At 40.9% G+C, this 71,758-nt stretch overlaps 2 protein-coding genes and 1 long non-coding RNA gene across 4 annotated transcripts; 1 reads left to right on the forward strand and 2 right to left on the reverse strand.

Moving 5' to 3' along the window:
• The first annotated feature begins 13,759 nt into the window (after positions 1-13,759).
• COPB2 (COPI coat complex subunit beta 2) lies at positions 13,760-41,176 on the forward strand. The gene is made up of 22 exons (XM_010952283.3): positions 13,760-13,913; positions 18,158-18,295; positions 21,520-21,606; positions 21,810-21,936; positions 22,785-22,933; positions 24,668-24,814; positions 25,658-25,757; positions 26,370-26,512; positions 26,687-26,886; positions 28,534-28,644; positions 30,430-30,518; positions 30,609-30,715; positions 31,784-31,927; positions 32,596-32,726; positions 33,001-33,208; positions 37,022-37,132; positions 38,132-38,346; positions 39,712-39,804; positions 39,894-40,074; positions 40,256-40,324; positions 40,492-40,563; positions 40,806-41,176. The coding sequence occupies exons 1-22, from the start codon at positions 13,911-13,913 to the stop codon at positions 40,899-40,901; spliced, it is 2,721 nt and encodes a 906-aa protein (XP_010950585.1). The 5' UTR covers positions 13,760-13,910; the 3' UTR covers positions 40,902-41,176.
• LOC141578669 (uncharacterized) lies at positions 33,280-39,995 on the reverse strand. Its single transcript, XR_012509264.1, has 2 exons — positions 39,859-39,995; positions 33,280-33,525 (listed from the first exon to the last, which is right to left on the reverse strand). It is a non-coding gene; the product is annotated as an uncharacterized LOC141578669 (long non-coding RNA).
• Positions 41,177-41,788: 612 nt separating the features above from the next.
• MRPS22 (mitochondrial ribosomal protein S22) lies at positions 41,789-57,224 on the reverse strand. Of its 2 annotated transcripts, XM_010952284.3 has the most exons (9): positions 57,020-57,224; positions 50,998-51,161; positions 49,738-49,902; positions 47,689-47,832; positions 47,310-47,393; positions 45,674-45,819; positions 42,899-43,007; positions 42,452-42,589; positions 41,789-41,919 (listed from the first exon to the last, which is right to left on the reverse strand). In XM_010952284.3, the coding sequence occupies exons 1-8, from the start codon at positions 57,189-57,191 to the stop codon at positions 42,503-42,505; spliced, it is 1,071 nt and encodes a 356-aa protein (XP_010950586.2). In that variant the 5' UTR covers positions 57,192-57,224; the 3' UTR covers positions 41,789-41,919; positions 42,452-42,502. The 2 variants fall into 2 exon arrangements, with proteins under 2 accessions (XP_010950586.2, XP_074226691.1); XM_074370590.1 differs by lacking the exon at positions 42,452-42,589 and having other exon boundaries at positions 57,020-57,223.
• Positions 57,225-71,758: the final 14,534 nt, after the last annotated feature.

Genomic DNA, 71,758 nt, shown 5'->3' on the forward strand with positions numbered 1-71,758 from the left:
CAGTACAAAAAGAGAACCCAGAGAATACACCATTGTGTTGTTCTTTGGGTCTTGAGGTCACTAGCTGGTCTGTTCTACTTAGGGAGAAGAATGGGGAAAAGTGTATCCCATTTTCCCGGAAGGAGAAGTCAAGTGCTGATATTTACAAATGTAAAAACATTTGAATTGTTGAATTCTCTAGTCTATATTCCGTGTCTTTTCTTTCCTCACCTCCACCTGCTTGGTGACTAGAAGGGCCTTTTTGTATACCTGTTTTTATACAGTATGTATCATCCCTGGGGTAGTAATCATAGAATAGTTGACCATGAGTAAGGGGCAAACGTCCCCAAGTTCAGAAGCTGTGAAGAGACTGAGTCAGCTATGTCTGTCCCCTGTATTAGGAAAGCAAATGTTTTCCCAGAACCCTCATCAGCAGACTCTACCCACATACCACTGATACAGTAACTATGTAACATGACCGTTCCTCACTGCAAGGAAATCTGGAAAAGCTAGTTGGTGTTTCGGATGGATAGCTGTAAGGAGACAGTTAAGAATGGCTGTTGGGTGTACCATCTTCCAGGTTTGCCATAATCCATAACTGTTAACCAGAGGCTTTTGCCCTATGCTAGCTGACCCAAATCTCCTGGGAATCAAATTCATTTTTAAAAGACATTTTCAATATACTCCCATATATGGAAATTTTTAAAGTAAATAATACATTCAAAGAAAATTAAACTTAACATCTTCCTGACACCTGGGAATCTGGGAAAGATGTAATGATCAATATATGGTATGGGAGAATTTTTATATTTAACCAAAGATGGTAGGAATTTAAGCAAGTCAAAAAGCATGATATCAGGAAGTGAGCACCACAGGCACTCTGAAGAGACACTACCTGTATTAGTCAGGGTTCTTCTCGAAACAGAACCAATAACTGCATATATTATGAAATTTATTATGAGGAATACAATTAGAGAGGCTTAGAAGTCCCATGATCTGCTGTCTGCAAGCTGGAGACCCAGGTAAGTCAGTGGCAAAATTGAATCTGAGTCCAAAGGCCTGAGAACCAGGGGAGCCAGTGGTCTAAGTCTCAGTCCAAGAGCAGGGGAAGATTGATGTCTCAGCTCAGTCAGGCAGAGGGCAAATTCTCCTTTCTTCCACTTTTTTGTTCTATTCAGGCCCCCAGTGGATTGGGTGATGCTTACTTACCTTGGGGAGAGCCATCTGCTTTACTAAGTCCAATTCAAGTGCTAATCTCATCTGGAAACACCCTCACAGACACCCCCCAACCCAGAGAAAATGTTTAGTCAAATTACTGGTCACTTGTGCCTCTGTCAAGCTGACACGTAAAATTAACCATCGCATTACCCAATACCCTGAAAGTTGCATGCATGCTAATGGCTGCATACAAAGATGAACTGACTGACTGCCCTCTTTGTCAGCTTCATCCTTTGAAAGGGGCTTGTGTGTTCTCTGGGCCTGTCTAGAGTCAAGCTGTAAGTTGTCAGAAATAGTTTGGTGACAGTATCATCTGTTCCTAAAGTGCAAGGATGATTTACAGGGACAATGAGAAAGGGAGGCCTGCTGTAAACCCTGGCCAGGGCTCAGTGCCTTGTTTGGCTATGTTTTCCTTCAGGGCACTTGGCACAGAGAGGAGTCAAGCTCCTGTGATTTGAGGAAAAGATCTTCCACTCCACATGACTGCTAATTGCCCAAGGAGCAAAGCGCAGTAGAAACAGCAGGCAGATATCAAAGTCCAAATGTTGGTGATAACTGTATTTAACCTTTCCTAAAGGAACATTACAGAGGCTTTAATACTTTGGTGAGGGGAACCCCAACGTGTGAAAAAAGAAACAGCAAGTGCTGACGGAGTCACTTTCTACCTGAAGGAACCATGCCAGAATCAATTTCTAATAGGAGGGCAGGGGAATGAGAGTGCATTGTGGATTACAGCCACATTCTGCATCACAGTCTACATCTCTAAAAGCTTCTCTGGACAGACTATAAATTACCCTGACCTTAAAGAAAATGTTCACACTCTCAGGCTTTGGTTTTTTATGAACATTCCACCTGGACAGTCTGACCTGGCTTCAGATAAAATAAGAAATGAGCCAAGAAACCAGCTGAATCACACGGGGCCGAGGGTCAGGACTGGTTTGGTGATTGATTCAGACTTTTTTCTTGCCACCCATATATCTAAGAGAGAAAAGAGTATTATTTCCATAAATGATAACCAAACCCAGGGCCAGTTTGGTTTTTTATTTTTTATTTTGGGTTTTTGCTGTTGTTTATGGGGGAGTGTGATTTGGTTTATTTATTTATTTTGATGGAGGTACTGGGGATTGAACCTTGTGCATACTAAACACACACTCTACCACTAGGATATACCCTCCCCTCCACCAGGGCCAATTTGGAATGGCTACTTGCTACCCCAAAACTTGCTATGATTAAAATCAATGTGACAATCAGGGCTTTCTTTCAGGTTTTAAAACTACAGTTGAGAGCATGACACCATCTTTTGTTTGCGGGCAGTTTACTGGACATCGTACTAGGCAGGGCTCTTGACTGAAATCAATAGACATGAACTCTAGGTGTGTATCCAACGCAAATTGGCTGGAGAACAAGCCCTACCCGTGATTCCACCGCAGGGTCTGTGGGCACAGCACAGCACGTGGGCACTGCCTGTGTCATGGGCATTACAGCCCTGCATCCTGTCCATTGGTGCTGCTGCACCTCACTGCCCTGGGCACACCCTCCATGCTGCTGGACTCCACCGTGAATTGTCACCGGCTGACCAGTCTCTCAAGATTCAGCTCAGACAGGAGCACCTTACAGTTTGTACTGAGGCCACATGGCCATGTGTAAGCTCAAGCTGCCCCCAAGTAGGAAAGGCATACTGTACAGCCAAAACAACAGTGCCCACTGTAGATGAGTTAGAAAAAAAATAAAAACAGCTGCTCTCACGTGATGTCCAAATATATATATATATAATAATATATAATATATGTATCTAATATAGCATATATATGTATCTATATTAGATACATACAATATGTTAGTGTATATGATTTTTTTAATGGAAATCAATCAACAGATATTTATAGGTAGTAGGTTTGGGCATCCTTGTGAAGATTTTATTTTCAAGTCCTTAGCCATAGAACCAGCTAGAAACTTTTGCATGGGATTTGCACTGGGTCCTCTTCTGGACTGCCAGGCCCCAGTGATTTGTACCAGTTTCCTACCCTATACAGCTCAGCCCCATCCTCCAGCCCACTTCTTCTGGATCCTTTTATTAAATATTTACTTTTTTTTAAATGTAGGTAATGGGAATTGAACTCAGGACCTCGCATATGCTAAGCACATGCTCTACCACTGAGCTATACCCACCCCCTAAATATTTACTTCTGAGCTAGGTGCTATAGAGAGACATGGCATAAAAAGATGGGAAGGGAACTAACATCTACTGAGTGCTCACTTATTGTTGAGTGTTCTGGGACCTGGTTAACATTATCCTTCTAACAAGTAGAGCCGTTACCTTACAATACCCATCTGGGTTTGAGACCCAGCTCTTTCACATATTGTGACCTTGAGCAAGTTATTTAAAGTTTGTAACCACTAGATTTCTCATCAGTAAAAACAGAGCTACTTTAGGATTGCTGAATGAAGCACCAGACTCTGTGACGCACAGCCAACTGTAGTTACTGTCCATGAGCTGAAATCTGGCCCATTTTTAGGTGTCTCCTCCTCCAAGAAGCCTTCCTCAATGTTCCAAGGCAGATGATAGCCCACCGTCCTTCTTTTGTCTTTGGTTTTCATCTTCTTCGTGGCGCTCAACACAGCCAATAAAGGCTATTGGATGCAGGAATCCTCCCTGTATCCCCAGAAGTACCCAGCAATGCCTTGCACACAGTAGGTCTTCTATGAAAAGCCACTGAGTTGAAATAGTGAAACTAAATTCTTCATGGCAAACTATCCATTTAGCAACCAAAATTTGCTGGTTAGTTGTCTAAATTGCTCTTTCTCAACAACAACAAAAAAGAGAGATTTTGTAATTAGAGTCACATAAGCAAGGTTTGGACTCCACACTTAGCATATTATGTAAAATCATGACAAAATAACCCTTAAAAACATCCTTAGGAAGGAGCTGTGCTGGAGACTGGCATGCTGCCTTACCATAAATCCAACACAGCCATTTCCCACTTTGATTACTGATTCTTGAGTTAAGTACTAGAGGACACAGATGGATTGCATGTCAGTACAAGTGATAGGAAAATCACCTGTTTTTAAACCTCAGCATCTCATTCAAGGAGGGAACAGTTTCTTGTTATGGGAGGTACCAAGGAACAGAGGTGTTTTGAAGCAACAGCCGATTCACTTCTATTTTGTGTTCATTCTGTGAGATGGCGAGAGGTACTGCTAATATTATTTAAACTGTTTCTTTACTTCTGAGCTCAAATAGCTGGATTTGTATAAATTTCAATGTCTGATAAAATTTCACTCTGTAGTCACAGGCTAAGGAACTCATCCCATCTTAACTCACTGACAAATCCTACTCAGGGTTTTGTTGTACACATTAGCCTTTTAGCAAATTGCAAACGAGAGTGGTAGGGGATAAGACTGGGGGAACATATTTGATCTGAAAATGTTCTAAAGCTGGATTAAGAGCCCTCTTCACTCTAATCTTGCCCGTTGGAAGATGTGGCTATGTTTCTGATCTTTCTGCCTTCTCCCCTAATACTAAACGCAAGATTGATGTTCCTCTTTTTCCAGGGCTCTTAGGGGCTGTGTATAGCTTGCATTTCTCACTGGTGTCCTATGGATGCCCTCTTACCACTGCCGTTGGTCCCACCTCCCTATGGGAACCTGGCCGTCCATGTCCAGGGTACAGGCTGACACCTGCAGGGTGGCCACTGCACTGTGTCCTTCATTCTTTATTTGTTTGGCCATGTAGCTACAAGCCGCTAAAATCTATAGCTAGCGCCCTGCTCTTTTTGCTATAATTGGAATTTACAGTGCACCTAGTCTTCCTGGGCTGGGTTTTTGTTTTTTTTTTTTAAGCAGGCAAAATAATTGAATAAAGTCCCTTCAAAAAGTAATAACCCCGGATATGTTTGTGATGACAATTTTTTTTATTATATCACAATCGGCTCAAGCACCATTAGGCTAGGGATGGTGTCTTTTTCATCTAGCTCTAGAACTCTATGTGATTCCTAGTATATAATAGGTCATCAGGAAATGTTTGTTGGATTTGATTGCATTGTCTGCATCATAGACTCGGTGCCTGGATTTTTTGTATGGGTTCCATGAAGTCTTGAAATTTTATGAAAAAAGTATATGTGTATATACTTTTTCCCTCCTTCGGAGAGGATTCTGCTCTAATCTGGGAATGCTAGTGACTGCCATGAACCTTTCTGTCGTATTCTGATCCAAGTGAGAGAGAGGCAGCAGTGGTGGAGGGAATGGAAGGAGAACTTGAGACAGATGATTGAACAGAGGCTGTTGCAAAGTCAAGGCTGAGAGATTCTGGGAGAAAATAAGCATATGAAGAAATGGGGGGAAAATTCTTGCCATATATGTCAAAATGTGATCCCGCCACATCACCCACAGATGGGGTCAGTTTTCAGGGACACTGGGATGGGCTCTGTCTCACCTCCTTTAAAAATGTAGTGTTGGTGTGTGCTGCTAGTCTGTTACGTGGCTCCTTGCCAGTTCATTCTAGATCTCTTTCTTCCACCCTAAATCAGAATAACTCATCATCATTATTGTTTTTCATGCTCAAAATGCCTTCATTAAGACCCAATTATAAACTCCCTAGAGGGTTCTGGTTTCTGGTAATAGCAGGCTAGGTTATTCAGATCAACACGCTTTCTGAAAACAACAACAGAAAATACTGCTAAAATAGATTTAAATAAACACCACTACCTTAAAAGAATCAAAGATTTGAAAACACAGTTCAAAACTTCTAGGTCAGTATCTGGATGGAAGCCTGCTATTGAAATGGTGAGAAGACTATTGGATGAGCAAAACCCCTGAGATTGTGTCAATCCTGCTGTGGCCACTAGAAGCTAGATGGGCACAAACCAAGACCGGAGACCCACAGACACTGAAGAGTCCTACAGGACACTTTCCCCAGGTTAATACACACACAGATTGAGGATAAACCAGATCTGAATCTGCCCTCTCTACCTCTCAACCTCAGGGGACTGCAGGAAAGCCTGCCACAGCAATAAGCAAGGCAAAAGAATTAAAAAGACACAGAAGTCTTTAAGAAGTTGTGAATCTATACTGCAGATGCACTTAGCGCGGGCGGGCTGGAGGTATCTAAGCCATGAATTTAGTGTGAAGCGATCTCAATTGTTATTGTCACCAGGTACCCGGCAAAACCAAAATAAAGCCTCTCTGGAGGGGGGCACATCCAACCTAAGCTTCAGTGTACCCCTGTAAATAATTTAAAGACACTGACCAGGTATCCAATCAAAGATAATAAAGCATCAAGGGGACAAGAACCATCAAAACAACAGAGAGAAGAAATAGACCCACAGAGACTTGACCTATAGAGCCAGGTTTAAAAACCCAGGTTTCCATGTTTATGGAAATAAATGACATCCTTGAAAATAACTATAAGGAGACTGTGAACAGTTACGTACCATGTCTGAACAAAGAACCAAACTAAAAATAAAGATAGTAATTGGAATTAAAACCTCAATGATCACACTTGCAAAATATGAACACTCTAAGGGAGAAATAATGAACTGAAAGGTGGGCCTTGCATAGAATGAAGGACTGAGAGAAGGAAGTAGAAAAGATACACAAAAGGATGTAGGAGATGTGGAGAATGTGGTACTAAGTTCTAACACTGCCATGCCAGGAAGAGACGAAAGATGAAATTTCATAATGAAATTGCAGAAAAACAAGATATAGAGAAAAATCTTAAAGCAACCAGAGAAAAAAGATTATCTTCAAAGGAGGAACTAACAGTGGACATTTAACAGCGAATCAGAAAATGGTAGACTGATAAACAGCTCTAATATTCTCAAAGAAAATTAGTACTAAGCTAGAATCTATACACAACCACAGAAAATACCATTCAAAGATGAATTTGGTCCCTTTTCCTAGAGTGTGGCCCCATATAAAATTCTGGGCACTCTGAGGGACACTTGAAAAACCCATTTGGTTGCACTATAAAGTGATGAGCTAGGTGATGAGTTTATCAGACCAATGTTTGAGAAAGTCATAGAACAAGGCCCCGTAATGGTACACAGAGTTGATGGGAAAGGGTAGAGGGGGTACCTGAGAGGTTGAAGGTGACTTCCAAAGGCCAGCCAGGCTTACCTTATAATTTGCCCTATAAAACACCTGCTTTCTCCTTTCATTGACTCCTCATCTATAGATGCATCAAGGACCTGTTCGTTATCCTTACCTTACAGGCAGGGTTGATACTTAAAATATTTAAAAGTACTAAGGCACCAGCACTCATCAATCAGAAAAGATTCCTGATACCAGACGAGATGCTGGCTGTTGCTTATGATCAGGGTCCTGGGGGCCCCCTGTATTACAAGTTTTTATCATTTTAGTGGCGAGAATATGGAGAAACCCAAGGGAGGGACCTGATCAGCTAGGACAGTGGAGACATCCGAGGTGGCAGCTTTCTAACACCTGGTATTTTAATACATGTGCTGGTGTACTCAGACACACCAGCTAAACACGAGCCCTTACGGCCCTTCCACCAGGCTCCTTGGCAGGTCTCGTCCCTCCTCTGCTCCCTGATCACTGCCTCACCTTTCCCCCTTGCAGCTTTTAATAGAGTTGCTTCCATGTCTAGTTCTACCAAGAATATACCTTAACAAAAAATCCATAGGACAATACCTGGTTCTTAGTTCCCCTGGAGCCCTCAGACAGGCATAGCATATTCTACTTTGGCAAACTGTTCATTCCTGGATATGACTATATCGTTTTGTTGCACCTCAACTAGGCTTTATAAAATGGAACTCCAGAATTATGCAGAAAATAAGAGGTATTTCTCTGCTTTATAGTCAGATTCAAACTAAGCTTCCTTCAAACGACAAGCTCCTTTGCTACATTTCATATTTGCATAAAACCATTTATTTTCTTTATTATACAGTGTATGTTTATAGTAGAAAAGTTAGAAAATATAAATAACCAAAAGCACTTGTAATCTCCTTTTGCCTACCTCAGATATTGACTTTACCTATACATGTATGTACGTATGGATATATATATATAATCCAATTAACCAACATTCACTTTATATATAAATCTTTTCAGAATAAAGTTATATCTGTATTCATTGTCAATGTCAGATGCACCAAGGTATGGCCATATTTAGCAAAAATAACACTTTCTTCTTCCAATATTTGAATTTTAGTGACTGGATCAAGCACTATCAGTGTGAAGTTGCCTTGACATCAAATGAAAAGTCCTGCAGCAGTGCAACTCAATATGATTTGGATTATCATCTTCAGGTACAAAAGCATATCATGAGTTCAGAGCCCAAGGACTTCATTTCTAAACCTTGGGGCTTAAACTACATTTGAATTCAAATTCAGTAATGCCCTTAGATCAGCTTGAGCTGACAAATTCTTTAAAAGAAAGTGGAATAAGGCAATTTGATGGAAATTATACTGTGCAGCACCTTGCCACTCTAGATATTTCACTTTTACATTAAATTTTTTTCAATTAATTTGAAGGTAACTGCTCTATGCCAGATATCCAGGCTATTTGTCATTATTATTCATTTATTTATATGTAGCACTATCATTTACAGGGACATAATTCTTAAGGAAATGTAATTGCTCTAAACCTATCAACTTGCATATATAAAACTTTGTAAAATCTTTTCTCTGGAAAGAAAGTTAAGCATTGGTGGTCAGAGAATGTTCCCCCAAGATTTCTGCATACCATGCACACTTGGGCCTCTGCTACTGGTCCTCTCACACCACCAGGCTCCTCACCCTGAGCCCTGGGACCCACAAGTTTATACAATATTGTTGCAAGCAGAATAAAGCTTCAACAGAAATTTGCTGATTTAAGGTAGCTTCCAGAGAAAAAGAGCAATGCATGCTGTGAAATATAGGAAGAACTACTTCATTGGCACACCAGTGAAGTAGAAACAAATGTCTATGAATATATCCAGCAGCCACTCCTCTCGCCCACTTCAGTTGATGAGAATATAGAATCACAGACTCAGAATTAAGAAGCTTGGAGCAGAAAGGGACTTCTGAGTCCATTTTTCAACATTATTTTGCAGGTAATAAAATTGAGACCCAGAGAGTTCATGCCACAAGACAACCCTGTGTCAAATTTCCAGAACCTGCTGGTCATGACTTACCACGGATGGTCTTAGCACCCCACACATGAAGAGCTGGACATAGAATGTCTGGCATGTGGACCACTACAGAGGTCACTATAGGACACAACCCCAAAACTCCACTGCCATTTTTACATCTTGCAATTTCCATTGATGAAATCACCTCCTTCATTAATTCAAAGCTTACTTTAAACTCTGCCTCCTCTATAAATATGTTTAATAAAGACATGATTGCAATTTTTAAAAAGGTAGAACTATACTTGTGTCAAAAACATGACTAATAATCTGGATCATTACACTTTCAGGTAAACAAATGTGAACACTCCCTCTATCCCAAATCTCATATCAAACTCACACAGAGTAAATTTAACAAATGTAAAATTCGTAGAAGGTAATCATACGAAGTGCATAGCACACTGTGGTCAAGCAGTGCTTTTGCAATCAGTCAAAGCTTTTCCTCTAAGTGTCAGGCAACCATAAGCTTCTTTCTTCTTGGAACACAACTCAGTGGTACACCAACTCAGTTTAGTCTCTTGATGATTGCTATGTGATTATGTGGTCAAAACTCGCATTTTCATTCACTTCATGCAGAAATCCAGCTGAGAACTTTAACATTTCCTTTAATAGGGAAAGTAACTGACAGGCAACGAGGAATCAGTAATAGAGCATGAAGATTACCCCACTTAACATTCCTCAATGGTTCCCTAGAGCCTTCAGGATAAAATCCAGACTCCTTAACCTGGCAATCATGGGCTTTCAGGATCTGAGTTTCATCTATCTCTCTAGTCCCATATCTCAATCCTCCCCCTGCTTATTCTCTGGCCCAAGTATGCTAACCTATTTTTCGTTCTCTGGAAAAATCAAACTCTCTGCTCCCTTCACTTAAAAAGTCCTGCATATCCCCTCTTGACATTTTTCTGGCTAGTTCCTAGTTGCACCATAAAGATCCACTTAGTTGCATATATCCATTTGGAGTGTTATGAAGTAATTAATGTCAAATACACACCAAATATGGGAACAATCAATCCACTTTTAGTGAGACATCACTAAACTTTCAGTAAAATAGTCTATACTCACCGCTTCCACTTCTTTATCATCCAATTATTTCTTAATCCCTTGCTAACCTGCTTCCCCTAGCAATACTCAACTGAAAAAAAAATTTTTTTAAGGCTACTAGTGTCCTCATAATCATTTAATTCATCAGCAATAGTTTTTTCCCCAAAATATCAAGCTTCCTTAAGTTCTCTAAAGCCATCCAGATTGCTCATCACCCTACTACATTCTCCCTCCCTTTCCTTCTGTGACACACAGTTTTCCTAGCTGTCTTATTCTAATTGTTCCTTTTCTGTGTCATTTATTGGCTCCATTTCTTCCTCTAATTAAAGATATTCCTCTGGGTTCATTAGATTCAAAACATTAGCATTAGGATGTCTCCCAATCCTTTAACTCACAAAACAAACTCAAATTGTTTGTATCCTGTTGGTTTGAGCTTCTTAGTGAAATAGAAAGAAATCACAGTCCAGGAAAAAGAATATTTGTTTTGGAGATAAACTTGGGTTCAGATCTTAAGTCTGTTGTTCATTCTTGAGTAGTGTGGCATGGAGCATATTGCTTGACCCATTTGGGCTCAGTTTCCCATCTATACGTTGAAGAAAATAATGACTATCTTTTACTATTACTATGTGAATTGCAGCATGCAAAGTGCATATTTCAGTGCTGGGTACAAAGTGGGCACGCAATGGAATCTACTCATTATTACTATTGTTATCCAAACTTGTATAGTTTCTCACTGTTCCAATCCATTTCTTCATACACATCAACAAAAGGTAAATCTTATACAGTGCATAAACGAACACACTTTTTTTGGCTTAATTGTTCCCAATTGTTTGCTGAATCAAAGCCCAATTCCTCCCTATTTAGGTACATTTTCAGATTTTAGCCCCATCTTTCCTTTCCAGTCTTCTCCTTCACTGCCCTTCTAAATGAATACCATTATTCCAAGCACACTAGACTTTTTTGTGGTCAACTCAAGGCCCAGCTCAAATTCTGCTTCCTTTATGAAACTTGTTACCTCCCCAGCTGGACTTTTTATCCTCAGAGTATTTTATTGGTACCTCTTATAGATTGTAATCTCTTTGAAGGGAGAAACTGGTTCTTATTCATTCTACTCACTCACCACTTTGCTAAGTGATGAGGCATATATATTTTTAAAAATACCAACTAAACTTTTCCTCAAGGAATTATTTTCACTTCCTCAACTTTTGAAGCGGTGGGGAAGAATGGAAAGGGAAGAGTGTTTATACAGTACTGATAGAGGCACTGATGGCTGAACTCCCACTTGGAATTCTCCCAGCAGCAGCAAAACAGGCAGGGTTGAAAGAGTCATCCTAGAAACTGACCAGATAAGACTCTTAAGATCTGTTGATCAATTGCAATCAACCTCTTGGGAAATCCTGTACCAATATGCTAAGCTTGTCCATATTTCTTTTCTTCCCCAGAGCTGTTTTTCCAACTTCTAGTCTCCTCTAAACCAAAGAGTAAACAAAAGATTTTATTTTAAACTCAGAGTTGAACACACTGGAATACACATATATATTTAATGTTATTTTATGTATTAGTTCATATTTGAGAATCTTACTTCTTTAAAATGAAATTTCTTTCAACCCAGATCCAAGACTAAATTTTTATAGGTATAATCTTCAGGCAGAAGCTAGTGTAGTCTTTGGATACAGTACAAATTCAGTATGTAATGGCTGAAAGAAGAATGAATTTATGGTGCATAACTGCAGAACTTAATGTTGGTTAACTGCTGTGGAAACAATGAGAAAATATACAGTCAAAGTGAGTGTGACATTTGAGGGCTCAGGCCCTCATCAATACCAACTAGGTAAATCCTTGGGTGCCTGATGGTGTGCACAGATTTAAGTATCCCCAGTTGAATTCTTTGAGAGCAAGAGGTATCATTTTACTTTGTATTACTCGGTACTGCGTCAAGTCTGAAGACACTCTCTCAAATGCAAAGGTATTCAGAAATCAGAAATACTGGAAGCTACACTATTCAAGCAAATTAGGTATAGTTCATATTTGTGGAACTTTCAACTAATTCTTGTGTTCCTCAATCATTCCATCGAGTAAGTGAAGTATTCGATTATTAATCTCAATTTATGTATCATCAGATCACACTGCTGGCACTAAAATCCAGTTCCAGACTCACTCTTCTTTCTATTGTTGAATATCACGAAAACAGAATAGTAGAAATGGAAGGATCTTTAAAAATTATCCAATCTAGTTTTTTTTCTTTTTTTTTAAGATGAGGAAAACTGTCCTACAAAGAGGTTACACTGGTAACAAATTTCCTGCTAAAAGCCAAATTACCTGATGCAGAGTCCATATGTCTCCCTCTATCACTTTCTACACACACACACACACACACACACATACACCCTTTTAGATAATCTAGAGGTCTAAAAAACCCCCCAGGGCTACTCTCAGGCCTAACGTACACATTTATACGTTTATATGTAGCAAGAGGGCACGTGTTATTTGGCCCATGGTGTTTAAAAACTTTTCAAAAATAACTTTAAAAAGCGGGAATGTAGGAGGGTGGTGGTAGGCAAATGCTCTAGCGCTTTATTTTGCAACTACTGTGGCACAGATCCTTATTCTACAGTGTATCTTAATAAACTCTTGTGTGGTAGAAAAGAAAACAGGACTTTGAGGACGTATCTGTCTGATATCAAATCCTGACTCTACCACAAACTGCAGCTTTGGCCGGGACGCTTAGCTTCCTTGAGCCTTAGTTCCCTCAACAGTAAAATGGAGATAATTCCGATTTGATGTGAAGGTTTGAGAGGAAAGTGTCTGGCACACAGCCAAAGATCGATAACCAGTTACAAATGAATGAACAACGCAGTCGATGCTCAAAGGTGATCATGCACGGTTGATACTCCCATCTTCTGGAGAGCTCCAGAGCTGAAGGCTCTTCGCTGCCTTCCGACGTCAAAGGCCTAAAGTCAGCCCGGAATCCGGCCCACATCTTCCCAGCTCAATCAGTGCCCCGTGCAGGGCCTGCAGGGAACTCTCTGGGCCTAGCTCCCAGGTAGTACACTGGGCTTTGAGCCTCGCTCGGCCTTCCTTCCTCTCTCCCTCCCCGTCCTCCGAGCCTGAGTAAGAGGAGGCGGGACAGCGCTTCTCGACCCCTGCGACACAATTCCACCATGGGGTAAGCTTCCCCAGCCGTTATTACTCGGATGAAGCATCTTCCTTTTTCTCATCCTTTTTATCTCCTGCTTTTCTGATTCTCGTCCCCGTTCAGCAGCCCCAAGACACAGCGCTGAGCAGCGAAGGCCACACCCCGCCACGCCAGGTCGGATCAGGGCAGTTTGGAGGCCACGTTGCCTAGGAAATTGGGGCGGGGCTTGGGAAACGTCAGCCCTGAGCCGGGTTTGCGCAGGCGCTCCACTGGCTCCTGCGCTCCACTATCGCGAGAACTCCTCCCGGAAGTTCCACGTCAGTCGGTTGGCCGGTCAGCGGGTCGGAGGGTTGCTCCGGGACTGGTTCGCCGTTAGCAAGTGAGGGCGCCCGGGCTCGGACCGACGGAGCCATGGTATGTGCAAACCCTGCAGGTGGGAGCGGGGCCCCTGCGGCCAAAGCCAGTTCGTGGGGCTCCTGGCCTGGGGACCGCAGTAAGCGGCGGCCTGGGCTCCCGCTGCGGCCGCCGCCTCAGGCCTTGCGGGGTCCTGGTCAGTTTGAATTCTGGGAGAGAGGAAGCAGTGGTTTGGGGAGGCAGTGCCTGAAAATGAGGGGTCCCTGACTCCTCCGGTGCTTACGGCGTTTGCCAGACCTCCAGCGGTCTGCAGCGGAGTCCGCGGTGTGGGGAAACACAGGACACGGAAAACGTTGAATTCCGTAGATGGCTTTGACAAAACTACCTCATTTTGCGCTTAAAACGGTGACAGCTGATTTTGCGCTCATGTTGAGCTTGTTCTGGTATAGTATGTGCTGACCACAGACTACCAACTTAAGCAGAAGAGCACCCCCCCCCAAAGTAAAAAGTGTATGAAGTTAAAAGTGGAATTTCAAATGCTTTAGGATTTCAGCTTAAGTTTCTAGGGAGAAAAGAGTTCGGGAGTTTATAAAACGTTTTGGCTTGCTTTTCTACATTTGCAAATATAGTGGCTGGTAAGAATGATAGTCGTGACAGCATTTTTTTAAAGTCACTCCCAAATATGCTTTAAAATATTTTTGCACAGAAGTGTTACAATAAGAAGAAAAAGGATACGATAGTGTGAGAATTCCTTTCCAAAAACATGCAAGAAAGTGTTTTATATTTAAACATTTTCCTGCTTGTGTTTTTCACTTGTTATGAAGTACAGGTTCAAAGATTTTGAGCTTGAAGACCTTAGGGATTAAGAAGTTCAATCTCCTCACCTGTGATTAAAGAGAAAAAAAACTTTGTTCATTTAAGGTTAATTGTTGCAGAGTTTTAACTACAACAAAGATCGATTGCCTGGGGAAAATGTTGAATGTTATGGATACTTCCAGAAAAATGCATAAAGAAACATGCAGTGTTGCATACAATTTTGGTGGATTCATTTACAGACACCCCCTCTTCTCCCAGTCCTCATCCATGAGCTTTCTTGGGTCCCCAGGTTAAGAGTCCCTGAACAATACTCAAGTCTCTTAATTATACCCCATGATATTTACGACGACCTGCTCTGGGGTCTGCTTTCAGCAATGGACATTTTTGGAAATGGTCCTTGAATCTGCCTAATACAGTTTTCTTTTGCAGTCTTTACTTTTAAGAGTGTATTTTTATAATGGAGTATTTTCTTCATTCTTTAACACATTTAAAATGTCCTGTAGAAGATATAAAATGTGAATTTATTATTCACTCATTTACTCTAGAGTGTTTACCATGTGCTATGAACTTTGCTGAATATTTGCCTCTGAATTCTCCCAACAGCATGGAGAGTGAGTTGTAAATGTTTATGAAGTAGTGAGGTTACAGTAGGCCAGGCACTGTACTAACCGCTTACCACTGAATTTAATTCTCATTACAGTAAGCGGTAGATAAAACAGTGTTATCCCTCTTTTACATACATCAAACCTGAGAGAAGTAAACCTACCCACTATTGTGCATTTGAAATGAGTGGTGGAACTGAAGTTTGAATCCAGCATGATTCTTTAGACCTGGGTTATACTGTCTGTCCTTAAACCCCCATAGCCAAATATATAAGATGCTGTGGAGATAAACACGTGAATAAGCAGTGACCCTCCCCTTGAGAGGTATCTACTTTAGAAAGCCAAAAGAGACATGTACACAAAGGTTACAGGTTAAAATTAAAGGTTAAAATTAAATCCTGGAGGATCCCATAGGAAAGGATACTTCTTGTAGGGTAATCCAAAAGATTGTATTGCTGGCAGTGGCATTTAAAAAGCTGAGTCGTAACTGCATCCAGCTTTTGGGAGATAGAAGGAGACATTTAGAGTTAAGGGTACAGTATGAGTATCTTGCTCATCTTGGCATTCCATAGTGCCTAGTAGAATATCTCACTCAAAGTAGTCCCTTAAATCTTGGGAGAAATGACCTCTTGGCTGTGCTTTTTAAACTGAGATTGTGCATTGGGGGTGTATAGAGTTATATTGGGGTTTGCTCAGTCCCTTGGGCCACCTTCCTGAAGCATCACTTTTACCCAGTAATAAGTGATTTAAAACATATTTAATAGTAAAATAAACACAGTTTATAAGTGTCCGGTTTCTTCATTTACTAGAGGAAAAGTGTGAGGTGTGTTAGCTTATGTTAAAGCCCCCATCGTGGTTCCTGGCATATAATATACATGCCATGTTTGTTGACTCTGAAGAGACCAGAAAATAAAAAAGAAAGTTAACATTTGTGATGACAATTAATGGAGCAAAATTCAGAAATGGATGAAGTAAATATTCTGCTTCAGCAAGGAATGTGAAGATGATGGGTTGAAAGTAGAAAGTTTGAGTTGGAGAGGAAGATACGTGGTGATTATAGAGAAAAGCCAGAGAACTCTGGGCTTTTACAGGAAAGCAAGAGGTGTAGGTTGTTGCCAGAAGTGAGGGAGGCACTTACAGAAGTAAGAATGAGATTCCAAGTAGTCAGTGACCCAAATTTGATAGAGATCCAAAATGGTGAATAAAAGCTTTGTGAGGTGTTTGCTTTGTCTCAGGAAATTATCTCTGCTGAAGTTACCTAGCAGTCTTCATTTGTGTTGAAAAGTAGCATTAAATTTCTGTCCCATTCATGATCATCGTGGAAGACTGCAAGAATAAAAATTTGACCATAACTCAACTTGCCAAATAAACTTTTAGGTTGTGTTTAAAACCTGCTGAAGGGGAAACATTTTAAATCAAGTCTTGCTCAGATCAGCTTCCAAGAGAAAATTAAGATGCCCTAAGCCATCATCGTATATAATGAATTAATTTTTCTCCTAGAAAGGTATCCTTGGGAGAATTGAGAAAATAATTGTTCAGATCATTTTGTTTTGTGGTTTAGAATCCAGGTTGAAAAAGGCTGTCTTAAACTATTAGTATTTTCTAACTTAAGATGAGTATTTTAGCTTTGGTTTAAAATTGTTTTAATTTCCATTTGGTTCCTGTATCTTAAATCCATTAAGATATTGTAAATATTCCCATTTGACTCCAGAGCCCTTCATGGACAGGGGTATGCCCATATTGATCTCATATTAACGTTACCTAGCATTTACTAATATTATTGCCAGAATAAATCTACTTCTCTTTGAAGAACTCAATTTTTTCCATAATTGAGATATAATTGACTATGACATATTAGTTCAAGGTGTGCAGTTCGATATTTGTATACATTGTGAAACTATCACCTCAGTAAGTCTAGTTAACATCTGTCACCTTATATAGTAACAAAAATGTCTTTTTTCTTGTAATGAGAACTTTTAAGATCTGTTCTTTTAACAGCTTTCAGATATGCAACACTGTATTACTAACTGCAGTCACTGTGCTGTACATGACATCCCCATGACTTGTTTATTTTATAACTGGAAGTTTGTACCTTTTGACCTCCTTCACCCATTTTGCCCCCTTCCACATTCCGCCTCTGGCAACCACCAATCTTCTCCGTATCTTTGAGCCAGGTGTTTTTTTTTTCATGTACATCAATCAAAACAGTACATCACAACATATTGAAGGCTGAAACAGATATGAGAAACCAAATGTTTCCTACTAAGTCAGAATTTAAAGAATTTTACAAAAATGTGAAACATTGCCACTGTTCTCATTAAATTTCTTTTGAAAATATAGTTTTCATAAAAATATCTTATTTAAGTTAACTAATAGGTTTGTTTATTTGAAAATGAATTGAGACATGAATTTTTTAAGTTGTCTCAGTTTTAACTTTTAACATGGTAAATGTTAATAGATGTAACCTACATAAACAGAATCCTCAAAATTTTTAAGGCTGTAAAGGTGTCCTAAGACCAAAAAGTTTGACAATTGCTGCTATAAATTTAAAAATTTTAAATACTTGTATTTTTTGTATATATGAGTAAGTAGGTACTTCAGACTTTATACTGCATCTACAATTTAGCAAAATAAAAACTGAATTGTTTTATAATCATGCTTTTAAAAAAATATTTTACATATATTATCTCATTGAATCACACTTTCTGGTTAAAAGGCCTTTCATTACCCGTATCTACTCTCCTGCCCCAGTTCCCTGTTAAGTACATTCTTTTTTTTTTTCTATTTTGTAATCATGTTAATGCACTGTTTTTAGTTAAGATCTCAATCAGGTTTTATTTAGCATAGCAATTTATTTATTTATTTTTTTTGAATGTTTGTCCTTAGCCTCTGCGACTCGATATCAAGAGAAAGCTAACTGCTCGATCTGATCGAGTAAAGAGTGTGGATTTGCATCCTACAGAGCCATGGATGTTGGCAAGTCTTTACAATGGCAGTGTGTGCGTTTGGAATCATGAAACACAGGTAGGAATTTTTAAGGACTTTACTAGATGTACTGTGTTAGACTATAATGAAAGAGAAGGAATATCATAACAGAATCCAGTAAGTATATGCAGGCTGCTTTCTCAAATAAATTGGTACAAAGTGTTTGTAATAAACTAATATTTATGAGGATAGAGCTTGTGGGAGAAATTGTTCTGGAAACATTATTTCCGATATTTAAATGTTAAGTTCTGATGTAGATAGTATTAGCTCATCTTTGAAATTAAGGAAACTGACACCAATATAAGATCGCTTGCTCTAGATAAAGTATTTAACAGTACTGAATTTTCCATTCAGTGAGTATTCTAACAATAAGAATGGGGTTTTTACTTTTATTAATTTTTTCCTAAGTGCTCGATATAATGTATGATGCAGATAACTTTCAGTCAGCCACACAAATCATAGCTTATAGCAGAGAAGTATTTGTAGTCGGCTTCTCATTACATGTGAGAACATGCATTTTACAGATTATCTACCTTAAATACTTTCATCTGAGTAAATAATATATCTTTCAATTTAGTTTATCTCATATTTTCCAAACTTATTGGCCAGCTTTAATCTTTCTCTTTCGAAGTACAGAACATATAGTCAGCACTGTACTATACGGTTTGTATCTATTTATACAGTAATTATCCTCAACATCCAAGATTAAGTTCTTAAAAGCCAGATAAAATTCACATTTGAGGGATTTAAGATGGCCAAAATAGGCCTTAGGGAACCAAGGTCAGGAGTAAACCTAAAAAACACCCTTGCAGCTTATATCATGCTAATGAAACAGTAATGACTGCACACTCAACCAAGACTCCACATGTGACATTTTACACACATTAAAATCCTGTTCTCTGCTGTATCCCAGTGCCTGTGACATTACCTGACACACAGGAAGTGCTCAATATTTATGTGTTGAACTAATGAATAATAAACATTCCATGCACCACTAAATCACTGTTTCAGAATTTATGTCCTCTGCAATTTCACATCTTTATCTTGTGAATTCCTTTTGCCTTGATGCAGGGAGTGTGCTTGCTAACTGCTTGTCTTTTGGAGGGTGAGGGCAGGGGTTGGGGAACCTACTCTACAAATGTTTAATGCGTTTCTGATTTTATGCTTAACAGATGTATTGGTGCCTCCCCCACCCCCACCATGCTTCCTAATGCTTCCTGGGGGTCCCCTCTGTCCATTTAGCCATGTCTCAGCTCTGTCATTTCACTATAGTGTGTTCTCGAGCCCAGGTGTATTTCCCTTATCTTTCTCTAGGCTTTACTGTAACAAACTCTGCTTTATCTGGGTCACCTACTTTGCTTCATTTTTCTTTCTGTGCCCTTCTGTCCCTTCCTGCAGGGCTGTCTACTTCTCCTTCTATAATTTATCTCATTGGTAATTTTTCCCTTATTTCATTCTAGAATGGAGGTTCTGTGAAGATTAGGATTATGCTAGTCTTAATTCCCATTGTTAGGCAGTCAGGCTGATAGTAGATAGTAAGTCTTTGTTGAATAGTTGATCTGTTTTTTTTCTTCTCCTTGCTTTCTTTCCTCTGTCACCAACATGAGTTACTTGCCAGTCATGTATGTATATAGAGAGCAAAATTCTTCAAAGAGCCAAAATGGTTTTTGGAAGTAAACTCAAATGTACTTGATTTCAAATAAGAAGATATTATATGCTTTTGGCAGGGGGTGCAGTGTTTTAAAAAAAATCATTATGTTAGAATTTGAAGCCATCCTGCTAATTAAATGATGTGGGCAAGCCTTTAACTGTGGTGAGACTCAATTTACTTACCCAAATGAAAATGATATGGTGCCTTCCCTACATCGCAGGATTGTCAGGAGGATTCAGTCAAGTTAGATAAAATTGTGTTCGAGACCTATAAGGTACCACACGAGCATTTCCCTGTTTTCCTACCTTAGTTGGTGGTTTGTTTGTTGAGTGTGTAGCATTTCCTCCTCTTTTAGCTCATTTATCTCCTGAAGTGCGGAGACCATCCCTTAGGTCATTGGTATCAGCCGCAGCACTTAATGTGGACTTGAACCATGACTTTTAGTTCTGTAGCTGCTTTATTTTTTCACTGCTCAGCAAATCCATGAATTTGTTGGCTCCTTACAAGGTTTTGTGGATTTGTCTGTTATCTTATAGGTTGCATGCTCTGTCTGTTCTCTTTGTCTGAGTCACAGTCAACTGGTAGTGGTTGTACAGGTGGGAGCTGATGTCCCCACTTATTCAGTCTTTGAAGACTCTTTGAAGTCTTGCTCGGGAAGCTGGAGTTGTTTCAACAGTTATGATCAGTCCCTGTTTTTCTTTTTTTTTTTTTTTTCCTGTTTTTCAGTGTAGTGCACATGGTTAATCAGTAAGACTATGCTATTTTCATTATTCTCTGGTACAGAAAGAGATTGAAGAATGATAGTTTTAGTTCAGAATTTTGAAGAACAAGGCAGCAAAATGGGAGGACAAAGATGCATTCATCCCTGCTCTTTCTAGCAGGGTCTCCTAGTTTTCCACCTTTATCCTTTGTGTATAGTTCCATTCTGAGTAGCTTTAGAGACATCTAAATCACTGCGTTCTCATACTTTACTAAAAAGAAATAACATTTGTATGGAAGCATATTGCTAAAATGTACAAAAGAATTGTTTCTTGTTTATAAGTTTTAAGTTTATTATGAGTTTAATTTTTTTAAAAAGGAAAACTGAGAGCTAATTCATTTAACAAATACTTATTGCACATTGATTGTTTTCCAGCCACTGTTCTAGGCTCTTAGGAATACAGTGGTGAATGAGATTTCTGCCCTCAGGCTGCGTAGCAGGCAAGATTGACATTAAACATGTAGTTATGAAGGTGCTGTGTTATGAAAGTGGAGGATGAGGTTCTGTGGGTGGGTTTTCAGGCAGAGGGAACAGGAGCAAAGGTAAAGCTGGGAGTAGCCAAAGATGAGGCTAGAGAAGGAGGGAAGGGCTTGGAGCACAGAGGACCTGGGACTCCATCTTGTGGGCGTTTGCTTACTTTTATCTTTTATAGGATTTTAGTATTGAATCTGTTAAAGAAAAGATGATGGTCTTATTTTTTTTTTCATTTGACTGTTGTGCTTTTATATTTTAGCCTGAGAATATTTTAAAATTAGAAGTGATCTAAATAATTGGATGTTTTAATCGTAACAGAATAGATTCTTTGCTTGTTTTCTCATAACTCAAAGTGTATATTCTTGTTAAATTTTAAAGACACTGGTGAAAACTTTTGAAGTGTGTGATCTTCCTGTTCGAGCTGCAAAGTTTGTTGCGAGGAAGAATTGGGTTGTGACAGGAGCGGTAAGTGATTAATCCCATGAATTTCTACTCCCATTTCTGAATTGGTCAGTGATGACTTAAACAAGGTGCAGACTTTCAATGCTTGGCTTGTCTTGTTAGCGCCATGTTTGGAAGCCTGGGCGTTGTAGCTTGAGCCTGTAGTATACATTTTTGTGCAGTTTATTTCATAACACTAATGATGGCTTTTTAATTTGCGTTTCTAGGATGACATGCACATTAGAGTGTTCAACTACAACACTCTGGAGAGAGTTCACATGTTTGAGGCACATTCAGACTACATTCGCTGTATCGCTGTTCATCCGACTCAGCCTTTCATTCTGACTAGCAGCGGTAAGAGGTGACCCCCTTTGGTCACGTGCATCCCTCTGAGTAATTCATTTTCATTTGGTGAGACATGCAGTTCTGCTGCTGCTGTTACAAGTAGAGCTCTAATTCCAAGCAGCCTTTAAACTATTTAAATCCATTAATGTGCTATCAATGCTGCTTGCTTTTGTATTTTAATGAATACCAGCCCTGCTTAAGATTTGTATAGCAACTGCTCCATTTCTGTCAGTGAAGACCTGAAGGTCTGGGTGCTGAAACAGCCGTGGAGCAGACGGCTAATTTACACTCTGAGTGAGTGAGGTTTTGGCAGATTGCCATGTACCCTAGTCGGTTTTATCTTTATGTTCAGACCAGTTTGCTCCTTGGTGTTATGTATAAAACAGTAGGTCTTTTGGAGGGCAATTAAAACAAGTTGCGGTGAATTGGTAATAGCTCTTTGAAACATTTTTAAGTTAGAAATTGAGAAGTAATTCAGAATTTTTTTTAACCAATCTTGTGTTAAAATAGAAATGCTTACTCCTTATTGCCCTTGTTATTCAGTCATGCTTAGACTCTGATCAAACTTTTGTTACTCTTTTGTCGTTCCACAAAGCCCATTGAGTCTGTCTTAATTTTCTTTCATGAAATTTGTATATTTGCTGTTAGTAATCTCTTTTATCTCCACTCTTTAGAGTTAAATTTATTCTTAGAATAAATGAGGATTTTGAAAAATCTATTCAGTTCTGACTCTATTTCTGTAAGTCATGAAATGTATGATTTATGTCAGATTTGCTGCCTTAAAAGACATAAAGACTCTTAGTTCTGAATGAAAGAGACAGAAACTGCAACTAACTGGAGACTTTCTTTTGGTCTAGATGACATGCTTATTAAACTCTGGGACTGGGATAAAAAATGGTCTTGCTCACAAGTGTTTGAAGGGCACACTCATTATGTTATGCAGATTGTGATCAACCCCAAAGATAACAATCAGTTTGCCAGCGCTTCTTTGGACAGGACTATCAAGGTAGGGTGTCCATTCTTTGTGTCAGTTACAATTGTTGGTGAAATGTAGTTGTTCTAGATATTTTACTGCTAACATAGTCTGTTTAGAAAAATAGTGTGGTAACTCGGTGCTCTTAATGAACATGTTTTTCCACGTGGAAGCAATGTGTTAGTTGTAAGACTTTTAAACCTCACAAACCCAGAATAAAAAAATATATCTTCTCTAGGTTACTATTTCCTCTCCTTTAGTGTATCTGTTGTTGCCCTCTGCTGATTATTATTAATCTATTTTATATTTAAATTTAATCATTCTCTGTTCTCTTTTTCTGACTCCATTTCTCCATATAATGCTGCCAGTTATCTTTCTAAAACATGGATCCCATCACATCAGTTACCAGTCTAAGGATAAAGTCCAAATGCCTTGGTGTGGAATACAAGGGTTTCCAAGACTGGCCTTAGCTAATAACCGTTTTCTAGAGAGGCCATGAATGTTCACAGAACTTTACCTAATTCAGCTGGTCTCTCTGCCTGTAATGTTTTTTACTCTCCCTTTTTGATTTCTTTTCCTCTGGAGAATTACTCATCTTTCAAGGCTTAGCACAGTTATTTACTCTGAGAAGCTCCATTTCACTTCTAGACAGAGCCAGTCATGCTCATCCCATTCCTTTCTGTTGCTTTTTGCCTCTATTACGGCCTTCACATTCAATAGTAATGAATATGTCTCCAGAAATGTTTATCCCCAAAATGTTGGTGTTTGGGGCAGGAGCTGTGTGTCACCCCCCCACCCCCAATCAGACACACATAGCGAGCAGCACACGCCTTGCCTGTGCTAGACGCGTCGTACATGTTGCAGTGAGTGCACTTATATTCCTTTTTCCACAGTAATATTTAAAATATTTCTATATGCATTGATTTAAAATTATGCATTGCATTCGCTTTTGCTTACATTTATAGGCTTCTATCTATATAACATTTTTATTAGTTTTCCTTTAACTTATATAAAATGTTACGTGTTATTTGTCTGACAACTTATTGAATGTTCTGTGTTGAATATCTTAGGGCTTTGAGTTTATTATTATTTTTTTCCCTTTCACCAGATTGTCTTTGCTTTTGACATAGGTTGAGAACTTTGAAATTAGCTTTAAATTTTCTTCACTAAATTAAGGTACATCTTGAGGACAATAATTGTCTTATCTTTGACTCTGGTAAAGTTTGTTTACACATCTTTATACTCCCCACAGGGCCTCCCATGTAGTAGGCATACAGATAAATACTTGTAAAGATAAAGCTCAGTGCCAGTGCTGTAGTAGTGTTTGACTACTTCTCCATACTTTTAGTTTTTTTAATTAAGCAGTAAATTTCTCCTTTTAATACATCTTACTAAGTTCACTTTCTTTAGCTTTATATTAAATTTCTCATAAATTTCTCATTTCCTTCCTTTAAAGTAGTGTTTCTCAAAGTGGATCACCCTGGGGTAGCTGTTAAGAATCTAGATTCCAGGGCTTCATTGTAGATTCACTGAATCATAATCTCTAGGGATAAAGCCTGGAAATTGGCATTTTCTGAGAATGCCATAGTGATTTTGCTCCCTGGAAATTCAAGTAAAGTGAGAACAAAAACTAATGGGTGAAAAAAATGAGCGTTCTTCAGCTTTTCTCCCGTGCGTTAGCACTTTATGTGCACGTTGGGAGCGTGGCGGGGCTGCCTTCTGAAAAGCAAGGCCCACGCTGACGCCAGATGCTGCTGTTCCCTGAAGGTGTGGCAGCTGGGCTCCTCGTCACCAAACTTCACCCTGGAGGGACACGAGAAAGGCGTGAATTGCATTGACTACTACAGTGGTGGCGACAAACCATACCTCATTTCAGGTGCGGATGACCGTCTTGTGAAAATATGGGACTATCAGGTACAGTTTTTTCATAATTTATTTGCCATATGTTAGAGATGCTTCTTCCTGTTTCTTATGGGACAGTTACAACTTGGTTGTTGAACTCTGTTCATAGTATAATAACTTAAGGCCTCAGTATCTGCACCCAAATTGTGGTCCTAGAATTCCCTGTAAAAATGAAAACAAATGCCTGTCGAGATTTTAAAAATAAAATGCCACCATGTTTATTTTTTATTTAATAGTGAAATTAGAAATTAAAAAATTTTAATTAAAATGACTTCTTACATCTTCTAGTATCCTCATTGACAGCCTTCCATTTATTTTTGAAAACTAGCAGATCAATGAATAATGTCATGGCATCACCATTGTACAGTCATTTTTTACCACATAGACTTCTCTAAATCTAGTTATGAACTCTTGTTACTAGGTTTTATCTCTTAAGATTTTGTTAAATTTTTTTTTTGTTTCTCACTTCAAAATTTGCAGAAGCAGTTAATAAAATGAGGCCTAGAAAACCAGTTGTACTGAGATACTTACTCAAATTTGTATTTAAATACAAGATAAAAATATTAAAGACATTATCCTAGAAATTTGGGGGGATAATAGATAAAAACTAGATCTTTCAGGTGTGTGTGTGTAGTTTCTTCTTTAAATGTGATAGTTACATTTACATTTACCTGTAGTATCAAATAATCAGAGAAAACATGTACACAAGGTAATTCTATTTTAAAAATCTCTGTACTGAATACTATTTGGATTGTCATAACCACTATCATTTATTATGTATCTGTGCACTGGGAAAATTAAGAACAAGTTACTTGTTTTTCACTAATAAAAGTGTTTTCTGTGTCTTGATTACAGAATAAAACATGTGTACAGACACTGGAGGGACACGCCCAAAATGTGTCTTGTGCCAGTTTTCATCCTGAGCTGCCAATTATCATCACAGGTTCAGAAGACGGTAAGTTGGAAATGTATGTTTATTCCTGTGCTGAGCATCATGAAAGGGTATTCATGCCAGCTAGTGCCCTGCATTTTCATTGGAGGTGTCAAAGGATTTTGATCTTATTATTAGAGTAGAATACTTAAGCCGCAGAAGAGTAAAGGGGCATCAGCATCACCATCCTACTGCACTTTGGCTGTTACTTAAATAGAGGCCACCCAGAGGTGCTCTGGAGTCTCACAGCCCAGGGTCAGGTTCAGGCTCTGCTGCTTCATGCACGTGTGGTTTGGGTAAGGTATGAAATGGGAATAGATACCTTTACCTCACAGTATTAGTGAAGGGATGTTGGGAAATCGCGTGTAGAAAGCCTGTGGCACATAGTGGGCCGTGTACCCAGGAAGCCCTGTCATGATTTCACACACAGTCACATTTCTTAGTTTCAGTTTTTATAAATTTTGTATTAATTTTTTTATGTTGCTTTATACGTAATTTACAGCCTATAGATCAAAAAATTAAGCTGGCAGGAAGTGTCTTCTGTTGGAATATAAAGGCTTCCATGTGGCTGGTTTATCTGACAGCTCGTTGTTGGATGTTCGTATCAAAAGGAGGTGTTCACATTGTTCTTTTTAGGAACCGTGCGTATTTGGCATTCAAGCACCTATCGCCTGGAGAGCACGCTGAATTACGGAATGGAGAGGGTGTGGTGTGTGGCCAGTCTGCGAGGGTCCAACAACGTCGCCCTGGGCTACGATGAAGGAAGCATCATAGTTAAGGTAATCCCTTGTTACACTGTCTCGGAACGGATGGGCATAGGAAGGCGGTTATCTGCCAGGTCGTCAGTGTTGTTAAACTGGCACTTCTGAGGTTAAGCACAAGAAAATGTTTATTTTGTTGGGGTTTTATTTACTTTCCTTTTTATTGCTAAGAGTCATTTGTCATTCTTCCAGCTTGGTCGGGAGGAACCTGCCATGTCCATGGATGCCAATGGAAAGATAATTTGGGCCAAACATTCAGAAGTCCAGCAGGCCAACCTAAAAGCTATGGGAGATGCTGAAATTAAAGATGGAGAGAGATTGCCACTGGCAGTGAAGGACATGGGCAGTTGTGAAATATACCCTCAGACTATTCAGCACAATCCTAATGGGCGGTAAGCCACCCCCAGAGTCTCCCTGGGCTTCTTTGTATGTTAGAGCAGGGCCTGTGTGCCCGCAGTGGTGGGACCGCATGGAGCTTCCACGCTGGCCTCACAGCCCTCGACACGGTGGCCGGCAGCGGGCCAGCTGATCGGTGGTCTGCACCGTGAAGCATAATTGCCTTCCCGGCCTTGTCCCACCACGCAGTTTTGAACAGTTGAATAGTTTTGTGTTAACTCTTATCGCAGATGTGTTGGTACGTGTCCTTACACTCCTCTGAGGGCAAGAATCATGCATTATCCTCAGCCTTAGTAGGTGCTCTCTAAATATTTGCTGACTTGGGGAGGGTATAACTCACGCGCTAGAGCACATGCTTAGCATGTACGAGGTCCTGGGTTCAATCCCTGGTACCCCCTCTGAAAATAAATAAATAAACCTAATTATCTCCCCCTTCAAAAAAAAATCTAAAAACATAAAAAATAAAATAAATATTTTCTGACTCATTGCTCTTAAGAAGAAAAGCTGTCTGTGAGGTCTTTGTCTTTTGAAAAAGTTTAGGGACTGGTAATAATTCTGCTTTTTCTCTGTTATCTGAATCATCAGTTCTGTTTCTCCCTTAAGATTTATTAAGCACTGAACATCTACTGAGAAGAGTCTCTACTACAATGAAGTTAAACCTATGAGCTTTAAAAATTGTTTCACAATAGATCTGGGCATTTTCTAATGCTGTCCTGAGTATTAAGAAGGCAGAGTATATAAACCAAGTATGCTGCCTGGTTCAGTAAATGGTATCCATAATTACTTGTAATAGAATTTTCTTAAGAAAATTAGGAACACATTACATATTTTTCCCTGAATATCAGAAAACATTTTTTGCTGTAAGTTTTGCATCTCACCTTTGGCAATCTAATAACAGCCATACAGTATTCTAAATTAGAGCTTTAAAGAGTTCTTTTATGTCTGTTGAGAAAATTTTGACTATGAGCATTCTTTTTCCTTCTTATTTAAATGTTAAAATATTTTGATAAATTTAACAGTCATTAAAAACTGGAGTAAGGTACTTTCACTCATTTGAATGCTTACCTTCAAAATGAAGATAGCCTTGCAGCAAGAGAGTGCCTTCTTACGGTGTAAGTGTGATGGGCAAAATGCTGGGCGTCTTGGAGCTCAGCAAATGCTAGCTGAATTACTGGCGTCCTCCCTTGTGTGTCTCCCGTCTTTCTCATGTTCCCGACCCTTTGTTTATGAGAGGCCGTTGCAATAACAGTTTCAGCAATAACCCCATCTTTATAATTTGCTTTTGTTTAAGAGGGGTAGGTAATTGGGTTTATTTATGTTTGGAGGAGATACTGGGGATTGAACCCAGGACCTTGTGCATGCTGAGCATGCGCTCTACCACTTGAGCTGTATATACCCCACCCCCCAGAATTTTTAATTCAAATATAGTTGATTTACAATGTTGTGTTAGTTTCTAATAGAATGTTTATATCTAGCTCTGTATTCAAAGAAATATGTAACTTTAAAAGATACTAGATTCATTTGGAACAGTCAACTGAAACAACATTTGTCATTAGAAATATTTCACCATCAAAATGAATCATTGTTTCTTCTACGTGTCACTGGTCCCCTGTGCTTCCCTTCTTGGCTCCTGTGGTTCCTAGGTTTGTCGTGGTGTGTGGGGACGGCGAGTACATCATCTACACAGCAATGGCACTGAGGAACAAGAGCTTCGGGTCCGCCCAGGAGTTCGCGTGGGCCCATGATTCTTCGGAGTAAGTTTTGGCTGGGTGGTAAGCAGCTTGCCTTGATTGCCAGTGGGTGTTCTGCATGTGTGAGAGAGGTTTGCAAGGCTCAGTGAAGGCTGCGCTGCTCCAGGTTAAAGACCAGTTCTCACCAGAGCAGTGTTGGAAGATGAGAGTCAGGGGCAGCTGTGCAGCCTGAGCCGCCTTTGCCCTGTGCTCAGTACTGAGCTGGCATGCTCAGTCCCATCTAATAATTTCATTAAACTAGGGACCAAGCACCCTTTTCCCTGACGGAGACCATGGCAGGGCCTGGTGCTTATGGGCTCCAGGCAGAGTGGGCCCTCAGGTCGGGTGGTTGGCAGGCCCTGCCTGGAACCTGGCATCCTGAGCTGCTGCTGCCCTTTTCTGTGTTTCTCAGGAGAGCTGTTAGGGTCTGATGTAACCTTGGTGAGAACTTCATTGAATCTTTTTAAAAACTCATTCTGTGATGTTACCCACCTCCCACTGTTAACAAAACAAATTCTGTCCGAATTCAAAATGTTTATGAACTAGTCTCATTAAAAACAGGAAAAAGTCACCTCTCAGTTATTATACTAGTCACTGATGGGTTCCTTTTTGATTCCTGTTTGGTGCATGTAATAAACACTGGGACTTTGGTTTTTTCAGACCGTGCACTGAATTTCATCTCTACAGGTTTCTTAGTTTCGTTTTGCCCATATTCTATGTCACCTCTCGTGCCAACAGTGGTTAACTTAAGCCTCAGCATTGCATAGTAAGAACGTGCTTTTTATCTTTTAACAAAAAGGTCACTGAGAGGTAAGATCTTTTCATAAGTTTCTTAAATAACTCATGCATGCACAGTTCCATATACTGAAAGGTACTTTGCTACCATCTTAAGCAGAATCATAGTTCATGAGTTGCCTTACCTCTCTCAGCACACGTCTCCCTCTGTTTTGATAGTTCCTTCTTTTCAGCTTTGTCCAGCCAAGACGCTGCTCAGCAGCTTTCCTGTCCTGAGCAAAGCACTTGTCAGGTCTCTTCCTCACACGCTCTCAAATATCCAGCACCAGCCCCTTTTCAGGGCAGAGGCCTGAGTATACACAGTTTTCTAAGCTGTTGCCAAACATGGCCAACAAGTGAGCCACTTACAAAAGTTGTTATTTTTTTTATATTGAGGTATAATTTATACAGAATTAAGTGCACTGTTTTAAGTGTACATCTCAGTGAATTTGGTCAAATGAATATAAGCCATGACCACTACCACAGTCAGGATACATAGAACATTTCTGTCACTCAGAAGCAACCCCCTTGTTTACCTTAGCAGTCAGCACCACCCCACTCGCCAGTACATCAGATTTGCCATCTTCAGGGTTTCCCATCAGTGGAGTGGTGTGGTATACACTCTCATGTTTGGCTTCTCTTGCTCTGGAGAATGTGTTTGAGATTCATCCGTATTGTTGCATGGATCAGTAATTGGTCCCCCTTTTTTGTAGAGTATAACTTTCATTGCAAAAATAAAGCACATTTGGTTTTAATCATTCACCTGTTAAGGGACTTGGGTCTTTTCAGTTTCTAAAATAGTTTGTAAGCCCTAGTAATTTGTGTAATAAAGAACGTGAAACCCATTCACTATTTGTCCAACTGTAAGGAGTTCAGTGATCTCTTAGGGAAAAAAATGTATTAGTGAATCTTCAAATATTAATTTTACATTTTTGTATAATTCACTACTCAGATATATTTGAAGATTTTTGTAATATTTGTTGGAATTACAGTATATACATAATATGCTATGTTTGCTTTCCTTTCCCCCACCAGATATGCAATAAGAGAAAGCAACAGTGTTGTAAAGATATTTAAGAACTTTAAGGAAAAAAAATCATTTAAACCAGATTTTGGAGCTGAAAGTAAGTCCTATTTTCCATAAAATACAATTTTAGAAGTTTTGTAATGACTCAGAAATTTCTAAGGATCTAAATTGTTTCTGTTCTTTCTAGGTATCTACGGAGGCTTCTTGTTGGGAGTCAGATCTGTGAACGGCTTGGCTTTCTATGACTGGGACAATACAGAGCTCATACGCAGAATTGAAATTCAGCCCAAACACGTGAGCTCCCTCCATTGTTGGTTTTGGAATGTGCATCTTTGTGACAAGTTCTGGGTCCCCGAGGCCAAGAAACATCCTTGTACCCTGCTGTCTGTGTTCCGCTGTGCTGGACACACTACCATTTACCTCAGGACTGCCTAGGAAATGAGAACTGTGGTATTTGAATGAGGCAGTAGATGTTGGGCTTTTTGAAAAGTATAAAAAGTTATACAAATGCCAAGTGCTATTCATATTTTAAATGGCTTTTAACAGAGTTTAAAAAAAAAAACGTTGAAGATAAGAAGTCAGGGAGTTGTTGACCTAGAAATGCCTGCAAATCTCCCACTCAGTTCAGAAAGCCCTTTCCTACTGTCCCTGATAATGGCTGTTTAAACTTCAGGTAGCTGGCTCCGGTGACAAGGTTTTCTACCTTGAGAACCACGTGTTTCTTTGACAGCTTTCATTGTCAGGAAATTGTGGAGACAAGTCTGCCTCCCCGGGTCCTGGTGTGTCTTCTAGAACATGCATTCTCAGCAGGGGGAATGTTGTCCCCAGGGGGCCAAAAACTAGTTCCCGAGGGATGGAGACAAGCACTCTCTTTACGTGTAGAGCGTAGATGTTCGTATGGATGTGCACGTCAGGTGTTTATGCACCATGCGTGTATGTTTATGTGTTAATATGTGTATAAACATACAGCATTTCTGATACTACAACTTCACAGGGGAAGGTGATTGTGGGGAAAATGTCTATGAAAGGTTTCGGGTGGGGGTCACAGTGGGGAAAAAAGGGTGCGAAGCACAGCTCTCGAGCAGTAGGGAGGGGGCTACTGCTCCTCCCACTCTCGGCACCTCGGTGTCTCCTGCCGGCGCCCCTGCCTGCCTCCCTCAGGTCTTTCCAATTCTAGGCTGAATAGAATGCCAGTGCCCTGTCCACCCAAATGTGTGTATATATACATGACATGAAATTGTTAAGTGCATACTTAATATCTTCATGTATGAAGATAAACCTTGTGAGAAACAGAGTGTATGCAGTTCGTCATACCCTTTCAGAGATCCAAAATCACTTGTGTTTTTGTTTGTCGTGTTGCAGATTTTCTGGTCCGACTCTGGAGAGCTAGTCTGTATTGCCACCGAGGAGTCCTTTTTTATCCTTAAATATCTGTCGGAAAAAGTCTTGGCTGCACAGGAAACACATGAGGGAGTTACTGAAGATGGTATTGAAGATGGCTTTGAGGCACGTGCATCAGCACAACCTTAGCTCAGCTTCGTTTTTAAATGACTTATATTCTTAGAGTAAACTTCACTCATGGTAACATTTAATTATAAAATCACATTTGGGGAAACTAAGCATTTAAGGAGTGACAGGGAAATGTGAAAGTTAAAATCTTGGCTCTAAGAGCAGAGTCTGAAAGTATTTCAAGTATTATGTTTAAAAGAAATTTGTGTTTTGATTTTAGGAAATCTTTAGACTAACTTCGATTATCTTCAATAAGGAAATTATAAGGCGTTTTGGTCCTAAGACAATTTAGCCAGTTATTTAAAAGAGTTTTCAAATGGTGAAGATAAATCATCCATTGTGGACATGTCTTGGAAGATTTTATGAAATATTTATTATGCCAGTTTCATGTATGTTAGGAGTTTAGATCAGCACTTTCCTAGGTCACAGCTATGATGCAACAGTGAGATTTTATGTTACAGATACTCATCCAGGAATCTGTTTTTCAATGAAGAAAGAAGGTAGAAATTCCAGGAAAAGATTTTCTTTCTTGAAATAGGAGTTTTTTGGGGTTTTTTTGCACTTCTTACTCTACCTATCACCCCTAATTATATTCAGTTTTTTGTTACTAGTAGGATTTCTAATGCTGAATAAGATAATAATAGACTTTTATTTTTTTTCTGCAGGTTCTTGGTGAGATTCAGGAAATTGTGAAAACAGGGCTGTGGGTGGGCGATTGCTTCATTTACACAAGTTCTGTGAACAGATTAAATTACTATGTTGGAGGAGAAATAGTCACCATTGCCCACTTGGACAGGTAGCTGAGTATCATTTTGCTTTTGTCTTTAGCATCCTAAATTTAAAAGTATACTTTTTAAACAAAACCAAATGCTAACTTGTAACAATGATAGGCCTGATTGTTTAGTGTTACAGTTGTAGTAGGTTGGCAGTTGCTAACCAGAATTGCATCAGTTGAATGGAAGGATTTTAAGCAAGAAGCATAGTGAGCGTGTGTGTGCGTGCGTTCGCATACATGGGTGTTGTCTACTGATTTGGGCTTAGTTCTAAACCAGTTCCTGTTTCTCTTCCAGGACAATGTATCTCCTGGGCTATATTCCTAAGGACAACAGGCTGTACCTCGGGGATAAAGAACTAAACATTGTCAGCTACTCCCTGCTGGTTTCGGTGCTGGAGTACCAGACGGCTGTCATGCGCAGGGACTTCAGCATGGCCGACAAGGTGCTTCCTACCATTCCAAAAGAACAGAGGACCAGAGTTGCACACTTTTTGGAAAAGCAGGTAAGGGCTTTGTGTGTGTGTGTTTTATTTTATTTATGTGTGTTTTTTAAAACCAGCAATTTGAAAGAATGTGAGTATGAATTTGAAGAACTTTATTTCTTAATTGCCACTGATTTCCTGATGGCGGTGGAATTTCTCCTGTAAAGTTAAGTCACTTGTGACACCCCTCCCTCTCCTTTCTCATTGCCCTTAGTATCCCCTTAAAATGTTGGAGGTGATTATCAGTCTTCCCTTTCTGTAGAATTTTTCATTCTGTCAGTATTTTCATTTCTCTGCTGCATTTTTCTCTATCCTAGCTGGCTTCTCTCTTTCTCTTTCTGTAAAATACACATAAAATAAAATTTGCCATTAGTGATAAGCCCTTTCCTGAATGTAGTATTTTTTAAATCAAAGTTATATATGGACAAAGGATAAAAGTTTGCAAGCCTAAGAAAAACATCCCTCCTTTCTCTCTCATTTCTGTTCCCTAGAGGTAATCACTTTTGACTCTTCTAGCTGACTCTGTTGGTATTTCTTTCCGCATCTCTAAGTAACATGCTTATGTGGCTATTTGGCATGTCTCATGGCTTCACGCTCTGTGGAAGATGAGGATTTATCTTTCTTCCCCCCTCTACCCCCCAACTTCTGTCGCATACATGCCACTTTCCTATTCCTTATCCGCCCAAAAAAGTTACATCACAGTTTTGATTAGATCGGCAGTCACTGTTGATATGGTTATGGCTGTGCTAACGCTCTTCACAGCTGAGCCGTGTGGTGTGGTACAGCTTTCCCCTCCTGCAGGTGGTGGTTTTCCTGGAGATAATCATTGTTTCTTTTTTTAAACTTCACTTGTCTCCCTGTTCACCTATGGTCATTCTCCCTACTCTGCTGCTTCTCCACATTTCCCTCAAATCTCCTTTCAGTATGTTCCGTCTGCCTCAGGCTAAACTGCTTTTTGCCCTCATCGTGGATATTCCTTCACCATCATGTTGGGGCTTCCCTTCGCCCCTTTTGAGTTGGATCTGTTATTTCCTATATCCCCTTTTCTTCTTTCCTGGTTTACTCCCTCATTTTGCTGGAGTATGTCCTTCAGTGGTTTCCTGAGAAAAGGATTATTACCAATAGGAAGTAAATTTTTTGTGATCTTGATTATCTAAAAGTGCCATTGTTCCACCCTAAAACATGTTTGGCCGTTAAACTGGATGTAGAATTCTGTATTTCTCTCAGTAATTTTCTCAGAATTGTGAAGACAAAATCCTATCTTGCCTACTGCTTTCTAGCTTCTAGTTGTCGTTGAAGTCTAAAGTCATTTATATTCCTGATTCTTTGTACCTGATCTGTTTTTTCTCTCTGGAAGTCTTTGGGATCTTGTCTCTGTTGTTCTGTGATGTCATTGTGATGGTGGCCTTGGTGTAGGGGGTCAGTTATCATTCATTCTTCTGGGTATTAGATGAGCTCTCTTGTCCTTCATTTTTGAGAGATTTTCTTGAGTCGTTTCTCTGATGATCTCCTTCCTTCATTTTCTGTGTTCTCCCTGTGAAACTGTGATTCAGATGTTGGGCCTCCCGCTGGAGGACTGTTTTCTCATTTTGTTATTCCTGGGCTTTTAAAATCTTATTTATGGATGGATGGATGATGTTTTCCCCTACGTGGTATATATTTCCTTCAAATTGCTGTTATGGGCGCATTTTATTTTTTTGTTTGTTTGTTTTTTAATTGAAGTACAGTCAGTTACAATGTGTCAGTTTCTGGTGTGCAGCACAGTGTCCCAGTCATGCATATACATACGTACATTCATTTTCATGTTCTTTTTCATTAACGGTTACTACAAGATGTTGAGTATAGTTCTGTGAGTGCATTTTGATCTCTCTTTCCTTTCAAAGGTCTTCCTCAGGTATCTGATTATCTTTGGACACTCATTTAAGAGTGGGGCTCTAAGAAGCAGGTCAAAAGGTCTGAGTTTGTGGGTGACCTTGTTGGGTCTGGACTCAGAACATGTGACGTGGCTGGGCCATTTGATTGGGAACTTCAGTGTCAGTACCTTCATCTGATGAACTTAATGACTTTTCATTTAGTCATGTAATGAATTTAATGAGCACTTAATACTGTACCAGGCCCTGTTCGGGCCGGCATATACCCCTGACATTTTAGTAGTATTAAGTCTTATCCCTCTGGCTGGTCAGTTTACAGAGAAGCTCCCCAATCACCATCCTCTGGGGGCTGAGTAGAGGACGGCTTGGTGTCTCAGCATTTAGTATTTCAAACATTTACTAGTCTCAGAATTCTCATTTAGTCTCACCTGTTTTCATATCTCCTGTCAGCCCTCCTTCCAGGGGTGCAGGGCTCCCTCAGACTGGAGACCTTCTGGTTTACCCTCCAAAGAACAGGCCACCTTCCTGCCTTCTGTGTGTGTCAAGAGGTCGGAGGGAGAGGGGTGGGGACCTAGACACTCAGGCGGTTCAGTTTACTTGCTGGTTTTAGCACTGCCCTTCACGAGACACCGCTGGGGATCCGAGGTGCGAATCAGGCCGTTTCTCCACTGCCTTCACTCCTGATTTAGGGATTGATCTTTTCTAGCATTTCTGCTGAATGTTTATGCTCCTCCAGCTTCTGAGCTTCCAAAATGTTGTTAACTAGTGTCTCCTCTGCCTTTCTTTGTGTCCTTGGGAGTTTATGGCTTAAGAAGAGAATCCCTTTAGTGTCATTTTAGTGGGGATTTGGAGGAAAACAAAAGTGTGTTCAGCCTACCTCATTTCATCTGCTTTGCCCTCGGCTATATCTGACTGGTTCTGCGGATCTTCCATCCTCTACTCTTGGTTTTTATATTGTCTGCATCAGTACTCGAAGAAAAGGAGTAATGCAGATTATTCAGAATACCTTGTTACAGGGTACTCAGGGTGAATGGAGGGAGGGGCAGCTTGTGTAGTCTGGTAAGTTCTTTTAAACACAGTGATACAGCCATCCTGAACATCTAGCCAGGCAGAACTCGGCTGTCCAGCTTCTCCATCCTGCCCACCCCAGAGTGGGCTGTCATCATCTGATGAAGTCTTCTGCAGTTTGAGCTTTTCATCTCGTGTACCACATCCCTGGAGCTGAAGAACTTAGGGCAGACCCCATCAGCACTGTTGTCTTGAGAGAGAAGCTAATATGGTAATTATAGTATTTGGTTTAAAAGTCTGCTTCTCATGACTGACTGGAGCATGGGAGGGCAGTTTTAGACTTCTGCCCTCTGGAACGCTTACTAATGAGTAAAAGGGACATGAGACCAACAGTAAAGGCGTAGGTAATGATACCCGTTCAATGTCAGGACCTGAAAGCAGAATGTTGCTGAATGACCTGCAGATGATAGAAATTTGGAAGGTTTTACATTTGACTTTTCTTTGAGGCCCCAGACTGGATCTCTAGGGCCCAGCTCAGTGAGATTACCAACAGCTAGGTCTCCACCACTGTGTCTTTTTTGGAAATGGCTCTTTTTCATCAACTTTCCAAAATCCTTTTCTTTTTGACATTTGTTTACTATTACATTTCTAAATTTTACTGGTGGTTACTTTACTTGAGTTTATCTAGCATTGGTCAGCTTCCCCTGACAGTAGGCATAGTGTGACTGAATTCTGTCTGCCAGGTTTGTTCTTACCAGTTAATTTAATGGCTCCTTAATTTTTCTGTCTTCAAAATTGAAGACTATTTTTTAATCTGTTACTTTTGTTTGATGTAAGTAATGGGGCTTCCAGCGTCAGCAGTGTATTTTTAGTTTGCGAGGGAAATGGATGACTTGCCTTGTGTGTGCACTTGTGTGCACAGACGCGCACACACACGTATATTTTATCTGTTTAGGGCTTCAAGCAACAAGCTCTTACAGTATCCACAGATCCTGAGCATCGCTTTGAACTTGCTCTTCAGCTTGGAGAACTAAAAATTGCATACCAATTAGCAGTGGAAGCAGAGGTATGTATTGATTCATGATTTTTCATAGCTGATGGAAAGGTGAATAGGTACTTCTGTGTGTTTAGTACAAGTTGTATTATTAAAGTTTTCTAAAATGCAAAGTAGTAACTCATTTTGGTGAGGTTATTGCCTCTCTTTGGTCTTTTAAAAATGAATTATGTTTATCTTTACATAAATGAATTATATTGGAGACATACATTATTATATTCTTCAATATATTCGTAGCATTCAGATTTGTTTAAGAAGTGTTACCTTACGTGAGCTCTGTTTTGGAAGAGAAGGAGAGCTGCAGGATAGTAGACCGTAGTCTGGGACTCTAAACGAGTGCACACACAGCAGTGTCCCAAACTAGTGAGAAAGATGTTGGTTCTAAAGATGGGTTCTGACATTTTGAGACAGTTTCATGGCATTTTTATGGATCTTTGTATATTGAGGGCTCCCAGTTGTGGTTTTAAGTCTAGAATTTACTGGTAAATTCATTTCAGATGGGCTAAATAAGTTTTAGCTATGTTAAGATCATCCAAATGTGCATCATTTTATTTGATTTCTGAGAAGCTCCAAATGACAGATAATTATTCAATATTTGACATAAAAGAACTTTTTTTCAAAAAATGGTGTTAAATCACTTGTTAAAATACTTGCAGTCTAATTACCTTAAGAATCATTAGTTTGTTCCACTGTGTCATTACAAAATGAAAACATGATGGGCTGATGATTATTCATGCATCATTGAAATTGATTTGTGTCAGAATTAATTTTGTGTCTGTGAATAATTTCTATTTCCTCATACATTTTGTCATTCCATTCTTACTTTGATTGATAGAACCAGCGTAACAGCCGCAGCTCTCTCTGTATATAAAATATGTATTTTATATGTAATGTGTATAATATGTATAAAACAAAAAATTGCCATCACAGTAATGTTAGCAGAATAATGTTGATGTTGGAAATCGAAATGTTCATTTTCAAAGATACTTGAATTTGGAAACTTTCTTACAGTCAGAACAGAAGTGGAAGCAGCTTGCCGAGCTTGCCATCAGTAAGTGCCAGTTTGGCCTCGCCCAGGAGTGCCTGCACCACGCGCAGGATTACGGGGGTCTGTTGCTTTTGGCCACTGCCTCTGGAAATGCTAGCATGGTGAACAAGCTAGCAGAGGGTGCGGAGCGAGATGGCAAGAACAACGTGGCGTTCATGAGCTACTTCTTACAGGGCAAGTAAGTATTAATCCAAGGTCTGAAAGAGGTGGGCATAGTAATTAAAAGCTTTTGCTTCTGCACTGACTTTGAGGGTGGTTTTTGGAGAGGAATGAAGAATGAACCCTGGAGAGAGCGGTGTTGCTAGTGGGAGCAGTGAGGGGCCGGGGCTACCTCGGTGGCACTCACCTTCAGCAGGGGAAGCTCTTACCACATCTGGTCTACGTGTTTGAGCAAAATGAGCTGCTCGGGGAGGCTCAACTGGGAGAAGTGTTAAATCCCTTTCTCAGCAGCCCTGTCACTGACTGACTAAGGTGTTTCATTCAATCATGGCAGGAGGCTGTTGGGCTGCTTGCTTCATTTGGTACCTGAACGGCAGGTGATTTTACCAAATTTGGGTAATTCTGATCTGTTCATGGCAAAAATAAAGAGGGATGAGGGTGCTAGTTACTGTCAGATTTGAGTCCAACTTTAAAGCATAAAAATGTCATATTTTCAAAAGTTCAGCAGTTACTGCATATCAGATTATTTCATTGGTTGATCATCTTATAAAACACAGAAGTATTCGTTAACATTGCCCTGTATACTTTTTAAACCCACACTTAATCATAAAAACCTTGAATATATATGTATTTTATAACATGTATTCATAAATTTATACACCTGTAAGAATAGGTCTACTATTCCTTATCAATAATTCAAAAATCCAAAATTACTGTGAGATTATTTGATGGCAAAATGTGACCTAAACTCTGAAGTATTATTATTAGTTGCTTTTATTCCACTTGGTACGTTTTTATTGCATTTAGTATTCATGTATCATTGCAGAGTACTGTTTGTGATTTTGATGCTGATGTTAGGTAATGTGTAAGTACTTCCTAAAATCCAAAAAGTATTACCATTTTAAGGTAAAAAAAACTTCTGAATTCTAAAACATATTATCCACCTTATCAAACTTACACAGGAAAAAATTGAAATTAAAAAAATAAAATAGATGCCTGGCTGTCTTCCTGCTAGGCACACTGGACTGTCCAGCACGGTCTGTAAAATTGAGTTTCTGCTCCTGTATTTCCTGAAAAGCCTTTAAATGTGCTCACCTAAGCTGCCTTTCCTTTAAAAGCCCCTTTAGAGTCTTAGGAAAGGTAGAGATTGAAAATGGTCACAAAAGCTGTCCTGTCCCTCACACTCCTGGAGTCCACTGATGGACTGATTATGTAACACTGGTGAGGACAAGTCAGTGGCTCAGTGACAGAAAAAGGTGTATGTGTGGGAGCTGGCGAAGGAATGCTGACTTTGCAACACTAAATCCACGTGTCTTTTATGTGTTAAGTGCTGTTATTATAGCTTTTATTCTTGGTAACAGTGCCTCTCCTTTTTCATCTTTAGGCTTGACGCTTGCCTGGAGCTCTTGATCAGAACTGGACGACTGCCAGAAGCTGCCTTCCTGGCACGGACTTACTTACCCAGTCAGGTTTCAAGGTACAGACTTTTCATTTTAGGAAGAAATGATTTAGATAAAAACAGAGCACTTACCCAGTCTCCCTTTGGTTCCATGGTATCTGTATTAGGGTGGTGAAACTCTGGAGAGAAAGTCTCTCAAAAGTCAATCAGAAAGCAGCAGAATCCCTTGCTGATCCAACAGAATATGAAAACCTTTTTCCTGGATTAAAAGAAGCCTTTGTTGTAGAAGAATGGGTGAAGGGAACACATGCTGACCTGTGGCCGGCCAAACAGTACCCACTAGTCACGGTGAGTGCCTGGGGCGCGTCATTTCATGTGACTGTGGGCAAAGTGCAGTCCCGACATCACGTTTTGAACTGCACCACTTAAATTATTGTGCGATTGAGAACTAATATCTGGGATTTAGGCCAATTTCACAGATGAATTATGCTTTCAGATATCTTTTCATGATTGCTTTATTCTCTGGTAGCCAAATGAAGAGAGAAACGTTATGGAAGAAGCAAAAGGCTTTCAGCCCTCAAGACCTGCAGCTCAGCAGGTCAGTAGAATACCACGGGAGAAGTACCATCTCCTGCTTCCCGATCCTGATCAGTCTTCCCGATCCTGATCAGTCTTCCCGATCCTGATCAGTCTTCCCTTGGGGAAAACCTCAAATTCCCTAACAAATTCCTTTGTGTTTATATGTATCTCTACTTGGGCTTTCAGGAACCTGACGGGAAACCTGTTTCTCCCACCCCTGTTATTGTGGCCGCTCACACAGCCAACAAAGAAGAAAAGGTACAGACGTCATTCCCAAACTTGCCCTCAGGCCCAGCCTCACCTCCCTCCCCACAAATGTCTGCAGATGTGGTGGCCTCGGCCCCTGCATTGTAAGCGATGAAGTCAGTTTCAGAGCCAGGGCTTTGACGTGGGGAGATGCCCCTTCTGACTGACTGTTTAGTTCTTTTTGGATCATGAATCACAAGTAACTTTTCTTTAACACGGTACTATGTGACACATGCTCCTCCTTTCCTTTGCAGAGTTTACTTGAACTGGAAGTAGATTTGGATAATTTAGAACTAGAAGATATTGACACAACAGATATCAACCTGGATGAAGATATTTTGGATGACTAAATGTAATGTTTCCAATTTATTCAACTAAACAGATCGTTATTATGGGCAACTATTGATCGTCACCCTGACCACAGTGCTTTGGACTCAGAAACTTCAGTTTTTTTTTGTATGTAAATGCTGTGGCCCACTGGGAGCACAGTGCCCTCCTCATCTTCGGAGGAGTTTATGTGTGGCATCTAAATCACTGTCTTTCTTAACTAAAACAGTTGTGGGCTTTTTTTTTTTTTTCATACTGTCATTAGACCATATCCCATAAAATATTTTGAATTAATGAAGACACTTCAAAGTTTCCTTTCTGCATAATGAAAACAGGCTTCTAGTTTTAGAAGGCTAAGGCAAAACTATGCCTCCTTAGGGATCAGCCCACAGTCTCTTTGCTTTGAATAACTATTTTCAAATATCAGTCACATTTTCCTTAGACCCAATTACCCATGCTGTAATTCTCTAACCCTTTTTCTTGATCTCACTACATCAGTCCCCTCAGTCAATGTAGCTTTCTTATGTCTTGCCCTGATTGTGTCTGGAATCGGGGTCTGAAACCCCAGCTTCTCTGACCTCATAGCTGGGCTCTATTTATAAATAGCTGGGCTCTATTTAAATTACCAGTTGGCACATTTGGTAATGCAAAAAGGCTTAGTACTTTACTTTTTTTTTTTTTTTTTTACACACTATACTCATCTGACATGAGAAACTGATAACCAGGCACTCAAATATACTTCCTAATTACCCCTTGGTAGCCTAGCAAAGTGAATGGAGTAACAAGTTTTTCTTTGTATTTCTGTCAGTCAGTCAGAGGCACTGTTTGGAATTTAAAAAACAAATTCTATAAGGAGCTTCCAATTTTGACATTTTTAAACAGCTCAATATTAACAGAAAAAACTAGTTAGTATTTAGTAAAGTGAAATTTATTTTTAAAATATTTTTAGGAAGCTGCAGAATGGCTAATGAATGCTCCTTGATAAGCTTGCAGTGTTAATTCTATATATGCTCCCTTCTGTGCTTCTGTTTTTGCAAAGACCTGTTTAAATTAAAAAAAAAGAAAGTTTTAAAACAGTAGGACTTATACTGTTGATAAAGTTTTTAGTTTTTAGTTATAAATGTTGCTGTAGTAGCAAAGAATAAGTACCAGTTTATACCAGTTTTTAAAGCCTTCCACATTTCATAATATTGTTCAGATTTCAAACAGTAAGCATACTACACGCACAGAAAAACAGTATCACAGTTAAAGCAATACTAATAAACACCAGAAGTGTCCGAGTATGGCTTTCAGAAAATACCTCCTGCTGGATCAAAATGAAAACCTTTAGGTTCCAGAGAAATCTGGAGGATGAGTGCCAGCAAACTAGTTTCTCACTTCAAAGAATGGTTTCTTTCTAACCCTCCTGTGTACGGTGTCACCACTGGTTGTTTTTTACCGTTAGTAACCTTTATAACTGCTTTGCAGTACGCATAAAATAATGTGAGGACAGAACCCAGGCCCACAAATACGTGTCTGTTCTGAGCATTAAAAAAGATTAAAATTAATTATACAGTGGTTCTCCCTTCCCTACCTGAAAAAAATCATCTCATCTCTCAACATACACAGAGACATCTGTGTAAGCTCACAGCATTGAGAGGTACGCCATCCACAGTGATGATGCAGCTAAGCCCTGGCGTTGCACAGGCGCTCCCTCCTTGCTTCCAGACACCTGAACAGGAATGTGATGGAACTGAAGGACAGGAAGCCCTCCAGCGCACTGCTGGTGGCCTGACCACCTCAGGTGCCAGTACTGCAAACAAGGGGGCTGCTGCCCCGCTGTCTGAACTTCCTGGACTCCAGTTACAGCTCCCCGACCCCATCCCGTCTGTTCCTGTTGTCCAGATGGGAGAAATATGGGGGCTCTAATCAGTCTGGTTCAAGACCACGAATCTGTTACCACAATCTGTTAAATATGACCCACTGCAAAAGTCCTTCCCAGCTCAATCACTACATTACAGTGTGAAAAAAGCCCCTTTACCTTAATTAAATGCAGTCCCTCGGCAGCCTGCTCTTCGGCCTCTTGAGCTGACTGGCCATCTGGATGGAGGAGGTGATAGAGCTGGACCAAGCTGGCGGCATCATCAACTCTACAGAGGGAAAGGGTTTACTGGTAAAACGGTTTACTGTTTTCTTTTGCATCACAGTCCTACAAGTGTGCCAAACTTTACATTTCAAACTTTCCTTCGGCCAGAAAAAAAAAATGTAAAGCCTTTGGTTTCATATTTTGGGCACTTTCAGGAATTTAGGCTTCATACCAACTCTGAGATGGGTAGGGCAGGAGTCAATACAGGAGTGCCCAACTTAACGAAAGTGAATATATTTAAATGTGGCTGTATCCTTTTTGGAAATGGAGCATCACTTCTCATGGAAACCGCATTCCTAATGTTTCGTAACTGGTTCCCAGGCCAGCCCACATCACCAGCGGATAAGAATGTAATCCAACTTGGAGGTGGGACTGCACCTCGTGTAAGCCAGAGGCTGGTAGGCATGGGGCTACTCAAAGCCACTTGCCTTTAGGGACGTTAGCAGGGACATCTGCTAACGAATTTTCACTGAGACTCTGAATTAGTGGCTAAGTGCCTCTACAAGAGGCATCCTAGGAGTCCAAGGAAAGAATCCCAGGCTATCTGTCTATTCAGAAGAACCCACTAGTTAAAAATTAGCATCTTAGGGAAGCAAATTTGAAATTATGCACACCAGACAGAAGGAAAGTCTACTTTAGTGTCACACAACTATCTATGATGAAGCCTGAACAAGAGTTCAATTCTTATGGTTTGTACTTAACCTCTTTAAAAACCTATAAACAATTTTTATCAACATTAAAACCTAGCTTTCCCCAAACTACAGAATCACTATCCTCTCACATAGTCAACACCTTCCTACCATTTGCTACCTCAAAGCTGAAAGGGCATATAAAACTACCCCTTCTAGAGTCGGGGGACGGTGGGAGCAGGGTAAAGAATTTCTCAAGCCATGGTGACCTCAGAGAAATGCTCTTGGCTCATCCCAAGGCCTGTCCACCTTAAAGGCCACCTGGTAGAGCTGAGTAATCAAAACTTCCCTGGGCAAAATTTTTTTAAAAATATTCATTAAAAATCCATTGTGTTTTTTATAATCTAACAGTCCATTATTGCACATTATCTAATGTAGAACAAAAGATAACAGTAATTCCCTTCAGCGCACAGGCACATGAACCCATAAAGAGCTTAACTGGGTTTCCATATATGAGTCATGCTTAGGGCGTTACATTCACACTAGAGCACAACGCCTGTGTCTCACAAAACAATTTAGCTCACCTGTATTTGAAATTAAGAGCAAATAAATTTACACGTTCAAAAAAGATTTTAAAAGAATCTCAATTCAAAACTAACAGTGGGGCTCGAGTATGAAATAAATGTGCAGAATCCCAGTTCTGGTCTGGGTTCCATTCACTGAGGACATGCGCCCTCTACTGTTTACCTTGTGGTTTGCAGCAAACTGTCCTGTTGAAATCCTCACAGGAAGTTTTACTTCTGCAGAGCAGGAAGGCTAAGTACTCACAATTCCCTCCCTGCATGCAGATGAACTGCTCCAGATGTAAAGCTCACGTGTGATGACTATTACTGTAATACCGCTTACTAGTACACCTCAGTAAAGAACTTTAACTTTCAAAGAAATACATTTCTGTGTTCTAACTGCTTACAAAAGGTGTTTCATTTTTTAATACTTAAAATAATTTCATAATATTCACATTTGAGAAGCTTTATAAGAAAATTCATTCACAGGAGACGTCACTGCTAATGCACCTAAAGGCATGTCATGTTCGAGCATCCCCTGCTTATGGGGGAATTGCTGCTCTCCAAACTGGATTACACCACGCATGCTGGTGAGGAGGGCTGGCCTGGGAATCATCTACCATTACGAAAGATGTTTCAATGAAAATTATGCTGTTTCCATATGGGCTGTATTTCGTAGATAATACGGAACCTTCTAGTTCCAAATGCCTCACCACTACATGAGTGGTTTGGATTACATGGAAGATACTGAGTCAAAACTCTTACAATTAAAGCGGCAATAATCACTAAACCCTCTTAGTGACTTTCTTACTACACTCGTGACTGGTTTCTATTCCTTGTCCTTTTGGCCTTTAACTCAACCAATAGAAAGATACTCAAAACCAGTTTTCTCTTCAGTTTCATCACAAGTGGTGAGTATTTCAGCTAGACGGCTAGGTGCACACCAGTTGCATGCTAGAATACAACAGACATTCTTTGTTTCACCCAACTTTGAAAAAAAACTTTCTCAATGCTTTAAAAATCTTACAAAAACAACGCGGATCAAAAGCAAGAGTATTTTCATAAATTGAATGATGACTTTTACTGAAAAGCCCTAGAAATAGTCCTACCGGAAAACAAGCACCCATCAGGGCTCACGTCTACTTATTCACATCTATTCAGTCCCCTGTGAGTATGTGGAAAGTTCACTGTTAGCCAGAAGTACCAGCGAGGCCAGGGGTAAGTCAATATCCAGGGTACACAGTACAGGTCCAAAGCCACTTACTCTTTAAGAGAATCCAGCCCTGTTTATACAGCACAAAAGCAAAGACTGAGAAAACTGGGTTATGCTGGAAGAACAATCCCATAATTAAACTGAGGGAAGTGAAAGCTATTTATCACTGGACAGCACACTGCTATCACTGAAAAAACAACAGCTTAAGTACAGGTATACGGTAATAGTAATATGAATTTCTTTTACTTACTAAGATCATACTTACAAATCTCTCTGAATCTGGTCAATCAGTAAACCATCAATCTTCTTCTTATTTACAAAATACCAAGCCATTCCACCGAAGTGTCTTGTTGAACGTAGAAGGTCATACTTTCCGTATTTATCTATATCTTCATAGGTCTGATGATGAAACTATCCACACAAAATGCAGTTTTTAAGAAGTAGGAAAATAAGCAGAAGTGATCAGCATGACTGGATATACATTTACCAGCATGCAAGCTGCCCAAGGAATTATCAGTAAAACCAGGTCTACTTACACCTGCCTCTGTAATCATGAACCAACAGCTATGGTTTAGACCAACCCTCCAACGCGGAAGTGTGTGGAGCCTGGGACAGGTCTGCCAAACACAGCCACATCAATTACCGTTCAGCAGCCGCACACTATTTAGGAAGCACCTATTACATATGTGTACGGACACTGGAAATAATGGACCACCATTTCTTGGTCACTAGGGGAAAAAAGAAATCAAGAATATTCCTTCCCTCTTCCCCTTCCCCTATTCCGTCAGCCACCCTGTTCCATCTTGTTAACTCATGTTCCTCCAGTTCTCCTTCCAGATCGATCTTCCTAAACGAGGACTCTGACGAGGGCATTCCTGTGTTCAGAAGGCTTTCAAAGGCTGCTGACTGAAGTCCACATTCCTCAGCCTGGCACCTGAGGTCTCCTGTGACATGGCCCCATCCACCTTCCTAGCTTAATCTTGACCCGCTCCCCCGCATACACACTGCACTCACAAGCAGACCAGATAACTGGCCATTTCTCAAGTACACTTTCTCTTTCCCTGCCTACTGTTCGTACTTTCCCCTCTACCTGAAGACCTCTCCTCACCCACCTCCACCTGCCACAATGTTCCCTACCCTTCTAGAACCCTCCTCAGGAACCCTACGAAGCCTTTCCTGAGAGCACACTGTAACCTTCTCCTAGCACCTAACATCTCAGACCTACGGTGATAATTATCTGTATCCTTAACCAGCACCCTTCCCCACAATCATTTCTGGACTGCAGGCTTCGATAGGATTCGTGCCATCACCTCCACAAGAACGCCTTACACATGGAAGGTACTACGTGACTATTACATTGAACTGTGAGACACATACACTGCGTTCTGGCAAATTTTAGAAAATAACTTTCCTGTATGATAGACTGAAAAAAGAATAGTCTCTGCCATCAAGTTTGGGTCCTAACTCTACCACTCACTAGCTGTATAGCTTTCAACAAGTCACTTGGGGAAGGGACAGCTGGGTGGCAGAGGGCATGCTTAGCGTGCACCAGGTCCTGGGTTCAATCCCCAGTACCTCCATTTGAATGAATGAATGAATGAATGAATGAATGAATGAATGAATGAATGAATAAACCTAATTACCTCCCCCCCACCCAAAAAAAAAACAAAAAACGAGTTACTTAACTATCCAAGCTTATGTCCTTTCATCCTTGAGTCAAGGGTGGTCATGAGGATGAGAATACCCACCTGGTGTACATCAGGTTCTCAACAAGTGTTCAGGTATTTCCCTTCCCTCCCCTCTGTACCAGAACTTACAACCTGACTCATTGTGCTAGATTTAAGCATCTTACTCACAGCCATACTTAAGCCCAAACTTCAGAAACTGCAAAATATACTCACTTTGATATATTCAGCAGAATCTGGCTCAAACTGGGCAACACAGAGATCGAGGACATCAGCATGCCGGTCCTGGCTGTACATGGTCTAAACCCACACAGCAGAGGTGGAATTAGATGAGAACAGGAAAGTGCAACACCCGTCCTGACGCCACAACAGGCCTGCCCATTGGCACAAGGGCTGCATCTGTGCCCATCGGGAGGGACGCACAGACAACACAGGCTTTGTCACACCTTAATTCAAATCCCAGCTGAGAATTATAAGACAGAAAACCCTACTTATCATTCAAAATGTCTATCTGTGTTTATCAAAGCAAAAGGCCCAGCAGCACCAGAGCCAACTGGTTCAACAGAGAAACCAGCACTAACCAGGGTCACCTTACCTGAAGATTTTCGTCCTTGAAAATTACTGGAGTTAAAACTCTACGACCTTCTTTTGGGAAATAAATTTGAATCATCCGGTCCCGTTCCTCCCAAGAGGCTTTGCGTAGTGTGCCACTTGGTTCTCTGACAACAATAAAACGCTCCTGAAAGAGAAAACATAACCGAGGATGAGTCTGTGAGAACTTATTTTCAGTTCCACTGTCCCCTTAAGCACCACTATAAGAATAATTTGCAATCAACAATATAAAATGCAACCAGGAAATATAAAATGCGATCATGTGTATGATTTCAATGATAATTTTAAACCTCAAAGACTTGGCAAGACTTGATATTTCCTTCACAAATCACTGCTGTGCCGCTGACAATCAGTAATCTTTTAGTATGAAAGGTTTTTCAGTATGAAATGAAAGTATTTACTAAGGGCAAACTATAGTCCTCAAGTGGGTTCAATACATAAAATGATTCCACTAAAATAAGTTGATTCTGAGATTCATCTAAATCCACTTCAGAAGAAAGAAGTGCTGTAAAGCCTTTTTGAATTGTTTCACTACTCCCTCATCCGGAAGTCTCACCTAGGAGGACGTCACTACTTTATGATCTGCGTTTAAAGTCCCAGGATAAAAGGAACAAACCCAAGACTGTGGAGTCTTAATTTCACACGTCTACGCTTCCTCATACTGGCAGGAGACGAATGTGTCGGAGAAACCACTGGCCCTCCTGCCTCTGGTCTCTCTAGCCTTCCAGCTGCCAAGTCCCAGGTCACACGGTCACTTCCTCCACTAAATTCCACCCAGTCTCTACCACTCAACTGGCAATTTATCATGTGTAAGATTCTTGACACCTCTCAGATATTGTTACTATTGTTACAGAACTGAAAAACGTCAGGGCCTGGGGATTATAGTTCTTTGCAACACCCAGAATGACTTTCCCAGAGCTTTGCACGTGGCAGATGAATGATAAGCATCTGATTAATGTTTAAACTAACAGATGGTACTGACTCTCAGCTCTTCAGAGGTGTAAAAGTCTCTGAGTGTATTTTGAGGATAATATAATTAAAACTTTCATCAAGCACTGCAAAGAAGAAAAAAAAATAGCAGATGGCAAAGTAATACAATTGTTCCTCAAAAGGATTTTGGTAATCTGAATTCCAAGTTCCTCTCCTGCTGTCAGGTTATAGAATGCGCCCACAGCCAGCCTCCACAGCACTGCAAACACACGTGAAAGTACCTCAAAGCAAAAATTCTAAAGGTTTATTATGTCAGATATACAGGTGGCCAAGGTACAGACACAGACATTGTTCAAAGCAGGTCTTCTAACCAGAATCGTGCAGGATAAAAAGGTTAGGATGGGTTGGCCCTTTCCCCAACCCTATTACTATGCAATATTCTACTGAGTTCTGTGGGCTGAATTGTAAATTCCTCTTTTTACTCTTTACTTGAAAAGGCTCAAACACAAAAGTCATATGTAAGTATGACAGTGTACCTTCGGCACTGGCAACCAAGGGAAGGGGAGCTAGAGAATTAAAAAGACAACAGATGAAGTGGTGCTGTCCAAAAACCTTCTGGGGAAATCGTCGCTCTTCCTGCAAATTCTGCAAAGTGAAAATCCTTTGGGAAGTCTGAGATTTGGGGGCATCATCAAGAATTTACGGGAAAGAAACGCTCCATCTTCTCCAAAAGCTTCAGCTAAGGAAGTCAGTCTAACTTGGGCAGAAAGAATCTCCCTTTTCCCACTGCCTTGGAGATTTTTGCCTATTGGTGGTTTGGGGGTGGCCTTCTGTCTTGTTCTGTCTCAGCACACCCGTCTCTTTCTCTGCAGTCAGTCTGGAACATACTGTGTCCATAATCCACAGGGAAATGGAGACGTGCCGATGGGGTGCTGGTCTGCATTTTCCTCTCTTACTCTGAGCCTGCCAGGTCTCCCCGTGAATCACAGAAATTCGGGTTTTTCCAAGCAGCTGGGTCACATGATGTTGACCTTTGTCCCTCAGGCCTATCTCCACACAGTATTTCAAATAAAGATCATTTTGCGATGGAATGTGTACTTACCCGGTGTGGTGTGCTGTATGATATATCAGTAAACACATATTTGGCTGTTTCTGTTCCTTCCAAAATCTTATCTTCAGCTAACACATCATTTATCGGGGCTCGCTCTTCCAGAACTGGTGGCATTTTTAATCGGACTTTAGCTGCCTCAACTGCCTTTCTTGTAGCCTATTGAAACACAATATTTCTTAGGGAAAGTCACAAGGTTAAAGACCAAAAGGATCACCTGACAAAAGCAGATATTGATCCAAAATGCTAAGGACTGCAAAGAGAAGCTAGAGCCATGAATTAGTGGGTGAAAAGCCAGACTTGGGCTCCTGGGCCCTGGCCTTTCCCTCTGCGGTGTGTGGCGTGGCTGAGAGCACCAGCTATAGGCTCAACCCTTCTCAAAACAGCACAGGGACGCTCTGAGACAGAGCCAGACATCAGAAGCTGCCTGAAACAGACTAAAGGATTTCACTAATTGGGGGCTTACTACGTGCCAGATACTGTTCAAATACTTTAAGGCACTTGGCTCATTTCATGCCCACAACTACCTTATGAACTAAGTGCTACTGTCATCTCATTTTCTGAGAGGGGAAACAGAGGCACACAAATGTTAAGTAAACTGCTAAGCTGCAGCACTGGGATTTGAACCTCAGGCAATTTAACTCCAAAGTCCGCACCCTCAACCCCTGGGCACACTGAGCACGTTACTCCATGCCCTACTGTTGACAGCGATCACCTCCGAGGGGCAAAAGGGGGATTTTCACTCTTCATGTGATACACTAGTAGGTATTTGAATTTTTTTGCTTTACTAATTATTTCTGATTATAAGAGCAATAATACTTCACATATTCATACACCAAAGCATTTCCCACTCAATAACCATGACTCCAGGAGGACACTTGCCTGGAGTAGGATGCTGTTCAGAAGGATCTCATAATCTCACCAAAGCCTCGGCCTCAAAGCAGCTACCACAAACGTTTTTCCAGAAGGAGGCTGGAGCAGGCAGGACAAAGGAAGGATGCTCAGGCTGGTTCTGGAGCAGAGGCGGCTCTGCCTGATACCCAGACCTGACCCACATGTCTAGTCTGCCTAATTCTGGCCACACTCCCTACTCCTCTCTGCCTGCCTGCTTGCATTTCTTTCCTCAGTTCTGTGCCTGGGACTCCCCGTCATCAGTGCCTGTGGAAGAGCAGCTACAGCATCTGGAGGGGCCCTGGCAATCTTGTTTAATCCTTTAAAGACAGGGTATTTTACCAATATTCCTCATTCATGTACCTCTTCCAACTGTGCTTGGGTCATCAGCTTGTAAGTCGGTGGCTTCAGTTCTTGTATGGCTGGCTTAAAAATCTTCTGCAAATCCAAGCCTGTCATCTTGATGAGTATGCTTTGGACTTCCTCATCCATAAATGTAGGTTTCTTGGTCTCTGAGCTACTAGATTCTGTTAAGATGGATTTTTGTAAATAAGATAGCAAAAGTGACAAGCCAACAAGACCTCCAAATGGAAAAGTAAGTCAGCAATAAAAATGACCAACACAATACCTCAGTATGCATAATGGTAAGACCTACAAAGATCCATTCATTTAAAATTTACTGAGCATCCACTATGATAAAAAATGGACTGCCAAAAAGGCACTCAAAGTCTAGAGGAGGAAGTAATAGGAAAAAAGTAGTTAGTGCACTATTAATAACAATAATGGATGCTACCATTTACAGACTTGTCTCCTATATGCCAGGCATCACATACATTTTCAGGAATGCTTACAACAACCCACAAAATAGGTAATGATAACCCAATTTTGTAAATGAGGATACCAGAACCTGCCTAAAGACAACTAGGTATTAAATGATAGAGCCAGGATTTAAACTGAAGTTTATCTGATTCTAGAGCCTAGGTCAACTCCAATCTACCATCATGCTCCTCAGAGTAAGGGCTACGTACACGGGATGTACAGGGAGTTATATGATTACAGAGGAAGAAAGTAAACATAGCCTGGAACAGAGAAAGGCACGTTAGGGTCAAAGAAGTCTTCCCAGGGGCCAGAAAAGGGGAGAAAAGGGAAGGAAACCTTAGGCTGAGGGGTTCCAGCTAGGAAAGAGAACTGAGTCACTGGACATGATACTTAAGAGGCCACGTGGTGTCACGGAAGAAACTTGGACAAGAGAGGAGACCCAGATCTCAGCTCTGCCTTATGCAGTTTGTCTATCCCTTTGCCCAACCCTCCATTTCCATTAGGAATAAAAAAGCCATTCCCTTCCTACCACCTCTTCCCCTGCTAATCCTGTAAATGCTGGTGTCCCTCAGGATTCTGAACTTCCTTTCTCCCTTCTCACATTCTCAATGGATAATCTCCTGACCTCCTATAACTAGAATTACTTCTATATGCTGGAGACTCCAGCCAAGACCATCTCCCCCCCAACTACCCACTGCACATCTCACATGCACTTCAATATTCCCAAAGCAGAGCCCACGACTTCTCACCTGGCTCACACGTGCTTTCCTACTATCCATCTCAGCACCATCCAACAGGTTACATGAGCCAGAAACCTACCGTCATTCCTGACTTCTCCTTTCCCCTCCACGTCTAGCCAAAAGCAGCAGTAATAACAGCAGTAATGACAACAGCTGATATCTGTTAGATATTTACTATGTGCCAGTACTTACTAAGTACTTTATATACTTAGCACATTTAATCCTCATAACAACCCCATACATACTATGATTATCCCCATTTTACAAAAGGGGACACTGACACAAAACATCCTGCCTGTTACACCTCATAAATCAGTCTTCAGTCCTCCACTTCCCACTGCCACTACCCTAGTCAAGGCCATCATATCTCCTTCCGTAGCCTCCTACCCTATTTCCCTGCCTCCATTCTGACCATTCTCCACAGAACAATGGATTCATTTCTTAAAAATGTAATCTAAACAACAGAAAAGATGAATAAGACAAAGAGTTGGTGTTTTGAAAAGATAAACAAACCTGACAAACCTTTAGCTAGACCAGGGAAAAAGAGACAGGACCCAAACCAACAAAATTATAAATGAAAAAGACATTACAACTGATACTACAGAATTACAAAGGATCATAAGAGGCAACTTTAACAATATGGCAACAAATTGGACAACCTAGAAGACACAGAAAAATTCTTAGAAACATACAATTTACCAAGACTAAATCAGGAAGAAATAGAAAATCAAAACAGACCTATTACTGGTAAGAAGATAGAATCAGTAATTTAAAAATTTCCTAATGAAGAAAAGCCCAGGACCAGATGGCTTCATGGGTGAATTTTACCAAACATTTAAAGAATTCATGCCAATCCTTCTCAAACTCTTCCAAAACATCAAAGAAGAGGGAACACTCCCAAACTCATTTTACAAGGCCACCATTATCCTGATACCAAAGCGAGAAAAGGATACTAAGAGAAAACTACAGGCCAATGTCCCTGATGAATACAGAGGCAAAAATTCTCAATAAAATACTAGCAAACTGACTTAGCAGAAAATTAAAAAGATCATTCACCATAATCAAATGGGATTTATTCTTGGGATGCAAATGGGATTTATTCTTCGGTTCAACATACTCAAATCAATCAATGTGGTACATCATATTAACAGATGAGAAAAAAGTCATACGATTACTTCAATAGATGCAGAAAAAGCCTATGACAAAGTTCAACATCCATCCATGTGTAAAACTTCTAAAATAAGGTACAAAAAGAACATACCTCGACATAATAAAGGCCATATATGACAAATCCACAGCTAACAACATACTCAATGGTGAAAAGTTGAAAGCCTTTCTTCTAAGATCAGGAACAAGATAGGGCTGCCCACTCTCACCACTCCTATTAAACACAGTACTGGAAGTTCTAGCCAGAGCACTTAGGCAAGAAAAACAAATAAAAGGCATCAGAATTGAAAAGGAAGGAGTAAAATGTCTCTATTTGCAGATGATATGATTTCATATACAGAAAATCCTAAAGACACCATCAATAAACTATTAGTTCTAATCAACAAATTCACTAAAGTTGCAGGATACAAAATTAACACAAAAACCAGTACCATTTCTATACACTAACAACACATTATCTGAAAAAGAAATAAAGCATCAAAAACAATAAAATATTTAGTAATAAGTTTAACCAAGGAGAGGAAAGACTGCTATACTGAAAACCACAAGACCTTGAAAGAAATCAAAGACACAAACAAATGGAAAGGTATTCAGTGTTCACAGATTAGAAAAATTAACATTGTTAAAATGTCCATACTACCCAAGGCCATCTATAGATTCAGTGCAACCCCTATCAAGATTCCAATGGCATTTTTTTTTTTACAGAATTAGAAAAAACAATCCTAAAATTTGTATGGAACCATGAAAGACCCTGAATAGCCAAAGCAATCCTGAGAAAGAACAAAACAGGAGGCATCACATTTCCTGATTTCAAGCTATATAATCAAAATAGCATGGTGCTGGCATAAAAACAGACACATAGATCAATGGAATAGAGAGTGCAGAAACACTCACGCACACACAGCCAACTAATACTTGACAAGGGAGCGAAGATACTCAATAGAGAAAAGACAGTCTCTTCAATAAATGGTGCTGAGAAAATTGGATATTCACATATAACAGAATGAAACTAGACCCCTATCTTACACCATTCACTAAAATAAACTAGAAATGGATTAAAGACTTAAATGCAAGACCAGAAACCATAAAACTCCTAGAAGAAAACAGGAAAAAAGCTCCTTGACATTGGTCTTGGCAATGATTTGTTTGGATATGACACCTAAAGCACAAGCAACAAAACTAAAAATAAACAAGTGGGACCACATCAAACTAAAAAGCTGCTGCACAGCAAAAGAAATAACCAACAAAATGAAAGATAACCTAGAGAATGCGGAAAAAATATTTGCAAACCATGTATCTGATAAGGGGTTAATATCCAAAATATATAAAGAACTTATACAATTCAACAGCAAAAAAACAAATAATCCAATTAAAAAATGGGCAAAGGACCTGAATAGACATTTCTCCAAACAAGATGCACAAAAAGCCAACAGGTATACGAAAAGATGCTCAACATCACTAACCATTAAGGAAATGTAAATTAAAGTCACAATGAGATATCACCTCATACATCATCATCAAATGATGTTAGAATGGCCATCATCAAAAAGACAAGAGATAGCAAATGCCAGTGTGGATGTGGAGAAAAGGGAATCCTTGTGCACTGTTGGTGGGAATGTAAACCAGTACAGTCACTATGGAAAAACAGTATAGAGGTTCCTCAAAACAAAAACAAACGAACAAACAAAACTACCATATAATCCAGCAATCCGACTCCTGGGAATTTATCTGAAGGAAATGAAAACACTAAATTGAAGAGATATTTGCACTACCACGTTAAGAGCCGTATTATTTGCAATAACCAAGACATGGAAACAATCTAAGTATTGATTAATGAATAAAAGGATAAAGATGTGAGAAATATATATATATATGTAAAATATAGTAAATAATATATAATTTTTTTTACAGTTTAAAGACAGTTTAAAAACATATGAAAGGTGGTTCTGTTAGAGTAGACACTCTTAATATCATCCTGTCTTCACAGTAACTGAGAGAGAAAATCTTATTATTGGTGAGAAGTATTCCAAAGATCACTTACTAGTGAAAAATCACAGCTGTCAGAGAAGTTTAAAATTTATTTAACCTATAAAATAATACACATACACGGAATATTTTTCAGCCACAAAAAAAGGAGAAAATCCTGCCATCTGTGACAACATGAATGGACTTTGAGGGTATGCTAAGATAAATAAGTCAGGCAGAGAAAGACAAAAACTGTATGATCCCATTTATACGTGGAATCTAAAACAACAACAACAAACTCATAGAAAAAGAGACCAGGTAACGCCAGGGTGGAGGGAAGGGGAGGTTCTGATAATTGGATGAAGGTGGTCAAATGGTACAAGTACTAGGGATGTAATGTACACTATGACTACAGTTAACACTGCTGTATGGTATATATGGAAGTTGTTAAGAGAGTAAACCCTAAGAGTTCTCATTACAAGGGAATTTTTTTTTCTTTTTTTGTATTTCTATGAGAGGACGGATGCTAACTAAACGTATTGTGGTAATGATTTTATTATATATGTAACTCAAACCATGCTGTACACCTTAAACTTAACACACTGCTGCAAGTCAATTACATCTCAATAAAACTGGAAAAAAAATAATTTAAAAAATGTAATCAAGATCACTCCCATGTTTAAAAAAGCTAAAGTGATCTGCTTACTTCGCTGTGTCCCCACTAGACTATGTGCTCTCCCAGTACTACCTTGTCTTGTATTGGTCTCTGGCACCCAGGGTCCCTTATAGTGCCTGGCAAACAATACGTGCTCAGCACTACTCTTTCTTCAGACAATCTCACCCATTCCCCCAGCTTCAGTTACCATTTTCACCCCAGTGTTTCTCAATTTATATGTACCTACATACCAGAAATGTCCTCAAATTTAATGTGTCCAAAACAGACGTTTAATTCTGCTTCCCCTCCCATCTCCTTACCTCATCTACTCCTGCTTTTTCTCCCCCACTTCTCCTCCTCTCCCTCCCCTCGGAAAAAAATGTTCTATAATTAATCTTCTCTGTCTTGGGTATAAATGGGACTACTCTCCATTCATCTGCTCAAGCCAGAAACTTAAGAAGTAACACTGATTTCTCCTTTTAAATCCAGATTCAAAGTCATAACCAGCCTCCTCAACCGTACCTCCAAAATGGGTTCCCAAACTACCTGTGTTCAGTCTCGTTTCTGGACTTTCGCTTACACTGTTTCCTCCGCTTAGAATGTTTCTTGTTTTCTCCCTAGCATGGTTAACTAGGTCTCAGCTTTGGTCATATTTTCAAGAAACTGTACCCTGCCCTTCCAGCCTAGTTTGAGCGCCACTCTTCTCTGAGTCGCCCTATCACAGTCCAGGTCATACTGCGCTGCCACTCCCCAGTGGGCTACGAGTTCCTTCAGGGCAAAACCCGTGTCAGTCAGTCCGCCGTATTCCCTAAACCTAGCTCGGTGCTTGGCAAAGGGAGCCCACGCACTACTAATTAAGTGAGGGAACGAATGAACAAACGCGGGGGACGACAGAGCCTGCGGGTACAGGAGAGAGCCGCCTGGGCTTAAAGGTGCGCTGAGGGAAGAGCCGGGGCCCCCTACGTGTGTCTCGCCAGGCTGAAGCAGGCCCCAGGTCTCCCAGGAAAACGCCCTAGCGGACGACCCACGGGTCACTTACCGGCCTCGGAGCCGAGCCCACGGCATGGCGTTCCCGCCCCGCAGGCCCCGGGCAGAGGCTGGAGCAGAGCGCTGGGCTCGGGCCGAGCTCGGGCGCGGAAACAGAACCGGCCCGGGCCCGGAGAACCTCTCCGGAGGCTCCACAACGACGCAGACGCCCTGAGGGTCGCCATAATTATCCGGACCACTGACGCCGGAAGCAGCTGAGAGCGGTTCCGGGTCTCGCGCCGTTCATATGGCATTCTGGGAAATGTAGTCTGGATGAGGGAGGAGGGAGCCGGAAGCGATGTAACTTAATGTTTATAAAACAGTAACATATAAAATCTATAAAATAATGTTATTGTTAATCTAGAAAACAAAACAAATGTATAGATTGTTTCTTATAAACCGCTTTTTCACACGTAGAAGGTGTTTATGTTCTCCTTTTTCAGGGACCTTTCCTTCGTTTCCATGGCTCTAAATAACAAATTTCCATTTCCTGCCCAACCCTTTCCTCCCAGCCCCAGGTTTAAATCCAACTGCCTATTCGACTTCTCCATTCAGACTTCTCACAGGACCCCTCCACGCCTGTCCACTCCTCCCCACCCCCAAATACCACCTGATAACAAGTCCTGATTGCCACCACCACCATCATCCTGCATCAACTCATACACCTTTTTCTGTCTCAGAAGGATCTTACTTTCTTTCACAGACTTTTTCTCAGTTTGTGATTATTCTGCTCAATTATCTGCTTGCTTTTGTCATGCCATGAAGACAATGACTTTATATATTGTATAACACCTAGCCCAATAATATATTGATGTACACAGCAAACATTTGTTGAATAAATGACTAAATGAATGATTAAAGGATCCTGTTATTTTCTTCCCAGCTGTCCAGGATGTGCAGGTCTTATTCTCCCCTAGACTATAGGTTGGTGCTTGTGTTAAGAACTTATCTCAAGGCCTGGCTAAAGAAGGGTGTTAAGTAAATGACTGTTTGAATTAGTCGGACAGGTAGACTTATAGTCTAACCTCACCTCACCCGCTGCCCATTAAGAGCTCCGTTTATGAACTCATTCTCTATCTGGGCAGGGAAGGAGAGTCCTCGGCTTGGTACTGCTCTCAGGCATGACTGTTACCCAGTGCTTCCTAACACTTCCTCTTACATCTACATGATAAAAGGTGTCAGGGAGTGGTAGTGGAAGGCATGCAAGTGTCTCCCAGTTATGCCTTTCCTATGAGAATACACCACCTATTTTCCCAGCGGATAGGCATCTGTGGCTGTGTATTTCCCATTAACATCCCCCTGGATAAAACCGATTGGACTGTGAGTGGACATAACGCAGTAGAAATTAATCCACTGGCTGCTGTGTTAGTTCCCTGTAGCTGCTGTAACAAGTTATGGCAAATCTGTTTGCTTAAAACAACAGAAATTTATTCTATCACAGTTCTGGATGCCAGTAATCTAAATCAGTCTCACTGGGCTGAAGTCAAATTATCAGCAAAGCTGTGCTCCCTTCAGGGGCTCTAGGGGAGAATCTGTTCCTTGTCTCTTCCAGATTCTTGTGGCTGCAAACATTCCTTGGCTTATGGCTGCATCACTCCAATCTCTGCTTCATATCACCTTCTCTTCTGTCTGTGCCCAGTCTCCCTTTGCCTTACTCTATAAGGTTATATATAGGATTGCATTTCAGAACAGAGCAAGGTAGTCTCTCCATCTTAAAATCCTTAATCACTTCTTCAAAAAGCCGATTTCCTTAAAACATTCACAGGTTCCAGGGACTAGCAAGTAAGTATCTTTTCAGGAAGAAGGGAGGACATTTTTTCTCCCTACCCCAGCTGTCCAGGCACCAAACAGATTTTATCTCAATGTTTCAAACTAAGAAACACAAACTATAGTTGACGGTAGAAGCTTGAAGTGAATAACTATTTAGAGTTAGGTTTGGAGCAACCTTTTCCAGCAATATGCTCACTGATGAGTGAGCAGAGAAAGCCAGGAAAATGGAGCTGGAGCTGAGATGGCAGACTAGGAGGTTTGAGAAAGAGAGACATGGAGGAAGGCGCTGTCTTCCTCCAGAGACGCTCCCACATTTCTTCCATTAATCTGCTTTACTTGGGCTATACTAAATTTTATGGATGGCGTGACTAAGATTTCTGGTTCCAGCTTTAATCTTGGGCACATTCCCTCATCTTTCAGAGCCTCAGCCCCTCATCTGCAAAATGGGTACAATGATAGTACTTATCTTGCAGACTCTGAGGATAAAGTACCTTCGGTATCTAATGCCTGGTGGTTCCAAAGTAGGTGCAAGAATGTCATGTGGCAGCCAGTCAGTGGCTTTCTAGAGAACTTTAGAGGGAGAGCTTTACAGAGTTATATGCTAAGATTCTCTGGTTGCAAGTGACAGAAATCTTCCCTGTATAAAACAGACATGGAAGTAATGGTAAGGATGTTTACTATCTCCCAGAGTTAAATGGAAAGCTGAATAGCCAAGACTCCAGAAAGACTTGAAGGATGGAAGCCCCAGGGTCCCCAGAGGCAAGAACTAAAGAGAAATTTCTCCAGGAGGCTGCTGTCAGAATGACTTGGTTCCAACTACAGTTGGCCCCTCCAAACCCATGAATTACACATTCACGGTTCTGTATCCATGGGTTCAACCAACTGTGGATCAAAAATATGCAAAGAATAAAATTCCAGAAAGTTTCAAAAAGCAAAACTTGAATTTGCCACGTGCTGGCAAATACTTACATAGCTTTTACATTGTATTTGCAACTACTGAAATAGCATTTACCTTGTATTGGGTATTACAAGTAGTCCAGAGATGATTTAAAGTATAAGAGAGAATGTGTGTGGGTTATATGTAAATACTACATCATTTTATGTAAGGGACTTGAGCATCCTTGGATTTTGGTATTGGGGGGGGTTAATCCTCTGAGGATCTTGAGGGACGATTCTACATGCTTTCCATCAAATTAAAGTTCCTGATAAGAGAAGCTGATTGGCCTGGGTGGGGCCCTATTCACCCCTGGGGAGTGGGGAGAGCTGGCCCTCTGACTGACAGTTGCAAGACACCTTGGCTGCATCTAGTGGTCGGATTCATGAGGTCAGTCTAGGGGAGGGAGCATCAGCTCTGTGGAGCAAGAATGAGTCCTATTACTTGTAAAGCTAGAAGTATAGTGATGTTTCAGTTACCCAACTAATGGTGATTTTACAAGGTCTGAACATTTCATTATTTCCCTAAAGGGTCTAGGATTTTGCCCTGGATTTTTAGAATTCCTCAAGATGAGGGTGTGAGGATAGATGTCAAAGAGAGGGATGGAGAGAGGAAAGGGACTGAGGGGGAAGGGTGACAGTCTGGACAGTACAAGAATTCTTAAAATTTTCAGCAACATCCTTGCAACTTCCATATAGTCTTCAAAATCCTATCTTTGAAACCTTCCCCAAGGACCACATCTACCCAGTTTTTGTCCTCACCCAGAGTGTTTTCCCCCTGCCCCTGTTCAGGGTCCAAATCCCCAACATATTCCTACAGACACAAATCCCATGGCCAAAGCTCCTTTGTGCACTGAGAAGGGACCAGTAGCAAGGGAAAGAGTAAAGTGGGAAGGGACAAGTGATGATGGGAGGTTCCTGAGGAAACTGCAGGAAATAAGATACCAAGTGGGGACACTGGCCATTGACGGGAGGGAGGCCTTTGTACTAGGAGGCAAGGAGTTAAAGATGGGTGGAGTGTAGATAGGTTTTAGGAGAGAATCAGTGGGCCTTCTTACTTCTTGGCCTCTCTCTTCTCCAAGCAATGGAAAGCAAGGTCATTGGCTGAGAAAATGTAGGGTTGTTGGAAACTGTAGGAGTGAGAAGTGTGAAGTAGCCACGGCTGTGATGCTAGAACCTGAAGTAGCTGGACAGTCTGCAGCCACGCAGGAGAAGAGAAATCAGATGGGAAGCCAGGAAATGATTCCTGGTAGTTTCAGAGAAATATGGAAAACATTGGAAGGTGTGCCTGGAAGCCCATGCAAGGCTGTCTCTGAGCAGAAGAGCCTTGAGCAACGGTGAGGATGTTGACAGATGTGACAAAGCCCAGCCATCTTCCCTCCCATTTGGCTCGCAGTCTTCTCATTAGTCCTATGTGTCCCCACGGCAGACTGATGAGGGAGGCGAGGCAGGCGCCGACAGCCCCATCTTCTCTCTGCGTCAGCTGAGGCTCCAAAGTTAAGGGTCTTGCCCAAGGCCACCCGATTTGTTCAACGCAGAGATGAGGCTAAACCCTGTGGTCGCTGGCAGCTGTGATGATGGAAAGGCTCTGTTTCACATGTGTTTCATGGAGTGAGGAAAAACACTGAGACTTGCAGAAATAATAAAGACTGTCTTCTGAGCCCAGAATGTGGCCCAAAAGTGAGCAGGCAGGGAGACTGTCCTCCACCACGAGACAGTGGGGTGGATGAGTCATTTCCTCCAACCCTGGAATTATCAGTTTAGCCTCAATTTTCCACATGATACTCTGTCTTTTTTCTTCTGACAGCACCTACTGAACCACAATTCTACCCCAAATTGGATACTCAAAACAGAAAATAATTGCCTAAGGCCAAGGCTCCATCTGTCTGTGATGATAGGCAGACTCTCTGTCCTACAGTGCAAGGACATAAATGTCAAAGGCGCTCAGGCTGGCTCCTTCCTGCCATCCCAGATGCCCCTACCATGACGCAGGCCCAAAGCAATCACCCCTGTGTCACAGCCATTGTGGATATGATCTGTAATAGCTGACACTTGGCCCCCCTACTTCCGAGAGCTGGCTGCTGTCAGGTTTGGTATGTGGAACATTTTGTCTGAGGGACATGCTGGCCTGGGTTGAAAGTAATTCCCATCAGCTCAGAACCGGGTGGTCTGTCACAAGGTTATTTTTCAGTTCGATCTGGACTCAGGAAGTCCAGATCTGCCTGAGAGCTGTATTTTAAGGTTAATAAGCCCATCAAAAATTCCTTTCATGAGAAAATGTGAGCAACTGATTGCCAGGGCTAGCATGCAGTTCCCAGATCAGGGACCTGAGCATAATTTCACTTAAGACTCAGGACTGCAAGGGTCCTAAAGATTCCTGGGGCCTGGGCTGGGAGAAGCTGGCAGCAGGACACATTGGCTGCCACTGATGGGAAGCCAGAAAGGGCAGAATGCACGTTCTTAGGATGCTGCAAGTGTGTGCCTGTATGTATGTGGCCATATGTGTCACACAAACGTTTATGTGCATGTTTGTCTCCAGGGGACATGGGTTTGTGCATGTGTGTATGGAGGGATGGCCATTCACTATGTACGTGAATGTGTGTTCAAATGCGGGTACGTGTACACACGTATATATGCGTTGAACATGTGTGTGTTTGTGTGGTCCTGTGTGTGTGCACATCTGTGTTGGCCTGGGAATGGGGCAGTTCAATGGTAAGAGCTTTAGAATCAGGCAGATGTGGGTTCAAATTCTAATTCCACAATTTATTAGCTGTATGAGCCCTTGCTACTCACGCCGTGGTTTCCCCCTCTGCAAGACGGGATGATACAGCCCCTTACAGGACCGGGGTGAGGGCTAGCAGCCGTGAGGCAGATAACACTCTGGCATACGGTCAGTGCCCACCAAGTGGTGGACAGTATTAACATTATGACTTTCTTCACCATCATCATCATCGTCCTTGTCTCATCCCATCTTGTTCCCTGGCCGTGTGGCATTTGTTCTGTCTCTTTAAAACCCACCCAGGACTGCATTTCAGACGGAAATGAACTGACTTGAGTTAGCAGTCCAGAGAAATGAGTGACTACACCAATTCCCCTCATCCACTGTGACTTTGGCTACATCAATAAATCACTTGCTCAATGAGTTTTCTTCCTACACTGGTACATCTTGTAGGTAGTAGTAGGAGATAGTTGTCAGCCACCTTCTGCACACCCAGACCTGGCATAGGCTCCGTGGAAAATATGAGAAGAGAATGCACATATTCCTGACCTCAATAGTTTCCAGTAGAATTGCCTTGATTTTTAAATAAATAAACAAGTAAACAAACAGGCTTATTCAGGTATAACTGGCATACAATAAACCACACACATGTAAAGCATATGATTTGACAAGTTTTCACCTATGCATACACCAATAAGCATCACCACAATCAGGATAGTGAACAAGCCCATCACCCCAAATTTTCCTCAGGCCCCTTGGTAATCCCTTCCTCTCACTCCTCCTGCACAACTCCCCCCACCCCCCAGGCAAACATGCCTTCTTTCCTTACAGATTGATATGCATTTTCTAGAGTTTTATAATCTCTAGATTATAATCATAAACATGATTTTTTGGCTTTTTTCACTTAACATAATTATTTTAAACTTCATTCATGTTGTCATGTCAGTTTATTCCTTTTTATTGCCAAATAATATTCCATTATATGGATGTACCACAATTTGTTATCCATTTGCCTGTGGAGGCACTTTTGGGTCGTTTCCAGTCTTTGGCTGTTACAAATAAAACTCTTACGAACGTCTGTGTACAAATCTTTGGACATATGTTTTCATTTCTCTTGGGAAAATATCCAGGAGTGGGATGCTTGAATCATATGACAGGAGTGTATTTAACTTTGTAAGAAACTTTCAAACTGTTTTCTAAATTAATTGTACCATTTCACATCTCTACTGGCAGTGGATGAGAGTTTTGATCCCTCAACATTCTCACCAATATTTGATATGATCAGTCTTTTTAATTTTAGCCATTTTAATAGGTGTGTTATGGTATCTCATTGTAGTTTTTAATTTGCATTGGCCTAATGACTAATGATGTGAGCATATTTTCACGTGCTTATTTGAAATTCATGTAGCTTCTTTGGCAAGTTGTCTATTCAAATCTTTGCTTATTTTTAAAGTTGGGTTGTTCTGCTATTATTGAAATTCAGGAATTCTTATATATTCTGGATACAAGTCCTATATTTAAAATGTTTGCAAACATTTTTGTAGCTTGCCTTTGTATTATCATAACAATATCTTTTTAAGAACAATTTTATATTTATCACTGTGTTCTCTTATCGGTCGTGCTTGCCTAATCCCAGGTCATGAAGGTTTTTTTTCCTAGGTCTTCTTCTAGAAGGTTTATAGTTTTATATTTCACATTTAGGTCTATGGTGCATTTTGAGTTGATTTTTAAAATATAGTATGAAGTATGGATTGAAGTATATTTTTGCATATATGCTGACTGTTCCAGAATCATTTTTTGAAAAGACTAACCTTCCTGTACTAAATTGCCTTTGCAACTTAAAAAAACAGCTGCCTGTATATGTGTGGGTCAATTTCTGGAATTTCTGTTCTGTTGTGTTGATGTATTTTTATATCTTTATGTTAGTACTACACTGATTTGTCGCTGTGGTTTTATGATAAATCTTGAAACTAGATAATGCTAGTTCTCCAATTCTATTCTCCTTTTTTTCAAAGTGGTTTGGCTATTTTGTGTCCTTTGCATTTCCATATACATTTCAGAATCAGGTTTTCAGTTTCTACAAAAATCCTTCTTGGAATTCTGATTGAGATTATATCAAATCTCAGATCAAATAAAATCTATCTTAACAATATTGAGTCTTCTGATCAGTGAACAAAGTTTCTCCATTTATGTATGTCTTATTTCATTTCTCTCAGAAATGTTTTTTGGCTTTCAATGCTTTTGCCAGACTTATCACTAAGTGTTTCATATTTTTGATACTATTATAAATGCTATCTTCATTTCAATTTATGATTGCTGCTAGTCTTTAGGGATACAATAGATTTTGGTATATAGATCTTTTATCCTGCAAATTTGCTAAACTCACGTTTTAATTCTATTAGGTTGTTTATAAATTCTGTCAGATGTTCTACATGAACAATCACATTGTGGATAAAGGTAGCTTTAATTCTTCTTTTTCAATCTGGACATCTGTTTTTTTCTTTTTCTTGCCTTTTTTTCTTTTTCTGGCACACTTGATGTGATATTATATCATTACACTTGCTAGGACCTCCAGTACAATGTTGGATATCAGTGGTGAGAGCAGACATTCTCGTCTTGTTCCTCACCTTGGAGGGAAAGCATCCAATCCTTCATATTAAGTACAATGTTAGCTGTAGGTTTTTCATAGATGTCCTTTGTTGGACTGCAGATGTGCTCTTTTATTCCTAGTTTGCTGAGAATTTCTCTCAGGAATGGATATTGGATTTTTATCAACTTTTTTTAGAATCTATTGAGATGATCATAGGGTTTTACTCACATAGTTTTTTAACATGGTAAATTACAGATTGATTTTTTTATGTTAAACCAACTCTGCATTCCTCCAGTAAATCCCACTTGATAAGAATGCATCATACTTATGTATATTGTTGGACTGATTTGATAACATTTTGCTTAGAATTTTTACTCTATGTTCACGAAGGGTATCAGTCTATATTTACCTTTTCTTGCAGTGTTTGGTTTTGTAGCAGGGTAATGTTAGCTGCATAGAATGAATTAAGAAATCTTTTATCCTCTCCAATTTCCTGGAAGAGTTTGTGTAGAATTTGTATTGTCTCTCCCTTAAAGGTTTGGTAGAATTCACCAGTAAAGCCATCTGGGCCTTCAGTTTTCACTGTGAGAATGTTTTTAATTGAATTTTAATTTCTTTAGTAGATATGGGGCTTTTCAGGTTACCTTTTTATTTTATTTTCTGAGTGAGGTTTGGTAATTTGTATCTTTCAAGGAAATTTTCTATCTAAGTTGTCAAATTTATCAGCATAACATTGTCCATAGTACTAACTAATTAGCTTTTTTATTATCTGTAGATTCTATAAAGATATCCCTTCTCTTATTCCTGATGTTATTAATTTGGATATTTCTTCTCCTTTCTTTCTAATGAGTCTGGCAAGAGGCTTATCAACTGTATTGATTTCTCAAAGAACCAGTTTTTGGTTTCATTTTTTTCCCCACTGTTCCTCTATTTTATGTCGATTTCTGTGTTGATCTGTACTGTTTGCTTCCTTTATTCTGCTTCTTCTTCTAGTTTCTTAAGGTGAAAGCCAAGGCTGTTTTGAGACCTTTCTTTTTCTCCAGTATAGGTGTTTCATGTTATAAATCCCCCCTTAAGAACTGCTTTAGCAGCATACCACAATTTTTATATGTTGTTTTCATTTTGATACAAATCAAAATAACTTTAAACTTTTCTTTTCAAAATTTATTTGATCCATGGGTTATTTACTAATGTTACTTAGTTTCTCCATATTTGGTATTTTTCCAGGTATCTTTTTGTTATTCATGTCTAATTTAATTCCCTTGTGGTCAGAGAACATATTTTGTACGACTTAAAATTTTTAGATTTATTGAGAATTGTCCTGTGGCCCAGAATACAGTCCACCTTGGTAAATGTTCAGTGTGCACTTGGTTATCTTCCTTCTATCACTTTCTAATTTAATGTCACTGTGATCTGAGAGCAGACATTGTATGACTTCTGTTCTTTTAAATTTGTTAAGGTGTGTTCTATGGTCCAGAATGTGGTAAATGTTCCATGTGAGCTTGAGAAGAATGTGTATCCTCCTGTTGTTCCATGAAGTAGTCGATAGATGTCAGTTGCATCCAGTTGACTGATGGTGCTGTTGAGTTCAAATATGCCCTTATTGATTCTCTGCCTGCTGGGTCTGGGCATTTCGGATAGAGGGGTGTTGAAGTCTCCAACTGTAATAATGTATTCAACTATTTCTCCTTGAAGTTCTGAGTTTCTGCCTCATATATTTTGCTGCTTTGTTGTTAGGTACATACACATTAAGAACTGTCGTGGAATCTTGGAGAATTGACCCCTTTATCATTATGAAATGCCCTTCTTTATCCCTGATAACTTTCCTTGCTGTAAAGTCTGCTCTGTCTAAAATTAATAGAACTACTCTCACTTTCCTTTGAGTTAGCATAATGTATCTTTCTCCATCCATTTACTTTTCATGTATATGTCTTTATACATAAAGTGGGTTTCTTGCAGATCACATAAAACTGGGTCTTTTTTAAAAAATCTACTCTGACAACCTCTGCCTTTTTATTTTAGTAATCATTTTAGGATAGTATAAACTACAGCACACTTGGTGTGATAGTATACCATAGTATACTTCCATGTGTATAAATACCTCCAGTGTTTATGCCATTTTATCATACATTTACATATATATATATATACGTTTTACATGTATATAAACTAGACCCCATAATGGGTGGTTACTATTTTTGCTTAAGCAATTATCTTTTTAAAAAAATTTAATACACTTTATTTTTAGTGCAATTTTAGGTTTATAGAAAAATTGATCAGAAAATTCAGAATTCCCATACACCTTTTCTCCCCATCCCCAACTATTATTAACTATTTTGCATTTGTTACCATTGATGAATCAATCTTGATACTTTTTTTTTAAAGTTAATGTTCATAGTTTAGGGGTCACTCTTTGTGTTGTAATTCCATGGGCTTTTGACAAACGCATGTTGTCACACACCCACCATTACAGTATCATTCAGAATAATTTCACTGTCTTAAAAATGTCCTGTGTTCCACCTAGCCATCCCTTCCCCTCCTCCAAACTCTTGGGAACCACTGCTTTTTCCAGAACGCCCTATAGTTGGAATCATAAAGTACGTAGCCTTTTTAGATGGGCCACTTTCACTTAGCAATATGCCTTTAACATTCCTCCATGTCTTTTTGTGGATTGATAGCTCATTTTTTTTATCACTGAAAAAATAATTCCATTTTATGAATGTACCACAGTTTGTTTATCCATTTACCTATTGAGAGATATCTTGACTGCTTGCAATCAAGCATTCCAAGATAAACATGCATATCAGGTTTTTGTGTGGGCATACATTTTAACTAACTCAGGTAAATACTTAGGAGTATGATTGCTAGACAGTATGGTGAAAAGTCTATTTCGTTTTATAAGAGGCTGCCAAACTCTCTTGAAGTGGCTGTACGTTTTGCAGTCCTAACAATTATCTTCTGAAGAGAATTAAGTATAAATAAATTATATATGTGTGTTTTATATATATTCCCATATATGCCATTTCCAGTGCTCTTCATGCATTCCTGTAGATCCAGATTTTCATCTGGCCAGTAGGAGATGCTCTGGGTTGCTGTCCAGCACCCAACTCTGCAGAGTGACGGGACGCATGTTATTCCGGAACGACACTAGGCGGCGCTGTGGGACCTCTGTCAGGACCCAGGTTCGCGGCGATCGGTCCTCGGGCAGCTCAGCCTCGGAGGAGTCCTTTCCCACGTGGCTCTTCTTGAAGTCGGGGCAGCCCCTCTCCGTGTTCTGCTTCTCTCTTAATGACACAGTGCGTATCCTCCCTTTTCATGAAGACTTTTGTTCCTTTTCCACTGGGCCCGAGGGCAGAGAAAACCCCCACCGTCCCTCCTTCCCACTGCAGAGACACGGGGTTTCCCAGGACAGAGGAGGCAGTGAGGAGAAGACCGGAGCATCAGTCCTGGGAGAGATGGGGACTTTGCTGCAAAGACCTGTCTACCTTCTAAATGCCCAGATCTAGGCATGCAAAAACCCCTCTTTCTAATTCTGGAAGCTTGGTGAAGACAGGATGGAAGCACCCCGTCCCTGGGGATGCTTGCTTTTCTAAAAGGGTCTGTTCAGGAGAGCCAGAGGGCCAACTCTCGTCCCATCTGGCACTGAGGAACCTCGCCATGCCCACGTGGCTGTGGGTCTTTCCACATGGGGTAATGGAGAGAGTGTGAGTCAGGAAACGTCAGCCCTGGAAGCAAGCTCAGCCTCCGCAAACCGGGTGATTTAGAATCAGTCACGGTAACTTCTCTGAGGCTCATCTGCAGAGTCGGGAGAGGAATCCCTACCTTGTGAGGCCGCAGTGAGGAGTAAGTGAGTGTGTCTTGTGGAAGTGCTCTGTCTGCTGGAAAGCTCTGGGCACCTGTGTGATGTGGTTATCACACAATGATAGCAAACTTGGACAGCCTTGGGACATGTACAAAATGGCTGGTGTGGGCAGTGAGGCCAGGGAGGCTGGCAGAAGTTGGAGGGGAGAGATGGGCCTTGATCAGGATTAAAGGTGGAGGGAAGGTGAGTTCCCAGGAACATAGGGACCGCAAAGTACGGGGTGAGTGGGGCTTGGTCCACAGGCTGGAAGGGGAGGACAGAGCCTGAGATGGGGACCTGAGTGCCCGGCGGCTGAATCTGAACCAGTGCTCCAGCCATCAGAGAACTTCTACCCAAGAGGGGCAGCCTTGGAAAGATCCCCCTGGCGGCAGTGAGATGGGAGGATGGGAGGCAGCCTGGAGGCTGTTGTCATCATTCTGCTTTTCACTCTCTTCTTAATTGTGATTTTGGAAGCACTGTTCCTCCTCTAGCTTGTCCTGACCATTGAGATGGGCTTGAGAGTCAAGGTTTGCTGGTCCTTCCTGTCTCCATAGGACAGGACTGGCTGGGCTGCAGCAGGCAGCACTTGACAGATGGCCCACGGCTGTTCACACACGGGTTCCCATCTGCACTGTCACCACAGGGAGTGTCCCTGAGGGTTCACTCCCTGCTTCTCTGCAAGGCAGGGAGCCCAGCTGAGGCCTGTCTGGGTTGTCCCAAGGAGAGAGACTGGTTATGGAACCCATGGCAGTGCCGTCCCAACACACACACATACATGCACACACGTGCACATGCATGCACGGGGAATGAAATGTATGGAGGACAGGGCCATCTCCACTCTGAGGGAAAGCCCCATAAACCACAGGGCCACGTGATGTGCCAATACCCCTGGGTTTCCTCTCTCTGCCACACACCAGAAGACGGCGTAGCCAGCCGACCCCTCCCACACAGGGTGGCAGGACCTGCTTCCTTGGTGTCTCCTCCACAGCAACCTTATCACCAAACCTTGGAACTGTCAGCCAGGAGACCTTGGCTGGCCACAGGTCTGGGGCAGTGGGCTCTTCTTTTGGGGAGGAAAGGGGGCACCCTAAATCACTTCCCTTTCCTTGCCCGCAGCTAATAAATCTTTCTGAAATATCAACATTCCCATCACTGTTGGTGGCTTTGGACAAAATGTCCCTTGAAATGTTAACACTGAACACCAGCAACACGATGGCCTCAGGAAGAGGAGGGGCTGGGCTGGCCTGAGGATGTATTCCAGGACTACCTCTTTGGAGGAAAGCTCAACTCTGAAAGTTTATTGTTTTTCCCATGCATCTGAGGCCTGCCTCCTTCATAGAGAAGGCAAAAGAAGAAGGCAGAATCTGGGATGATGGGAGACTTGGTCTGTTGGGTTCTGGTTTAGTGAGATTTATGTTCTGTGCTCCAGGAACAACTCCCCATTATCACATGACTCTGCCTCCCCAGGGGAGCCTGGTAAGACCTTTGATCCAGAAAAAACTGCCCCCTTCTGTGTGCCCCTAACAGCTTCATGCTCAATTTTTCCATCTGTACTATGGGGACAACACACAAAGGCACCTCATCAGGTCACCATGAGGATTAATAAATAGATGTCAAATAATCTGGCAAAGGGCCACATACCATTTAGTGAAGGAGATATTTTTTTTCCCTAGTGGAAAAAAGAAGCACTATCTTCTCACTACTTAGAAGTAAAACCTCAGTCCCCAGAGCCAAGTGAGTCCAAGAAATGAAGCCAAAAGCAAACCTGGAAGGCTGGGGCTGGAATTCTCAGAGAGGAGGCCTTTGAAGTGAGCGCTCTCCCTCCCTTCAAGGGCTCCCCCCTCCGCGCCTGATGAAAGGGAAGACAGGCTCTGTTGTGGTTTGACACATGCCCCAGATGTCAGGTTGCAACTCCACTTGGCAATTAGCTCTCAGAGGTGGCAGCTGTGTGGAGGGGGATGGGCCCGGACTTGGAATCGGGGTGCATGGTCCCTGTGCCAGCTGTACCCCACATGACTGACCTGTGCCTCCTCCTCTGTGAATAAAATGAGGATGATACCAGCACAAGCCTCCTCTTTAGGGCTGCCATATTCAGCCAATGAAAATCCAGGATGCCCAGATCAATCTGAACTTCAGATAATGAATCAATAACCTTTTAGTACAAGTATATCCCATGTAACACTTGAGACTTACACTAAAAAAATTACTTGATGTTTACCTGAAATTCAAATTTTCCTGTATGTCTTGTATCTTATTTGGCAACTCTGCTCCCTTGGGAGAGTTTCCAGGGGTCGTCTGGGTGAAAGGGTTTCAAACTGTAAATGTTTGGAAAGCACAGGCTGGGAGGTTTCTGGAAAGATGGAGGACAGTAACTTTAGCAATCAAGATGAAACTCCGAAGGCCCCCAGCCCCGCGTCCACAGCCACCCCCACTGCAGTGGGGTCCCTTCCTCTCTCAAGGGCTGCCCAGCTCCTCTCTGGCTCTCTCACCCACCTCAAGTCCTGGAGCGGGTCCTTGGGTCCTTGGAGGCTGAGGTCATTCTCCGCTCTGGGTCCTGCCCACTGGGGTTGACCTGCCTTGGGTCTGCTGTGACTCTGGCCTTCACGGACTGCAGGATGCAGTGGGAGCTCCGAGGTCCACTCAACAGCCTGGCTGCAGAGTGCGGGAGCTGGGACCTCGGACAAGCTGCTTCTGTCTCTGAGCTTCAGAGTTCCCGTCTGCACAGTGGGAAGATCTTACCCTAGCTCATCTTTACGATAGGCAAAGAAGATGATGCCAGCAAAGCATCAAAGGAGATGGAGCCAGGCACACAGTGGGCACTGAGTACGTGCACCTGCTGGTTACCACTACCACCTGTTCGTCCCGCCCCGCACCATGCCAGGCTGGCCCACTCGCTGGC

Source organism: Camelus bactrianus, chromosome 1, assembly GCF_048773025.1.
Source record: "Camelus bactrianus isolate YW-2024 breed Bactrian camel chromosome 1, ASM4877302v1, whole genome shotgun sequence".
NCBI lineage: Eukaryota > Metazoa > Chordata > Mammalia > Artiodactyla > Camelidae > Camelus > Camelus bactrianus.

What these genes read in the sequence shown, in the direction of transcription:
- MRPS22 (XM_074370590.1), bottom strand. Translation starts at nt 57,191, where the DNA reads ATGGCGACCCTCAGGGCGTCTGCGTCGTTGTGGAGCCTCCGGAGAGGT. An exon ending in TGGGCTCGGCTCCGAGGCCG is followed by an intron (nt 51,162 to 57,019) that starts GTAAGTGACCCG and finishes CCATCTTAACAG; the next exon opens with AATCTAGTAGCTCAGAGACC. An exon ending in CCCAAGCACAGTTGGAAGAG is followed by an intron (nt 49,903 to 50,997) that starts GTACATGAATGA and finishes GTGTTTCAATAG; the next exon opens with GCTACAAGAAAGGCAGTTGA.
- COPB2 (XM_010952283.3), top strand. An exon ending in ACCAGATTTTGGAGCTGAAA is followed by an intron (nt 30,519 to 30,608) that starts GTAAGTCCTATT and finishes TGTTCTTTCTAG; the next exon opens with GTATCTACGGAGGCTTCTTG. An exon ending in TTGAAATTCAGCCCAAACAC is followed by an intron (nt 30,716 to 31,783) that starts GTGAGCTCCCTC and finishes GTCGTGTTGCAG; the next exon opens with ATTTTCTGGTCCGACTCTGG.